A 60948-nucleotide genomic window follows, 5' to 3' on the forward strand; every position below is an offset into this window, starting at 1 on the left:
TGACCCAGATCATCCAGCACACTGCCCCGTAATCTTGCACTGAAGATAAGGCACAAGTACAAATGTAAAAATAAATACTACATTGAAGGATGTTGTTATGCAGCCCTGCATATGCCATGCTATATTTTTGGTTCCTCATGTTTTGATATCTCATATTTGGAGATAACATATTTTTAAGAGATCAGTGACCTTTCAGAAACACTAAAGATCAGGTTCCCAGGAAAAATGGAATCATTTCTCCCAGGGCTGTGTACATCCAAGTATACAAAACAATCAAATCTAAAGTGCTTCTTCCTTCCCCCAAATAGCTCACATTTCCTTTAAAACCTGAGACAAAAGATCTCTCTGCATCTAAAACAGTAAGCCAATCTCTCTCTGTCCACCCCCTGTTGAGATCCATCCACCCATCCGTGGGATATGCTGATCCAATCATTGCTTTTGTTAAAACCATCAAACAGTCCGGAATCCCATTGTTGATTCCTGGGACAAAATATTTAGCCTTCGTTACTTGGCCAGATAGCCCATTGCCCAGGGCTAATTTTAAGGTATAAAAATGGTTTCAAAACCTAACCCCTGTGGACACAGCCAACATGTACACCTGCACTTTGTTCTGTGTCACCCTTAGACCTCCCACTCCAGTTTCCCATAGTCTTCTCTTAGGATAGGTAATTATAACCCCACTTCAACCCCTAAAATTCCTCTTTTCATTTTTCCATTTTGATTAGCTCTATATGCTTTGTTTGTTTGGATTGCTATCTTGTGTGTGTGATTGCACTCTGCATATTTTTCTAAATAAAAACTCTCTTAGTTCACCCAAGACCTCACAGTTGGTACTGGTATACACTGGTGCACATAGCCCAAAGGTTACTCAAACCTCTTGCTAAGCTTTTCCCCGACATTTTCCCAACATTTGATGTATCACTGACAGCTGGTGGGGACCCCCAGTGCCCCCCCACTTGTTCTTTGGATAACAATGTGGACTTGGAATACTTGGGATACAGGCCATAAATCCTTATTTAAGTCTAGGCAAATACTATCCTGCACATACCAGAGGCAGAGGAACAAAGAGAAAGACCATGGGTCACATTTCTCCCTTGTATCCTTTTGAGCACCCACACTATTGCACTTGCACCAGCCAGGCATTTCTGAAAAGTTACTCTGCAGAAGTTCTGGCCTTATCCATCCCTGCCAACATGAATCAACTTGTAAGACAAGGCTACAAAACAAATAAGGTAATTTCAGTAAGAAAAAGTATTTTCTTATAATGCAGCATGTAAGATTAGATTGCAACTAACTGTAAAAATAATAATAAGCAGTAAACATATATGAAGATTAACAATTAAATCTAAAGATTTGGCTGGCATAGGTGCAACATTCATCAGTGTGTTCATGCAGAGGAGAAAATGTAAAGGACAGATACTGCATGTGACACATGGGAATGTGTTAAATTAGAAATATATGGCAATGACCTGGTTATGGCCAGTGTCTATTAACTAAATTTCACATTGGCAATATCAACTCCAGTTTTTGTCTTTTAAATATATACCCAAATTCTGTTGCTAATCGCTATTAGAGCAGACACATTGAATCAATTAGATTTGTCTAAATGTTGACTCATTGGTCAGTGATTGATTGAACTGATCTACTTCAGTTAGGACTAACCGAAAGGATTCCAACCATATTTTTAAATTATTTAATGATCATGTGGTGTTTGATACTGCCGAATCAGATCCATTAGAGTCTGATCCCAGAGCCATTAGAGTTTAAGTCAAATTATATAACTCAATTATATGACAAAGTCTTTTCCACGACCCATGAACTGACACACACATATTAATATTAACCTAACTGAGGTCACCCAAAGAATATAATTATGAAAGTGGAAAAGATTCATACTACAGACGTCAAGCTTTCTGTCAATGCTGTAGAAAGAGATGCCAAGATTTCTTAACCTGGTTCAGTACCTTAGAACAAGTCTCTTTTATAATATCCCCTCACTAAATTTAGAGCCAATTGCTTCACTTTGAGGCCTCTAGAGAGACTGGAGCAAACTCTGAGGGGATAACACATATTAATGTACGGAAATTGACTTGTTAACACCAGTTAACTCTTTCCCCCAGGTACTAAGAGCAAATGCTACTGAGAAGTAGGAGTCTAATCCTGTTAGTTCTGTTCTATTTTAGGAGTCTCTCTCTGATGGATCCCGGGTGCTTCACAGTCTACTAGGCTCTTTATATAATTCTATTTGATTAGAGCAACAGAAGTACATTTTTAAAAAAAGAGCCTGAATCAGTTCAGTTTCTCCCTCAGTAGGTGTTCTTCTGCTTCTGGGGTATTTTTCCATTTCTAATTCAAATAGGCTAATAATTTAAATGAAAACTTTCTGAGCTGAACATTTCATCTATATGTATCCATGCAAAGTCTTTATTGATAGAACACTCTGTTGCAGGGGTCCTCAACACAGTGCCTATGAGAACCACAATGCTCTCAGATACCTGAGTAGCAGTGAGATTGAGAACCTATTGACAGGTTTTGCCTGTCATTGAAAAGGTGCTCAAGAATAATAAATGGAATGCAGGGCGGCAGCAGGGCGAACACGACAATGTGTGATAAGTACCATTCAAAGATGCTTTTATCCTGTTAAAATTCTGCTTTTTAGCCTCATGTGATAAAGTCTTAAGACAGATTTTCAGTTTGAGCATTATTTACAAGAGTGATGCCCAGAGGCATTAAAAAAAAAAAAAAAACAGGGACAGATGTAGTTGAGAGTGTTTCATTTGAAATGGGGCCTAGACAAAAGGAGAAAGTACCTTGGAGGGATGGGATGAGAGAAAGCGTACTGTGACTGGAACGGAGTCGGAGCATAATGGGGTGTTAGAGGAAATGGTGAAATGTGACAGGTGGGTTCTGCTTGTGGGTGTGGGAGAGTAGTTTGCCTGTTAATGTGTGTGGCTGTGTTATGTGGTCTCTTAGTCAGTGTGAATTTTTCCTTTTTTTGTTGTAGTGGTGTGCATGTACAATATTGTTGAGGGCTTTCTGCCTCAAGAAGAAAGTTTATAAATTGAAATGTGAACCAATTTTAACAGCACTACCTTTCCCTTATGAGCTATCTGAGCAAATATCATGGTAATGTTTGATGGCCCTCCTCCATGTGTGTTTCTCTTACCTTTTTTTTGTGTGTGAAATGTTGTGCTGTTGGGGCAAATATGTGGTTTAGCACCCGGGGTTCAGGCCTTACCTCTTATCTTGTGCTCAGTGTCTTGGCCAAGTTCCTTTTCTCTGAGGTTCAACAGCATACCATCTGTGAAAATGGGTGTTGGAAGAGAAACACTGTAGGTTCAACAGTGGTTTTATGTTTTGAAGTTCATATTCCATGAATGGAACGGTTTATATAAACCTGCAGGTTTTGGAAGAAAAAACGTGCAGAAACTGCCCCCTTTTCTGCTAGACTTAGAAAAGTTTTTCTGCCCAACCTAGAAAACTACTCACTAGTTTATTTTATCTATGGCCAGTTTTGAAAGTATCTTAGATCAAATTTAAAAGCTAGAGCCACCATGAGTATCTTCAAGTTCATACTTGCAAGGAGTAAACCAGTGGTTCTCAAACTCTGGGGCAGGACCCCCAAGGAACGCAAGGGAGAGGGGTGCAAGACGTGGCAGCCCTGATTCCTCTTTCTCTTGCTCCTCTGCTTTCCAAACTTTTTTTTTCTCTTGGAGAGGAACAGAAAGGGAAGGGGGGTGCTTGGAGCCTCTGCCAGAGAGAGGAGAAGGAAAAGGAGGAGAATTGTTTCTTTATAAAATATTAAAATATGGATATACATGAATGTAGTAATGAAAATATTTTATTCATATAGTATGCTGAGTGGTGGGGGCATGGCATCTGCATATAGCTATAAAGGGGTCACAGTACACAGAGAGTTGGAGCATAATGGGGTGCTAGAGGAAATGGTGAAATGTGACAGGTGGGTTCTGCTTGTGGGTGTGAGAATGTAGGTTGCCTGTTTGATGTGTGTGGCTATGTTATGTGGTCTCTTACTAAGTGTGAGTCTTCCCTTTTTTATTGTAGCGGTGTGCATGTACCATATTGTTGAGGGCTTTTTGCCTGAAGAGGAAAGTTTATAAACTGAAATGTGAACCAATTTCAGCAGCACTACCTTTCCCTTGTTATGAACTGTCTCAGCAAGAACCACTGATATAAGCAATGTGTGGCCAGTAAATACAAATCAAATACATAGGGGATTAGAAATGTAGTTAACAGTGAACATGGAATAAGGGGAGCCCCAGACTTCACAAATGAGGAATGATGATCTGAAGAGAGGGGTCTCTGCTATGTATGGAGGTGTTCCATCATGCACATGGAAAGTCTAAAAAACAAGAGTGCCCAGTCACATATGTAGATCCTCTATGCAGAGCAGAGGTTCTCATTGCTCTCCACATGGAGGAGAGCAGCAAAAATAACAAGAGAGGAGGAGGGGACAGCATACTCCTTCCTTGTATTTTACTCTCTTTACTCTCAGCTGCATTTCTAAAATACAAATATAACACAGCCATCACATACAAATGCATTTGTTTGTACTTCCATTTCAAATGTTACTTTTTCTACTGCAAGGGGAAGGAATGTGTCCATCATACATATAGCAAACTCTTCAAGTGTTAGCTTGCAATTCCTATCAGTCCTAGTCACCAAGGTCAGTGTGGAGGGATGATGAGAACAACAATAAGTAGCTCACCCTGATCTATAAAAATTCAGGCAAACATGAGCCTGAGAATATCTGCAGAGAGGGCCATCAAATGCCACCATGATATTTGCTGAGACAGCTCATAACGGGGAAGGTGGTGCTACTGAAATTGGTTCACATGTCAGTTTATAAACTTTCTTCTTGTAGCAAAATAATTTATTTTCTCAGCTTTCTTAGGAGTTGCTGATTAATTGTACATGGAATATATGCACTTGCTTCTTTTGTTGAAAGCTCCACGATGTGATTAGTATAAAGACCTGGTTGCTTGGGTGTGCATATTTAGACATTGTAAAGTGATCAAGTCACACATAAACATTTTTCTTAATTTTAAATACATGTTTTCTAAATAGTCTTTACAAATCAAATAAAATCTTGAGTTCCAGAGTGCTTGAATAATAAGTGAAAAGTGCCCTTTCTCCGTTACTTCTATATATGCAGGTATATTGCATGGTTACAAAAGGGAAGTTCTGGGGTGATGACAAGTGCATTGCAGCAAGGCTGTTCCGTATTTTTAATTCCTCTATATAGGTTTTTAAATTTTTTGTTAAAATAGTGTTGCATTTTAATGGTATGTAATTTTGATTGTGTCTTATGGTATTTGGAAATGTTAACAAGTAACTGGAGCTGTTATGTAATCGGATGTGCAAGAATGGCATGATATCTATGGGGTAGCAATAGCAACAAAATGGTATGAAGCAGATAGAATGGAGGAGGTCAGCCTTGCACTGTTTCTCATGCAGAGCTATTCTCAGTTGATAGGGATGTAAGAAGGTTACTTCTAGAGGTATTACATTCTATCATGGCTCTTTTTCAAGCTAGATTCCCAGTGAAGAAAATAAGAACATTTTAATTTAAAAATAAAGACAAAGGAAGGCATGATAGGGTTTTATACAATTTTTCACAGTGTGGAGGAAGTAACAGATATGAACATGAGAAGAGGAGGTATGCTAGATGAGATCAAAAGCCTACCTAGAACACTAATTCATACAGCAGCCAGTGAGCTGACTATTGCAAGTCTGTCAGCAGGATGAGAGTTCTATTGGCCCTCATGATTTTCTTTCTCATAATGATAGCAGTTGAAGTCACTCAATGAAATTGGTTGGCAAAAGATTCAGGACTAAAACATCTCCATACAGCACATAGTTTTGGAATTCTGTGCCATAAGAAAGATGTGATGGCTTTAAGAGGCAATTTGATCCTGTCATATGGGAATAAGGCTATAAATGCCTACAAAACATCTGTCCACTTGCTACCACCAGATCAAACACAGCCTGCCCCTGAAGACCAGTTGCTGGGAAAAAAAGCAGAAGGAAAGGGCTCCTCAGAGGTCTAGCTAGTTGGCCACAACCCAAAATAGAACAAGATGGACTACTGGTCCAATCCATCAGACCTGTTTTCATGATCTCATACATGCATGAGGTAGACATATGGGATACAACATGTTGTCTGATGAACTGGTTCTTTCTTTTTGAGGTTAATATTCACATTTCTTCCTTGTGACCTAGACAACTCTCTTAGGGGCTGAACACATTGCCCCAAAGGAGCGGCCTGCAGCCGCCCTTTTCAAGGCTGGATCAGGGCCACAGCAATTACATGCTGAGGCCCCGATCTGGCATTTCTGTGGTACAAAAAAGGAGTCGCAAAAAGTGGTTCCTTTTTGCACTGCAGAATGAATATCTTTGCTGTGGCAGCCACACCTTCTGGTACTCCTTTTGGTGCTGCGTCATCTGGATACAGTGCAAAAGGAGCCATGAAGCTGCCTGCTAGGCAGTTGGGCACACGGCATGATGGTGGTATTGGGTCAGCGTCGGGGCGTGCGTCATGTGGATGCCACATCCCCACTCTGCCCTAAGGCCGGCTCTTATCGCCAGTATGTCAAGGCTTTTGGTTTGCAGTTAGAGTTGATGAAATATACTGGCCTGATTCTGGACACAGTAAAAGCCAGGAAAGTTAACAACATTTTAGATGAAAATATTTCCAGGCCATAGATTCCATTCCAGCATTTCATAGGTGAAAATAGGTAATAATCCTATATCCTGCATCCTATATCTGTACACTATCCCTTTATCTGTGTATGTATACTCCATTCCTTACCTTGCATGTTACCAAAATTACTACATTGTTATCCTAATGCTGTGTTCATGTTCAATAAGCCAGAGAAGGGAGATTTCTGTTAGAAATGTTAACATAAGCCAAAAATAAAATGATTCTCCAATTCAGTAGTAGCAATTCAAAATGATTTCCTTACCCCTCAAGTGTGTGAAATTACAGACTGTGTTCAGCAAGTTTATGTGTCTACTACAGTTCTTCCTTATCTAAAATGCTTGGGACCAGAGGTGTTATGGATTTCAGATTTTTTATTTTTATTTTGGAATACCTGTATTGCATATGTGTACATAATGAGATATCTCGGATACGGGACTCAAGTTTAAACACAGAATTCATTTATGTTTCATATACACCCCACACCATAACTTGAAGATAATTTTATACAATATTTTAAATAATTTTGTACATAAAACAAAGCTTGTGTACATTAAACCAGCAGAAAGCAAAGTTGTCACTATCTCAGCCACACATGAAAAAAGTTTTGGTTTTTGGAATATTTTGGATTTTGGAATTCCAGATAAAGGAGACTTAATCTGTAGTGTCAAGATGCAACCATCTCCCCATTCCTTGCTATAACTTGTAGAGCAGGAGTGCAGAACATGAGTATCCCTCCAGATCTTAGATTGTAATTCCCCTAAACCAGAGTTTCCCAAATTCTGCCCTTCCAGGGCTGTTGGACTTCAGTTCCCAGAATCCCAGGCCATTAGCTAGGAGGGCTGAGGCTTCTGGGAGTTGAAGTCCAAAACACCTGGAGGGCCAAAGTTTGGGAACCACTGCCCTAAACCATCACCATTGACTGTGTGTCCAGGGCTAATGGGAACTGCAGTCCAAAAACAGCTCAAGAATCACATGCTTCTGATTTCTGTTTTAGATAATGTGGGAACGGCATTGTACTCAGCAAACATTTTAGTCAATCGCCTCCTAAAAGTAAAAATGTTGAAAAACAGAGAGAGTAATTTATATGGGACAAATACCAAAAAATACTCACTGCCTCTGATCAGTAGGGACAACTGGTGCATATTTATGGATTAGGATTTTAGCAGTGTACAAGAGCAGAAAATGACAGAGCATTTATTCCTTCAATTTTTTAACCTTGGAGCATACTAGGATCAGGAAAAAATATTTTAAAGTCTAAATATTTCTCACTGTTGAATGCTGTTCATTATCTTCATTATTTAATCCCACTGTGCTGCTGTATCTTTTAAAACTATTCTATCAAGTGTTGGGGGAAATACTTGCACAGATTGGAACCACACAGTCAGGTATCACTGGTATGGTAAAGACACTTGCAGTTGGATTGGCTCATATGACAGGACCTTTGGTGTTATAAAAGTGTTTTGGTTTTAAACTATAGAAAATGGATCCCTCACCACTTTTGTAACACCTAAACAGAGAATCTTAGGTTATTGACTATTTTCTAATTTCCTGGGAGGAACTTGATAAAGGGGGGGGGGTATTTTCTCTGTTTGTCTACAGCATGTGGAAATGTAATACTTCTAGAGGCATGAAATAAAGAAAACAGCCAGATGTAATTTAAAAAGTAACAAAATTAAGGGCACAAAATAATAAAAGGTAAGTAGCATAGTAGAAGATTTTTTTAAACAAATATAAAACTGATAATGGTTTAGTAACTTTCCGCTTCTGAGACCTGTTGAGTTTCTGTTGATAGATATGTGTCATAGTGACATTCTGTTTATCACAATGTAAAAGGAGTGGTGTGGAAACGGAAAGCTGATGCAACAGTTGTGGACAAACATATGCCAGGGATCTTTTCTTGAAGAGCAGAGTAAACCTGCTCAGCAAAAACTCTGATCTCTATGATAACTCTGATATTTGTTCTTGAAACTGACATTTTCAAATTGTCTTTCAGCCTTCACCTAAAAACACACTTTTGTCCTTCTATATGAAGATGAAAGAACACCCTCAACCTACAACTTTCTTGATGGCTGCCTCCATATTAATCAGCTCCCACACAAATCCTGGGGAACACTTAAGTAAGCATCACGCCACTGCTCATTTTGGCTTAGAAGATTTCCTAATGACTAATCACTCTACTCACATTGTCTTTAAAAGATGGGGCAAGTTGAAATGCTTTGTATTTGCAGAAATAATGTAGTCAGAGATAGAGCCAAAAAACCCGACATCTTGCCACTGATAAGTCTTAAAAATGGAAAAATCTCACAATTATTAATATGCACATCATGATTTTGCACATCTGTCTCTCCTCCCTGTTCTGCATATAAGATGATAGCCTCTCTCAGTTTTCATTGTGGAAATTTCTTGTCATACCACAAATTGCTTCAAAGCTCTCTTACAAGTGACCTTTGGCAACTTTTGAATACCAAAGTCAGACACAATGTTTTATATTCCATTTTGAGCATTCCATGTTCCTAATATTTAAGCTTTTTAGACATCAGAAAGCTTATATGGAAGCTTTTATGGGGAGAGGAGGGAGCTACTGTTAAGGGAACTGTCAGCTCAGTCTATAAAATGTACAGCATGTGAGAGAGAAGTAGAGAAGGTGAGATCCTGCATATTTCAAATTAAGCACCACACTGGGTGAAATCCAACTAGTGTCTCTTTGCTAATGGAGAGATTCTATCAACAGAATGAGGAGAGGAGGATTCTCACTCTTCCTTGAGCCTCCAGTGTCCCCCATAATCTGTCCCTGCAGCCTGCCCCGATCTGCTGGAGTAAGGGCCCATACAGACAGGCCAAAATAAAGCTGCTTCAGGTCACTTTGGAGGTATGCTGTTTAAATGATGCATGTGTCCTACGAGGCCAGAAGCTGCGCCAAAGCTATCCTGTAGTCCTTAGGAGTGGAACGTGGCTTTGGCATGGCTTCCGGCCTCTTAGGACACATGAAGCATTTAAACAGCATACCTCCAAAGTGACTCAAAGCAGCTTTATTTTGGCCTGTCTGTATGGGCCCACAATTTGAGAATGGGGAAATAATTCAGGGCAGGAGAATTACCCCTTTCCCTAATCGAAAATCTCTAACAGCAGTGAAACACTAGCTGGATTCCACCCATTAATCCAACAGGATTTATTTCATATAAGTGTCAATAAGACTGTAGCCTGAGTCTCATAATGAAGTGCAGACTTTGGTTTACTAAGCTGGTCTTCATTGCCTTCTTCATCATTTTAGCTATAGGGGAAGATATAGCATGGATAATTCTGAGAGATCTCCAGTTAGGTGCATTTTTATCTGTTCTATTCTGTAGCCTTTGGTTTTGGAGGGGTCAAGTGGTTTCATGTAACTTCTATGCCCTTTAGTAGTTATATAAAGTTTCTGGCAGAAGCCACCTTAAGGTCTGAGATTCACTATCACCAGACCTCACACAAAACTTTATTTCTTTTCTTTTTTGCTGGAGAATCCAAGGGAGGTGGCCATCTGGGTGTGGTAGGGGGATGGATGCAAGAAAAACAGAATGCTAGATACAATGGGAGACAAAGAGTTTAAAACCATGATAAAAACTAAAGCCAGGAGAGAACCATAGGCCAGATAGTAAAGTCAGGTACACAAAGGTCAAGGCCTGTCTGAACACCAGTTTTAACACAAATGAAAGGCCAATACATTATTTGGAATAATGAGCCTCACAATTTTGTACAATACATAGCGACTGCCAATTCATAGATAAAGAACTACGGTATGCTTGAAATATAGGTAAATCAGAGGGATGAACATTGATATCCCAGGTCTAAGCCTATTACTTGCGTGTGTGTGTGTGTCTGCCTTCAAATCACCTGTTGACTTATGCTGACCCCATGGATTTCACAGGATGGTCTTAAACAAGAAATAATCAGAAGTAGTTTTGCCAGATCCTTTCTCTGAAATATTGATTACAACATCTAGTATTTGTTGGCAATCTCCCATCCAATTACTAATCTGGGCTGACCCTGCTTAGCTTTCAAGATCAGATAAGATCTGGTGCCTTTAGAGTATGTAGACTATAAGCCTATCACTGATGCAACATAATTAATATTTGTCTTATGGGAACTGTTATTGGGGCTGCCTGTTATCCAAAGCTTTTTATCTACAGGGCCCACAACTGTCAACTTTGTAGGAGAAAGGCGGCAACACATACAAACTAAATAAAAACAACAACCCCCAAAATCATGTTATGCAAGAAGAGATCGGGTATGTCACAGAGCTTGCAATCTCACACACACTTACCTAAATTCAGTGGACTTACTTATGACTTGACATGTAAAGAGCTGCACTGTCATTCTCTTGCCCACTGCATTATATGGGCAGTATTGAACAAGAACACAATGTACTGGGGAGAAATATTTGCAAAGAGCAGTGCATATCGTACCAAGTCAACAATTTACCTTAAGGGTAGGATTAATTATATAACAGAGCCCCATTATATTCTGTTTATGCAATTATGAATGATTATGTCTAATTAGTGATTATACTAGATCTGCAAAGAGGAATGTATGAACCATATAGTCAACAGTCATTAGAACTTCCGCTTGTGTATCACCTGTCATTTTGAATATTTATCCATTTGGAATATTTCTGTAGTAGTTTCCAAACCATCCAGTGAAATGCTTGGATTCCTGTCTCTGTTCAAAGGTGGAACAATCTGAAGTGGAGATGATCTGGGATTACTCAATCCCCTCAACTGAAATAAAAACACTAATTATATTTTTCATTGAAATAAACTCCTTTTCCCTTCTCACATTTGACTGCAGCTGCCAAAACAAAAATGTGTACCTGTTTTTAAGTTTTCGGAATATACATGAGCACTTTCTATAAAGGTCTATTCAAACTTTCAAACCTCATTCTAGGAGTGTTGCAAAATGCCTGAGGCTTACCAGTGACAAAATGGTGGAGCCAGTCACAGTTGTATCAGAAAGAAGCTGGATTTTTCTGTGTCATGATTTAGCCTTCCCATTTTAGGCAGAATTTGCAAATCTATAGAGTCTCTCAGAAGGGTTGGAAAGTGCCAGGAGTTGATGAGATTTAATTTCCCCCTTGCATTACTCTATGCTCCCTTTCACCCCATCCTTCCAAAACATGAGGGGTCGGTCATTTTGTTGTTGTTGTTTTGCTCTCCATGGTCAAGAGCAAGCCCAAAGCCTCCAGGGGTGCTGTTGGTCATTCTCTTATATTTGGGGACTTCTTTGTAAACTCCCATTGCTTCTAGGCCCAAAGAGGTCTTATTTCTGTGCAGAAAGTGATCAGATAAGCACCTAGTCTGGCCTAGGTTTCCCAGATCTCAGGACCTGGCCCCTCTTTTCTAGCCCTTGGAATAAAGATAACAAATCGCAAGGTGACAGTACTGCCTTGAAAAGTATGTGAGTGTGTAATTTTTTAAATACTTTATGTATTTGTGGATGATACATAAGGCATCACCTTTATGACACCGCCAGGACTACCCTTGTAATGTCATAACCCAGATGATTTTTAAATTGTGAATTTTAAATGATGAACTTTAAATGTGGATTGTTTTCATATGTGTATGTCTTATCGTCATCATCATCATCATCATCATCATCATCATCATCATCAGGGCCCAAGGGAGTCATTCCTAGGTTTCAGATGGTCCCCTCACCCCCAAACTTCAGGACCTGAAATAATTGTGACTTGGCAAACCTATCTGGATCTAGAAAAGATGGGGCCTTGAGGCTCCACATGTTTCTCATAGTAGTTACTTATCTGTATCTTTTCTTCAACCCTTTGTCCTTTTACATGTAACTGGTATTGTGTCCCCTATTACCTGTATTTTAACCCCTAATGCTAGTTTTCAGTTTGCTTCCAACTTTAATAGACTTCTTCTCTATTCCATTTTTGCCACTACCATCACATCACAATCATTTTTAAAATACTAGTCTTTTCTCTCCCTTTTGTTGTTACTCCAGCTCTGCCATTTAGTGGCCCCATCCTAGGGTTTTCTTGCCAAGATTTGTTCAAAGGAGTTTTGCCATTGCCTTTCTCTGAGCATGTGACTTTTGCCCAAGTTCATCCAATGGGTTTCCATCGCTGAGTAGGAATTTGAAACCCTATCTATTCAAATCCTAACATTCAAACCACTACACCATGCTGACTCTCAAGAAGGGCTATTTATCAAGTAGAATATATTTGTTATATTGTTTTGTGCATGTAAGCAAGTGGTTAGCTGAGTAAGTATTCAAACTTTGGTCTCCCCAAAGCCCAATACTCAAGCAACTACCTCACACTTTTGTAGTTGTGTGCCTTCAAGTTGTTTCTGATGTATGGCACTCCTAAGGTAGCCCTGCCAAGGAGTTTTCTGGGGACTGAGAGTGTAAGACTTACCCATAGTCACCATGTGGGTTTTCATGACTGAGTGTGGATTCGAACCGTAGTCTCCAGAGTTACCGTCCAACATTAAAGCCACTACACCATACAGGTCCTACGTCAAACTTTAGCTCCATAATTTTCTTGAAAGCCTTCTCAGACCCTATAGCTCAGAGGAAGGAGACATCCTCCATCTCTGCTTCCTAGCCACCTTCTTTCTCCTCCCAACCACATAAGCACACACTGCACATAAGTCAGGCTGCTCTTCTGATGTGAAGGTTCACAAGTGAGTGCCTCTCCTTTCCCTCTCCTCCAATCTCCCATACACTTGTGCATTTGGAGAGCTGCTCTTCTCATTTTCAATCTGACAAAGCTGTAGCACCACAGCAGTTTATGGTGGTCAAGGAATGAAAGAGTATTGGTAGACTCACAACATCAAGGCCCACATGCTAAACACCATTGATGGACCCACCCCCAGTGTGAGAAATGTTGGACAACGCAGGCTACTACTATATAGTAGGGACTAATAAGCCTCACTGAACACGTCAGACGTTGCTTCTCCATCCACGCATAGGGTTTAACTTTTCACTCCTCCGCAGTCAAATCTTCTCAAATCATTCATGTCCCAGTTATCAAATCTCCTTGTATTCCCATTAAATTTTAATCCAGGGTTTCAACACTATTTCTTCTGAACGTGTTGCAACCGGTACACAGAGGTGTCGGACTCAAAACAAAAGGGAGACGCTGCTTCTATATAGTTGAGGCAACAGGAACAAAGAAACTTGACATCAATAGAAAAAGAGAGAGACAAAATGTCTGAAACAAGGCAAAGCTATTTTATTATCTAGAAGTGTGAACTGTGCAGATAAAGGAACATCAATTCTTTTCCTATATTCATTTCTGTATTGTGGAAGTGCTATGACTGAAGGCTATGGAATGGTAGTTCAACAACTAGCATTCCCAGAATTCCATAGCCTTGAGCCATGACAGTTAAAGTGCTGTCAAACCAGATTATTTCTACAGCTCTCCATCCTCTTCACAGAGTACTTCAAAGGCCCAACCCACACTGCAGAAATAATCCAGTTTGAAGCCGCTTTAACAGCCCAGGCTCACTGCAGTGTCTATGGAAGGGTAGTTAAAAAAACTACCATTCCCAGAATCTCACAGCCTCGAACCGCAGCACTCGGAGCGGCGTCAAAGCGTATTATTTCTGCGCTTTTGGACTTCATCTCCCAGAAGCCTCAGCCACGTCGGCCAACGGCGTGGTCTTCTGGGAGCTGAAGTCCAAAAGTCCCTTAAAGGGCACAGTTTGGGGAGACACGGTTCCAGACGGATTGAAGCAGAGGATGGCGATTGGCTCCGCGCCCTGTCTTTCCGGATCAGGGCAGCCAATCTGAGCGCGAGTTAATGGAAGCGCTGCGTTGACCAATCTCGGGGCGGCGCCACCCCCCCTTTCCCTCCCCCGTCCGCCACAGAGACAGAAGAGGGGCGTCTCAGACTCGGAGGGCCATTCGGGCGGAGGAGGGCGGCGGGGCAGGACGTGAGGGAGGGGGGCAGCTGCGGCGGTGGCAGCAGTTAGCGTTGGTTGCGAGGGAGCCCCAACATGGACGACGCCAGGGGCTGAGGCGGGTGGGCAGCCATGGCCAAGAACGAAGCCCGGTCCTAAACACTCAGGGGTCCCAGGGCGACGCCTGAGTCCGTTCCCTTCCTGAGGGGGGCGTGTTCGTCGCGCAAAGGAAGGAAGGAAGGCAGGCCGCCGCCATGTCGGGCTCCAATTCCTCCTCCTCCTCCTCCTCGCAGACCCCTCAGAGGATGCGGCGCGGCTCCCCCACCAGCAGTAACGGGAGCAGTAGTTGCAGTAACGTCAACAGTAACGGGAACGGAGGGGTCATAGTAACGGTGGGCGCCGCTTCGTCCAGCAGCAGCAGCCGCCTCCTGCAGCCCATCCGCGCCACCGTCCCTTTCCAGCTCCTCAGGGGCAGCACGCACAGCCCGACCCGGTCGCCCGTCGCCTCGGTGGGCAGCAGCACCCGAGGAACCTCCGGAGGAGGAGGAGGAGGGAGCCCGCCTCCTCCTCCGCCGCCGCCTCCGAGCAGCTCGACCCCGCCGCTGCTCTTCACCGCGGGCCCTTCGTCCGCCTCCGCTCCCTCGGGAGCAGCCCCCGATCGGGCGAAGGTGAGGCAGAGGCGCTCCCCGGACCCCGGCTCCAGCAGCAGCAACAACAACAACAACGGCAGGCGGAGGAGCATCTCGCCTGAGAGGAGGAGCCCCACTTCGCCCGTGTGCCGAGGTAAAAGAGCGCCCACGACACTGACACGGAACCTCGTTCACACGTGCGCCAGGAAACAGGAAGAATACACGCGTGTTCACGGGGCGGGGGTTGCTTTCTACTCCGTCGGGAGCCTTGGTTCCCCAATCTCTGCCCTTTAAGGGCTTTTGGACTCCAGCTCCCAGAAGCCTCAGCCACGTTGGCCAACAGCCTGGGATTCTGGGAGCTGGAGTCCAGAGTCGTTTAAAGCTGAGCCAGAACATGGCACTGCTCTCATCTTCTTCTAGGACAGTAGTCTCTCCAAACTGTGCTCAATAAGGGCTTTTGGGACTTCAGCTCCCAGAATCCCAGGCTGTTGGTCGATGTGGCTGAGGCTTCTGGGAGCTGGAGTCCCCTTAAAGGGAGCAAAGTTTGGGGACCGCTCTTCTAGAATCCAGATCAGAAAATGCGAATTAAGTGCAACTTTTGCACCAGACTTAAAACAGAAACAGTTAAGGTTTAACTGCAGAGATTTTCTTCCTAAAACTTAGAAACAGCACAGAATGGAAAGAAGCCAACCTTTCTGGAGGGTTTGATGGGTGTCCTCCTGACCGCTCTGCCTTGAACCCGCCAGGCAAGGCACACTCTCCCTGCCCCAGAACTTGTGGATCAATATGCTTCTCTAGATAAGGAGCTACCAACTGCGTTTAGACCTGTGGGACTTACAGTACTTCTTTTTCTTCTGCACCTTCAAGACCTTTTTGACTTACGGCGACCTGAAGGCAAAGCCTCTCTCTGCCTCAAGAGCACGGCCATGGCCCCTTTCTGAAGATGTCTTCCAGAGAAGATGAAAACCCAGCAATAGGTTCATCTTTTGCTGTTGTGTGCCTTCAAGTCCTTTCCGACTGACGGCGACCCTATCATGGGGTTTTCTTGGCAAGTTTCTTCAGAGGGGTTTTTGCCATTGCCATCCTGTGAGGGTGAGAGAGTGTGGCTTGCCCAAGGGTTCGCCTTAGGGTTGCCATAAGTCAGAAAATACTTGAAGGCACATAGGAAGAAGTAAATCCCACAGGACGTCCCTTATCTAGAAGTAAACCAATTATTGAATGTTCAGGACTTGCATAAATGTTGACCTACAAGTTCCCATAGATTCCCATCTCATCCTGTTCTGTCATCTCTTATTTACTTGGACAGATGACCTTAGGCAAGTCACACTCTCTCAGCCTCGGAGGGTGGCCATGGCAATCCCCCCCTGAAGATATCTTGCCACGAAAACCCCATGATAGGGTCGTCACAAATCAGAAAGGACTTCAAGGCACATAAGAAAAAGAAGAACATCCCACAGGTCTAAATGCAGTTGGTAGTTCCTTGTCTAGAGCTACACCTATTATTGAATGGTTGGGACTTGTATAAAAGCCACTTCACAAGTTCACATCAACTCCTGTCCTGTTCTGACACTTCTAAATTTACTCAGGAACACATTCTCAGCCCCAGACAGTAGCAATGGCAAACCCCCTCAAAAGAAGTCATCCCAAGAAAGCCCCATGGTACGTTCACCTTAGGGTAGCCATAAGTCAGAAAAGACTTGAACGAACAAAAGAAGAAGAAAATCCCACAGGTCTAAATGCAATTGGACGTCCCTTATCTAGAGCTAGACCTATTATTGAAAGGTTGGGACTTGCATGAATCTTGATTTATAAGTGTTCCCACAGATTCAGTGGAGCCTGTTTTAGTTGGGGGCCAAGAACTGGAGTTAGGCCATTGTGATGGGAGCAATGAGCCTTACTTCTGGGTAAGGGCATATAGCTGCAGTCCAGGTTGATACCAGGAAAGCCTGAGAACGTCCTTTTTTTAGAAAACAAAATAATAATAAATGGCAAAATGGAAGGCCTTTTCTTCAGTTGAAGCAGGACACAGCTGTTAAATAACTTGTCTTCTGCTCAATAACAGTCCTTGTAGTCAGGCAGCTGCTACACCTTGGACCCCATTTCTATAGTAGAGTGAGGGATCACACTCATATCAGTAATTGAGAATATGGGAACAAAGAATGTTGAAAAGGCAGAATAACTCCATTTTACGCAAGTTCAGAGAAAGCTAGATTGGCTGTGCCTTCAACTGGGATTTTTACTTAACAAAGTCTACTTTTAATAAATCCTTTAAAGAAATGGCAAGCATAATTTTAAGCCCTGACACATAATGCTGTCTGTGTTCATGCCTTGCATTATTCCAGCAAACGTTGGAGATTGTGTGAAAGTGTTTGGTGGTTTCATATTAGTAACATTTGAAAAATTTCACAGGGCCCTGAAGCTTGAGACCTGAGATGCCTGCCATTAAAAAAGCTAAAGAGTAGGGGGTTACTTATCAGGAAGGGATAATAGCAGCCGTAAACAAGTGCCTACTAATGCATGTGCAGGTGGTAAATACAGGTATATGCAGTCAGACATAAATAGTACAGTGGCTTGCAACGCTTCCAAAACCTATGATACACAAACAGTATTACAGTGCTCCCTCGGGTTACGAAATTAATTCGTTCCGCCGCGCCGTTCGTAACCCGATGCATTTCGCAAGCTGAAAAGGGCTTTCCGTTAGCGCTGGCAAGCCGCGCGTTTGAATTTCGCGCCGAAAAAAAGTTCGTAACCCGAAAAAACCTTCGTATCCCGGAACAGTTTTTTCCAATGGAACTTTTTCGTATCCCGGAAATTTCGTAACGCGATCAATTCGTATCCCGGGGTACCACTGTATAGCCCAGGATCCTGCTTGCAGTTTGTCCACAAAAGCCTTAAAATACATTTCCTTTCTATGTAATCTTTTCACAGATTTAAAAGGAATTTTTAAACATCGAACCCTGGAGGCTTAAAATGTACATTCTATAATGTTCTTGTTAAAGAATGTAATACCAGGAGAAACTATTAGATCAATTTAGTTGCTAATTTAAACCAAAACATTCACTCTAAAAAGTCTGAAACAAAAGTCATTGCCATATTTTTCATTCTTTAAAAGTGTCTGTGGCCATTTTAGCTTTCACTCCCCCTTCACTTCAGTAGATGAATCATACTAAATGCAATAGTTATCTTCTATAGCTATTGGGTATCATGCATCTTTCAACACTTCAGCTTCTTTTAAGCATGCCAAGTCTGTGTTTCATTTCAACAGCAAATTAAATAACCCCCTTGATTTAGTATTGCATGCTGCATGTTGGAGGCATTCTTGTCTGCAATTGGCTATCTAACTAAAGCAGATTGATCATACTAAAGCATTCACTCTTCCAAAGTGCTGCTTTTAGTATATTGAGCTGAAAAAGTGTTTACAGCAAATGTTGACTTCTTTCCATTCTATGCTGTTTGTAAGTTATGCAACAGACTGTGAGCTTGTTTTAGAAAGAGGTCTTGGAAGATCTTTGGAGTTAATCTTAACTGTTTTAAGTTTTGTGCAAAAATTGCAATTAATTCATGTTTTTGGATCTAGAAAATGAGAGCTTTCTTCATAAGACAAAAATATATCCTAATCAACTACTATTTGCAACTACAGAATTCATGTACATTAAGCATGTTTGACAAATCATATAAATGAAAGTTGCATTTCAGTTAAAAGACTGCAAAACCTTTATAACTTGCCTTTTCCCCAAGTCTTTTTATAGCTACAAAACCTGGATTGTAGTCCTCCTGTAAATACTTCCCTGGGAGTAAAGTCCATTGAATCCAGTGGAGTAGGTATACATAGTGTTGTATTGTAACTTCAAAAATCCCCTTCCTTTCAATTATTCGAGCCTTTAAAAAAAATTAAAAATGAGTTCATTAAATTTAGTCAAGTCTATGTCAGGCCACAGTATCCAAGCCTCCACTGCTTGATGGAGCTGTGAGAGTACAATGTAAAACTATTAATTCACCACCAGGAATTGGATTCAGCTCCTTAGTTGGGCATTGATTCATCTCCTTAGTTGAGCCAGTTTCTCAAAAGTTAACATCTTCAAGTACATTCTGAATTAATGGAAATTATAAGGGCTAGTTGCACTCATCCATTCCTGTAGTTTTATGGGCATGCAAAGTATAACTTTGTTTACACAACAAAATAATTTTCTTTTTAGTTCTGCAAGCTAAAAACTAGTATGCATATTTAAAAGTAGAGCCTGCAAAGTCTTTCCGGTGGACTAGTTTTCATTGAGCAAGGCCAGTCCCACTCTGATCTGATCACTCCTCAGTTGTTACATTTAGAAATGTCAGCCAGTATTATCTGTAGAGAATCTAGCTAGAGTTGCTTTGTGAAAACTCTGTACTAGGAGATGATAAATGTGCCTATAGCCATTAATCACTCTGATAATTATATCTGTTCTAACAGCTGTCAAGAGCATAATAATAAATACGTAAGCTTCCATTAAAAGTGTGAGCATTTTCAGTCTCTGCACTAGTGTTCGTACTGCAATGCATGGCTTTCACTGTGCAAGAGAATTGTATTACTCAGTTTGGAAACCTTCTACAACAGAAAATGTTCTTTCTCATTCCCTGGTTATATTAACCACTTTCTCACAGTACAGATTTTTAAAAGAGTGTTCAGATCTAGGCCTTTTGATAGCAAGGTTGCTGCTAGAGATCTGAAAGGAAATCTGCAAAACTGTTCTGGATTAGAAGACTGTACAGGTCAGGCAGCTGCCACTGCAGACGCTGACATCACTACTGCATGAATGAAAACAGCTTCCTCTGGGTTTTTCTCCCCCTCTCGTCATCCTTTCCACTCCTGCGTTTTAGGATGCTCTGAAATATTTTAAAGCCTGTATTAATTCTGATTTCAAAATACTGTCAGGCTATGCAAGCTGTCCTCTGTTTTTTTATGTGAACTTATATTTTCCTGCACATTTGAGCTTCAACCACTGACAAAAAATTATAGCTATTGCATGCTGTGTTTATGCGTGTGTACTCCAAATACTGCAGAATATCAGATGGCTTGTAGTATTGTTCTTTCCTTTCAGTCTGTGACACATTACTACAGTGTTTTCTTGTGTTATGTCTGAAGATTAGACCGTGTATTGTGAAAATAAATACATACAAGTTAACCCAGTAGAAAAAGTTGAATTAGTGAATAATAGTAACTGGACAGTATTTTGTTAGTTAAATGTCATTGCATTAATAGGTTAGCTGACCAAATAATGGATGTAGTTTTTTAATTCAGGGAAAAGGCAAATAACTCCTAAGGTAGTGTTGCTGTTTCTTTATCATAAAAGTGGTTTTTCAAGATTGATATTAAAATGTGGGGCCAATATAAAATACTTTACAAAATGAACCCCTGTGGATATGTATGGATGTATAATTCTTTAAAATACTTTGGGAGGTTTTTCTATTAACAGAATAAAATTACTATAGATTCAGCATAGAAAGTAACATTTAAAATGAAGAATGACTTGATGGTTGTTTGGATCAGAATCTCATTTGCAGTGGGTGAATTTGTATTTTCTTTCAAGCTTCTGTTGGCCCTTGATAAGGAAGTTACTCCTGTAAACACTATTTAATAGGTTTGGTAGCTTTTCCATATAAGGTCCAAAGCATAGAATTACCTCCATTTTCCCCACACCAGCTTGTGCATGTTTCATTTTGGGATTTCTTAGCCAGTAACCATTGCAGTTAATCTAATTTCTTTGAGGTGAGAATGCAGTTTGACCCACAGATAAAATCATGAGTACTGTACATGGTGAAAACTGAATTGTGAATATCTTAGGTTGGATGTTTGGTTTTGTTTCTTATGCTTAGTGTGTGTGTTAGCAACCCCCCCCTTCTCCATTTTAAAAATAAGGCTGCTGATGGATCTGGAGATAAGTGCTGGTGCAACTCAGTGCATGATGATGTACATATTTTTTTAAATTAAAGACAGTATACCCAAATGGCATATGTGTTGCTTGTGAAGCCCTGGAAGCTTTCATTAAAGCATTTTATAACTGCATTTGGGGCATATGGTAAAACAATGTGGAGAAGAAGATCTTGCATGTTTAGCATTGTTTGGTTTTTAAGCAAAAGTTTGTTCTGATTAGAACTTAACACACACATGTAATTTGACCAAGGACATTTGTTAGTCTATGTGCCCCAAATTGAGAGAACCCTGAACTTGGGGGTAGAGTTAAGTCTACAAGAGAGGGCACATCCAGAGCCATAGAATGAAGTACTGTGTAGCTTGCATGTACAGTGGTTGGTGTGTGTGTGTGTGTGTGTGTGTGTGTGTGTGCTGCCTGGAGGGCGGAAAGGCAGTTTGCCATCCAGGTAGTGAAGGTGTCCTGGGTGAATGACAAATTGTAAAGCTGAATAATAGGTTAAAATCTATTCTGTGTCTGTAATTGAGTATAGAATGCAAGGAACTGTGAAACTAGATTGTAAACCCCATGGGGGCTTCAGACTTTGTTTTTTCAAGTATCAACCCTAAGCCTGCCCCATTACACATGGCATTCCCCTGTTTGATATGGCATGGGATCAACAGTGCAAGGAAAACCACATTCCAAACACATTTAGAGCCCTGATATTAACCTTTTAAAGCCAAAAACGGCCTAAGTTAAGTAAATGCCTTCTGGATCTACCCAAGTGTTATGATAGGACCTGAACAGACAGGCCAAAATAAAGCTGCTTCGGGTCACTTTTGAGGTACTGTATGCTGTTTAAATGATTAATGCATCCCAAGAGGCTGGAAGCTGCACCAGAGCCATGCTCCAGGCCCAAGGACTGGAGCTCAGCTTTGGCACAGCTTCTGGCCTCTTAAGATGTGTGTGTCATTTAAACAGCATACCTCCAAAGTGACACGAAGCAGCTTTATTTTGGCCTGTCTGTTCAGGCCCATAGTTACTTACCAGAGGCCTTGTGCTTTGGGCTTTTTTGTGTGGATGTTGTGCCAGAGGGTTGCTTTCTCCAGGGAGTCCCAACAGTCTCCTTCTCTTCCTGATTTTTGGGCAGCTGATAAAAACTTCCTAATTTAGGATGAAATTTTATGATGGTCTTTCTAGGGCTAGTTTTAATATTTCTTTGTTTTGTGTGACATGGTTATGTTGGAGAACCTTGTTAAAATTGCAGGATACAAATAACTTCAGAGTAAATTAAATATTTCAGGAATGTTAGTACAGGTTTTGCATGTGTTTTAGTAGCTCTTTGGCTTCTGACATCTGAAAACAAACTTCAAGTCAAAACATATATGATGGTGACAGCTGAGGATAGAGCACTTGCTTGTGGAAATGTTTCAAGCATGCTCCAACATATAGCATACATGCTGCCATATACATCATCCTATTTACATGTATAGTTGGTGGCGGTCCAGGCCACAGACAGCTGGCAGGCTGAATCACAAATGCACCAGCTTGTGCAGAAGAACCATGCCATGTATCTACCATCTACATGAACCATCTAGAGACAAGCACTTGACCTGTTGTTGCTTTCATTGAACTGCACTAGTTTCCTCCTGCAAGATAAATGAATGATTTGAATTTTGTCTCCTGCTTCATATGATAGATTTGTGTACAGAAACCTTGCTAAACCTTTTTGGTTATATTTGAAGTGAATATCCTAAACTATTTGGAATAAAAACTTTCAGAAGCATTTAGGAATTAGGACACAAAACTTATGTTAGGAAGCCAAGTGACTTCCATAACTATATAATTTAAAATATCTCTAAATCAAGATCAATATCTCTAGATCAAGGGACGTAATAGTGCCACTATGTTCTGCTCCAGTCAGGCCCCACCTGGAATATTGTGTCCAGTTCTGGGCACCACGATTTAAAAAGGATGTTGAGAAACTGGAGCGTGTCCAAAGGAGAGTGACTAAAATGGTGAAGGGTCTGGAAACCATGCCCTATGAGGAACGACTCAGGGAGCTGGGGATGTTTAGCCTGGAGAAAAGAATGTTAAGGGGTGATATGATAGCCCTGTTTAAATACTTGAAGGAATGTCATATTGAGGAGGGAGCAAGCTTGTTTTCTGCTGCTCCAGAGACTAGGACCCGGAGCAATGGATGCAAGCTACAGGAAAAGAGATTCCACCTCAACATTAGGAAGAACTTCCTGACAGTAAGGGCTGTTCGACAGTGGAACACACTCCCTCGGAGTGTAGTGGAGTCTCCTTCCTTGGAGGTCTTCAAACGGAGGCTGGATGGCCATCTGTCGGGGATGCTTTGATTGAGATTTCCTGCATGGCAGGGGGTTGGACTGGATGGCCCTTGCAGTCTCTTCCAACTCTATGATTCTAAACTGGTGGATTTACTCACCTTAAAGCTAGTGAAATAATTACCTTTTAGAATGTTGACTTAGTGGAAAAGCCAGTGCTCTGTATCTCAAATAGCTTTTAGAAATTGCGTACCCCTTTTCTTTTTGTGTTGGGTATACCATAAGAGCCTCTGTGTGTTACATTTATCTGTATGACTGTACACAGTCCAATTAATGTTAAAATTTACTGATCCATTTTACATATTTCTGCATGGTGCTGTTTTTGAACTCAATAAACAGGATTTGAAATTTTGTTTACTGTAGTGTTGATGACTTCTGTCAACAGTTCACTAGGTATTGTGCTGGGCAACAAGAGGAAGCACTTGGAAATAGGGTAGTAAGTTTCAGTGTACTGTACTTGATGTGGGAGTGTTGCCCTCCAAACACACAGAAACATTTGTTTGCAAATGAAAAACTGATGAGAACTAACCATAGCTATTGTCCTTCAGGAAGCACAGAACACTGAGAGTGTTGAGAGGAAAATAGGGATTTAATCTGGCAAAAAAAACCTGACTAATAGTAATTTTGATTCCTCCTCCACTCCCTAAAGTGGAGGGCTGTAAAGTCCCCCCTCCATCCGGGCTTTTCCTCAAATCTTAATGACTTCTCCGATGAGTCTTTGAGCTCTAAAGGGCCGAGAATGAATAGCAGCTTATAATATCTTGGAAGAAAGGATGAATCATAGAATCATAGAGTTGGAAGAAACCACAAGGGCCATCTAGTCCAACCCCCTGCCATGCAGGAACTCACATTCAAAGCATCCCCGACAGATGGCCATCCAGCCTCTGTTTAAAGAGTTCCAAGGAGGGAGACTCCACCACACTCTGAGGAAGAGTGCGCCACTGTTGAACAGCCCTTACTGTCAACAGTGGAACACACTCCCTCAGAAACTGGGATATGTGCCCATGCAGTGCATGTCACGCTTGCTTGTGATTATCCCCCCCCCCAAAAAAAAACCCCTCCCTCTCTCTCATATACTAGGAAAGTGAGATAGGAGCCACCTTGCCTGCACTTCACAATCTGGGTTTGGGGATAGGTGAACAGTTTAGGTAATGTGAGATTTTATTCTGGCTTTTCCAGTATGAACACAACATTCCAGCTAGCTTCCTGTCTGCTTAGTCTCAAATCAACATTGTTAAGGGGCAGTTGTACCATAGGGATGGACTCTTCAGCTTCCACTACAGTGAGTAAGAGGCTCCAGAGTTTAGTAAATATCCTACTATTGTAGCTTCATGAGGCCAGAATTCTCCAATAATTTCTCTGTAATTTTTTGCAAGTTGGATCTGGTTTTCTGATTTGGTGTCCCCACCGCTACCCCAGTGTGGGTTATATGGGGTGCAGCAGTTCAAAACCATTTACCAGTTAGCATTTTTGTAGTTGTCTAAAGGAAGAATTTTTGTATTTCAAAAATAAAAGTGATGTTTAATGACTTAGCAGCTTAGACAAAATGCATTTACTTGTCTTAAAATGGCAAGTAAAAGTTTAGCAGTAAGTCAAGATATTTCTCAAATCCCATTTTCATGACTTTGACGTTCTGATTTCAAGTAGTTTTGCGTATCATATGCCTATAGAATTCTACTGGGGATGCAGACTAGTGCATTTCCCTAAGTGACTCCTGTAATAGAGAAGAATTGTAAAGTATTGGGATCATTTGAGAGTCCATGATACATTATTTAAAACATATAACATTGTGGATTGATTGTGTGTTCTAGATGTTTTTGAATATGATTTGGTTTGTGTTGTACTTCATCAGTAATCACGTGGTTTAATGTTTAGCAGTAGTTGACTCAGTAATTTGCATCTATTCTAGTTTTGTTTTTTTAAAAAAACAGTAGTGCCATTTACGGGACCCTAGATAAACTTGTCTGGAACAATCAATCATACTTTATTTAGTACTTCACTAATGTATGGTAATCTGCTAGTTCAAGTGTGAGTAGTAAACTCAGGTTACTTAATGCTGGTCATCAACCATAATAATAAATTTCATTTCAGGTTACTTATATTTTGCCAACCTTAAAAAATAAAAAGTTGGGAGGTACACTAACTAAAGCAGTTTTCATTCCATGGCATAGGCCTTCTAACATTAAGTTATGTTTCCTTAACGTTTAAACTGTTTCTTTGGCTTGGTCACTGTTTCTTCATATAATTAAGTATTTGTTTATTTATAGTTATGTCATAATACAATAAATGTTAGTTTTCAAGATACTAAATTGCTTTTTGATGTGTCTGCATACAGCACAGGTGGGGAAATTGCATTATTCAGCTATTACTGGACTGCAGTACCCTAGTCGGCAAAGATAATAGAGAAGAATACTGGGAGTTTCACTCCCAACAATATTTGGATTTCTCAACTTTGCCCACTCCTGACATACAGAGGTGGGCAAAGTACCCAATAAAGTTTAGAGAGGAGGCATACTAGAGTGCATACTTAATCTTGAAAGTTGTGTAGCCTATGTACAGTTAATACAGTAGAAAATGCATACTTTTTAAAAGTTGTACAGAAACATAGCTTTCATTATGGCATTAATTAAAGAGAGATTCTCACATGACTACGCGTTCCTGAGTTTACCTTTGCCACAGTCTGTTTTTAGTAGACCTGTATATTCCCTCTAGACACAAAATACTTGGCACTACTTTAATTTATGTTAGCTGCACAAGGTTTTTTTTTCTGTGTGAGATAGTTAGGAAGAAGTTTCTTCAGAGGATATTTTCTTATTAACAGGCCTTTTGTGTACATTGACACATTGAAAGTAGATGTAGACAGCTGAATGAGTCATAACATTATATTCACAGTGTTGCCTATTACATATTTCTGTTTCAGTGGACAGGCCAAAAGCTCAGCAAATTAGAACATCTAGTACCATAAGACGCACCTCTTCGTTGGACACAATAACAGGACCTTACCTCACAGGACAGTGGCCACGAGATCCCAACATACACTATCCTTCATGCATGAGAGATAAATCTACTCAGGTAGGTATAATAAATCAATTATTACTGCTTAATTGTGGATTTTCTCAGTACAAGTTTCTAAAAATGGGGGGAGATTAGGGTAGGAAACGAGTTAGAGAAGGTTCTTTGAAAGGGAACGTAGCCCTTTTATATAATCTTCCCAACTAGCTCGCTGTTGCCTTTCTTATCCCTTCTTTTCACCATAGCTCTTTCCTTTGACACAGCTGTCAAAACCTGGGTTCTAAGTTTCTCTGGCAGGGACATTCATCTTTAGTTCATAGCAGCAACTTAAACCCCCCCCCCCAAAAAAAAAGCCTGCTTTTGACACTGGAGTAAGTTTCTCATCCAGTATTTTTGCAGTGGAAACAAGTAGCCAACTATCTCCTGACAATTAGTTCTTCTCCCACCTAGTTATAAAAGAATGAGAATGTAGTGCACTGGAAGTAGTATTTCTTAATATGTCTAAATGGAATTGCTTTTAGTGGTCTTCAGTAAAAACCCTAAGGTTCTGAATAGCAGCAATAAAAGCAAGGTGGTGTTTGTGCTCTGTTGCAGCAAAGTATTTGCTCCATTCAGCTCATAAAGTACTGATGTACCCTGAGATGCAAAATGCCATCTGCATAATCCCTGTGAGGGATGGAGCCTTTGGAAGCAATGTTAGATTTGCTTTATGATCACAAAGTATTGTGCTCAGCAAAGAATAACTTCTTGCATTTATGAAAGTAACTTTGAATAGGTCAAGTTTAGATGTACAAGAAATATCCATTATTTAATTTTCATCTGATTGCTTTTTCAAATAGCATTGCAATTCATGGTCTTAAGAGCATACTCTTCAAAGACAATATTATAGTATTGACAAAAAGGAATTTTCACTAATATGTCTATACTAGAGCCCCCATCTACTACATTCTGTGTCTTTTGTTCTATTTCATTTCATACAAAGTCCTTCCTTACACTATGTGTTTGACACACCTGCAAGGGTCAACATGGGGATCTTTGAAGAAATAAGCTTGAAAAAAAGTGTTTCTTTGTAGCATCTGCCTTGTCCTCATTGACTTTGATGCTGGCAGACTTATTTCTTCACTGTTTCAGCATACCAGTAAAGTGAAATATTGAACCCAATAGGTGCTGGGAAAAATACCTGCTTTGGTTGTCCAAGCTTTCCCCTGCTTTTCAGGTCAGAAAACAAGTATGTTTTGTGTCAGTTTTCCATAGTCTGTAACACTGTATATAGTTTCTCCCATCTGTCATGAAGCAGGAGGTGAATTGATATTCTGATTAACATAGATAATCTAAGATGGTAGATCGTTAGGCATTTACTTTTCATACTCTCCTGACATTTTAACTGAAATGCTGATTTTTTTTGATCTTTGACAACATGTAGTGTTTAAATAAGTTCAGCATTAGTATTATATCTGACTGATAAACCACTCAATGAATTTGAGGTTCCACTGTATAGCAGTATAGGTCTGTAGCGGAGGGAAAAATGATCTATACACAGCCCTTCCATATGGGTAAGTGTGGCAGGTGTCTTCCTTTTAAACTACATAGGTCAGGGATGTAGCCAAGAGGGGGGGGTTCTTGGGGTCCGGACCCCCCCTTCCATTAGAAAAATGAATGGTGTGTGCTGCTGCGCCGCCGCACCCAAGCCCTATTATAATGGTGGCACTTAGTCTGGAACCCCCCCCCCCTTCCTAAAATCCTAGCTACGTCCCTGCATAGGAGAAAGTTGTGCAGGGATCAGGAGAGGAAAGAAGATAAGATTTATGATTTCAGATCTAATGGCTGTTGGTGAATTATTGATGTATCTCATAGTGCCATTACATTTTCAACAGTGTTTTCTTTTTTAAATCTGGAGTTGCTCTAGTTTTTCTGTTTCTGAATGTCCCAATAAAGCCTGAAATAAGATAGACCCTCCCTTCCACGAGTTCTGTTCTGCTTTAACATAAACTTGTAAACATAATATCAGAATGGCTCCCTCCTTGATGGCCTTCCGCCAGCAGGTGAAGACCTACCTGTTCACACAGGCATTTAAGGAATTGCTATAAGAACAGGCTGGGATGTTGGACCAGTTTAAAAATTCTTTTTAATGTAAAGTCGAAGGCTTTCATGACTGGCATCCATAGTTTTTTGTGGGTTTTTCGGGCTATGTGGCCATGTTCTAGAAGATTTTCTTCCTGATGTTTCACCAGCATCTGTGGCTGGCATCTTCAGAGAAATTCCAGCCACAGATGCTGGCGAAACGTCAGGAAGAAAATCTTCTAGAACATGGCCACGTAGCCCAAAAAACCCACAATAAACTATCTTTTTAATGTACTTTTTTGTGTTTTTAACTGTACTGTTTTTTTAATGCTGTGAAGCCACTCTGAGTCCCAGTCCTGGGAAAAGAGCAGGATATAAATAAAATTAATAAATACATAAAAAATAGTATGTAACAATGGCCATTAAGCCATTTAAAAATCAATATTTTAAAGCAGTGGTCCCCAAACTGTGCCCTTTAAGAGATTTTGGACTTCCGCTCCGTGAAGCCTCAGCCATGTTGGCCAATAGTATGGGATTCTGAGAACTGAAGTCCAAAATCCTTTAAATAGCACAATTTGGGGACCGCTATTTTAAAGGATTTAACAGCCATTGTTACATGTTATTTTTTCAGACTGTCCTTACTGATCCACTGATTTGACTTTACAGTTGATTGTTCAATATATTGACTTTATAGTGACTCAGGGCAGGAGGACCTGAGAACAATACTGCAATATGGAATGGTTGCAGGCTTGCTAGATGTGGAATTTTAGGCACTTTGGTAGCACCCTAAATGATTAAACTACAGATCTATTGTTTTACTTGATTACAGGAATAATTGTAGCAGTAAAATGGCTAGAGGGAGCCCAAATTGACACTGTTTTCCATCTGAAATTACTACTTAAAATAGTCTGTTTTGCAAGTAGTTGAAGGTCATTTTGTTATATAATTCACCTTGGATGACACCTCTGTTTTGGCATTACTTACTCAGCAGTATACTGTTTTGGAAACAAGTAATGTGGTTTACATACTTCAGAGACTGATTGGCCAGATGGCATCCTGAAACCTAGATGTGACTATGGACAGTCTTATCTGTTGTCAGAAGATAACATTAAACACATTTTAATTTAAGATGTAGTTTTAAAAATTGCCTATGGAATCAGTTGTAAGGAAAAGAATCATTTATTTCTGAAAGTTGTATTGTTGTCTTATAAATGTATACCGTATATACTTGACTATACGTTGAGAAATTTATATCCCAAAATTGACCCTAAAATTTTGGGTAAATTTATATAAGGGTCAATATATCATTAGTGCTTAGATAGGTCCTAAAGCAAGCAAGCCTGATACCCCAATGTTCATTGAACACCAATTCCTTCCCCCTCCAGTCCTTTTCGCAAGCTTTTGCTTACTATCGGAAAGACTCCGGATTTAAATCCACTTGCTTCTCTCTCTGGTCCATTTTGCAAGACCTGGCTTCCTATTGAAAAACCTCTCCATTTAAACCCACTTGCTTCTCTCTCTGATCCATTTTGCAAGCCTTGGCTTCCTATGAAAAAAACTCTCCATTTAAATTCACTTGCTTCTTTCACTGGTCTGTTTTGCAAGCCTTGGCTTCCTATGGAAAAATCTCTCCATTTAAATTCACTTGTTTCTCTCTCTGATCCTTTTTGCAAGACCTGGCTTCCTATGGAAAAAAAACTTCTCCATTTCAATCCACGTGCTTCTCTCTCTGGTCCGTTTTGCAAGACCTGGCTTCCTGTCAAAAAAAGTCTCTATTTAAATCCACTTGCTTCTCTCTCCAATCCCTTTTGCAAGACCTTGCTTCATATGGAAAAAACTCTCCATTTAAAAAACACTTGCTTCTGTCTCCAGTCCAATTTGCAAGACCTTGCTTCCTATGAAAACAACTCTCCATTTAAATCCACTTGCTTCCTTTCTCAATCTGATGTTAAAACCTCTCCTCCAGCACCTGGGAATCGATTGAGAGAGGTCCAGAAAAGGAGGACAGAAATGGTATTTCTCCCTTTCCATCTTTCTTTATAGCCCCCTAAGTTTTACCATCGACTTATCCACGGGTCATATCAAAATCCAGGATTTTTGACCCTGAAACCTTATCTCGATTTATACATGAGGTCGACTTGTACATGAGTATATATGGTATGTCACAATAAATCTGTTAGTGTCTGAGATGCCATGAAACACCTATCAAGAAGAATGATCTTGCATGTTTATACATATGATCTTTTGAGAGAAGCATTTATTCATCAGTGTTTCATAATGTCAAATGTAAGAGATGTCCTTATTATTAAGTGGGGTTACTTTTGTTGATAGATCTTTGTTACTGTACTTTGAAAAATGTGCAAGGTGGCTTGTAAATCCACATTAGCAAATAATCAATCCATGTAATGTACTAACACAGTAAATCTGTGTATACGCCAGTTATGTACAGATCAAAATAGAAAAGGAAACCTATTAAAAATTAAATTAAAAGCACAGATTAAAACTAAATAATGAAGAATAGGTTAGATCAGGAGCTCAAATACATGTTTAAAAGTGTTTTTCTCTGGTGATAATTAGGTCAGATTATATTGCACAATGTATGTCTGATACTTGGGTATGAATCGTGTTTATTCCCAATTTAGAGTTAAGATACTGAAACAATGGGATTTATGTATTCCAGTTCATGCAGTGATAAGAAAGCTAAGGGCTAATACTTTTTGCTTGAAACATTAGTTACCAAAATCTTGGTATATAAAGTTAGTTTGCAGGGCAGTCAGGATATTGTCCTGGTATCTGAGTTGACTTGTATAACTGCATTAACATCAGAACTCTTCAAGATATCATACCCTTAACTTGTTTGTTTTAGAAGCCAGTTTTCTTCCAGTTTTCCTCTAAGGCACAGAATTCTTTTTGGTATCAATTTTGTGGGTTGCACATTTACATGTTGAAGCATTTGCTTTTTCCATTGTTGGTGAAGACTAGAAATGCATGAAAATAACTTGTTCTAAACTGTTAACTCCAGAACTTGGGAGTAGGGTAAAGATAATATTTAGCACTTTACACTCCTGCCTTCAGTGAGCTGTCTTGTAGATCTGGGGTGGTAAACCTCCATATATTTTGGTCTACAACTCTCATTAGCCCAAGCTGTGGTAAGGGATGGTAGAATTTGTGGTCCAAAACATCAAACTGTTGAAAGGTTTATCACCCCTGCCATAAAGTCCCTGAATTTTAAGGGTATTTTGTTTTGTGTGCCCTCCCCTTTAAGAAGTATAGTTCAGCAAATTGGTAGTACAGTGGGACTTCCTTATCCACAGGCTTGCTATCCGCGGATTTAAGCATCCACGGATGGCAAGCCCCCATTGTCCCCAGCGGTGGTGTAAGCATGTCATGCTGCCATTAAAGAGAATGGGACTTGAGGTCTCACATTTTTTGGTATCTGTGGGGGGGGCGGTCTGGTGGGAACGGATCACCCATGGATACCAAGGTCTGACTAATATTTTACTTATAGTACATTATGAGCTGTAAAATAAATTAGCAATAGTAAATACATGTCTATACCACCTATCAATGCACTTAAGCACTCCTTAAGTGGTTTACAATGTGTATGTTAATAGCCCCCAACAAGCTGGGTTCTCCTTTTAGCGACCTCGGAAGGATGCAAGGCTGAGTTGAGCTTGAGCCCTTGGCTGGTTTGAACTCGCAACCTTGAGGTTTGTGAGTGAGTGGTTGCAGTACAGGCATTTAACCACTGCACCGCCAGGGCTTCTAAAATAAATTAGGTTATCTAAAAGGCTCCCATCCTCTTTGAAGATGTTGAAGGGACTAAGTTCTACTAATTAAATTATTCAGTTATGGCAGTGGCTCTTTTGTAAACAATTGCAATAACCCAACATCAATGTGGTGGTTTTGTGCAGCTCCTTTATGTGAACCTTTGTGGAGCTGTACCTAGTTTCTGTGACTGGTTCATAATGATGAAACTGCAAGATTACAGGAATTGACCTAATAACTCTGTGTTAGTTGTTCAAGAGCAGTCCAAACTGCTATGCAAGGATTTTCTCACAATGTACTAGCCTCTGCAAGTCCCTTTAGTGCTAGAAGGAACTAGGAAAGCAATAAACAGTCATGAAATATTGCAGATTGTATATTGCAGCCAAAGAACCAGCCAAAGGGAGACTGAAAAGTGTTTGAATAATATTATAGTAAAATCTTAATTTCTGACCGTCAAATGAGCTGGTGTGCTTTTCCCATCCTTCATTGCAATATACTGTATATTTTTAAAAAACCACACACAGAGCAACTTTTAAATCATTGTTTCCATATGCTTAGTTGAAGGGAAATAGTACTGTAGTACTGTTAGAATCTCCTCTAAGCAGCTAAGGCAGAATTGAATGGCATTTGACCCTTTGCTCCTTTCTGTTGTTGTGACTCATTGTGGGTGAATAATTTATTTCTGAAGGCATCATCAGTGTAGCCGTTACTTCATCTTGTGGATTTAATGTGCTTGAAAACATTAACAATTGAATCGGTGGCAAGGATACTAAGTTATACATTCTGCATATGAAAATCTTATTAAAATCTTGTGGTTGTCTTTATCAACACATCTCATTACTTGTGCTTAATTGTTATTCTCTTAAAGGAAAATTGGCATAGCACCTCTGCCCAAATTACTTGAGTAATAAACCTTAGTCAGTTTTGACACAGTAATCTTGATTTGTCTTTCTATTGGTGTGGTTGCTTTTAGCCAAGGGTACTGTTGGCAAGGGTGGATACAACTATGCCTGAGTGGGGAGTGTTGCAATGGAAGTGTAGACTGCCTCTATTGCATTGTGTGATACATTACAGCCTCTGGGCCTTTCAAATGGAGGAGGGACCAAAGCCATTGAAAGAGCACACAGTTTTCATATAAAAGCTCTTGTCTTTACCAAGTTGGAGACCCAGTAATATCTCCAGCTGAAAGGATCACATAGCAAGTGATGATGGGAAACCACTTTCTGAAATCTTGGAGAATTATCAGAGTATACAATACTGATGTGATATGCTTTAGCTCATTGCCAACTTTTCTTTAAAATGAAGTAGACAACATGTAGTGTACAACATGTATATTTCTTCCACTGGGGGAAAAATTACTCCAAAAATCTGCTCTAAGGATGATGATTCTTCTGCTTCACATAGCAACATTATTGCAAGCATGCATGTTAAAGTACAGGAGTTTGTTTTAGTGCAGGTTGATATTTCTGTCTTGTTCCCAAAACTGGAAATGCCTTCCAGGCAATTCTGATTCTGGTAAGAAAAAAAATTATAAACACATTTTTGGCAGGAATGCAGTGTGTGATAGGTCCCTACTAGTCAAAATTGGCCTGAGCCCTGACAAAGGTGGGTTACAGACCGCCGAAAAGCAGCGCTCTGCCGCCGCCACCACCGGTTGCTGCATCTGGGAACCGCAGCAACCAAACCGTGTGGTTCCCAGATGCAGCGAAGAAGCACCAAAATTGCGCTTCTTCTTGCGCCCCGGATGGGACGCCGTGAGGCGCTACTTGCACACTCGCAGCATCACATCCGGGGCGCGACGTACAGATGCTATGCGTCCGATATGTCAAAATGGCGGCGCCCGTGTGTTTAGGGTGCCACCATTATTACGCCCCCGTCACGTGCTAGGGGTGAGGCCAGTATGGATGCTAGGTCCTCGGCCAACCCCTAGCACGTGACGGGGGCGCCACAAAGGCCCGTTTGTAACAGGCCAAAGTTGCCTGCCCCTGTTCAAAAGAAAAATAATCAGCTATCTGGCACAAGGCAGCCTTGTGTGCCACTCTGATGAAGAATGAGAACTGCTAGAATTGAGAACAGTGTGGACTAGAAGAGTGTAAAGATATTATAATGGTTGATTGAAGAGGATTCTTTCAACTTTTTATAATGTTGTATCCACACTAAATTGTGTATCAGACTTAATAATTATCCTTGCCGGGAAACTCTAGCATTGTGGTTCTGTGAAGAGGTTTAGGGATCTCTTAGGCTGCATCTGCACTGCTGAAATAATAAAAAAAAAACCTTAGAATGCCATGGCTTCATGCTATGGAATTCTGGGAGTGGTCTACCATTTAAAGCCCTAAATGGCTTGGGTCCAACCTATCTTCAGTACCGCCTCCTTCCATATAATCCTCCCTGCACACTTAGAGCCTCAGGGAAAAAATTGTTACAGCCTTGTAAAACAAGGCTGTCTATGACCTCCCAGAGGACCTTCTCAGCTACTGCGCCCAGATTATGGAATGGCCTGCCGGACGAGATCCGTCATATTACCACTCTAAACAGCTTTAAAAGAGCTATAAAGACGGATCTCTTCCGGCAGGCCTTTCCTAAATAGTTCTCTGGCTAGCAGAAAGAAAATCTAACTGCTGACCTGACTTCACCACAGTTATTGTATTGTTTTTAAGTATGTTTTATGTTTTAAATTCTACATTATTTAATTGTATTTTAAGAGGGGGTGGATTGAGGGTTCAGACTGTATATTTTAATCTTGTAAGCTACCTCCATTGCATTTTGTAGAGAGGCGGGATATAAATAGATTATTATTATTATTATTATTATTATTATTATTAGGCAATTAAATTGGGATCAAAATGGTTTATTTCAGCAGTGCAGATGCAGCCCTAGAGAATTCTCAGCTGCCTAAGGAAGCTATAGTTCAAAGGATTACTTTGGATATAATTCATAGCACCATTATCACAAGCATGCACATTAAATTTTATTTGGCCAGATCTCAGCTGAATTTTAGTTTAAAAACCATAGTTATAAACAGTTATTTTGTAGTTAGTTGAGTACATGAGCTTTAGACCAAAAAGAAAAAAGAAAAAAGAAATACAAATAAGAATGTCCACCACTAGATTGTTCCCCCATCCCTGATCATTCATAAGCAATGTAAGCGTATTTCTTTATCTTCATTCATGTTCGTCTTTCTTGTTTTTATAATTCCTGAAGTTTTTTACAATAGCATAAAAAAAATCACAGTGGTAACTGTATAGGAGAGATTTCTGATTGAAACTGCTCCTGGGAGCCTTTACCCAATAGAGCTGTAATACATATGTACTACAGTATACCTATGTTGTAACATATTGGTTCATCCTCTTTTCCCATGGTAGGCAGATGACTTGGAGGTCCTGTCAACATGATTCTGTCCCTCTAGAAAGGAAGACAAGAAAGAAATCTTATGAAAGGATTTTCATGCACTCAAGTATTTGCATGAATGTTTTGACTTTTATCCCTTGGGTTGTGTAGTTACTTGTATGCTTGGACAAGTGAGGTTCTTTTCTCCAGAGTAAATACCATGCAGCCCTCAGATTTCTTCCTCTTTTTTCTTTCTCGTTGTCTCATAAGTCAGTGTTTTCTTTACATCCTCTGTATCAGGGCAGCTCTCCAAATGATGTTGCACTGCAATTTCCAGCGGCTCTAGTAATCTTAGCCAGTGGTGAGAAATACTAAAAGATGTGATCCAACAACATCTAAAGGATCACATGATTTCCACTACTGCTCTTAGTAATGAGACTAGAGACCTTTGGTATATGGAAGACACAGAGGGGAAAACAGTTGGGCTTGTTGATGTGTTCTCATCTTCATAGTGGTTAAATGGTGTTGTCTTTCCTATATTCCTCCCACATCACACCTTTATCCACTTGAGATTTGTGAGAGTCTTGCATAGTCCACTTGCAGTGGGTTACATTGCCCAAGAGGGTAGATGTGAACAGCATTCAATAAAATCAGTGGGAGAATGCCAGAATAAAAAGAAGCCTTTGTATTCTAAAGGATGCACTAGTGTAGGCTGAGTAACCTCAAATATACCAGTATTCCATAACAACCAGAACCAGGTGCAAAATGATGGCTGGTGTAGAGCCATAGAATCACTACTACGTCATGAGCATACCTGCAGGTGACTTGCACATAGAACAACAAATAGACAGCTTAAGTTATTACCAAGCAGGGATTTTAATCAGATAACCTTTTTGTTGAATAATTGTGAGTCTGAAAGTCTGCCGTTTTTATTACAAATCATCCAGAAAGCCATCAGATTCTAATATAACTTCTGCACATTCTTGTTTTAAAATATATTGTTTGGTTGCCTGTATCCTTATTTGTCTGCTGTTGTCACGTCATCTGCGCTCTGTTAAGGATATGAGAATAAGTAAACAAGATCATATTTTTGTGGCACTACTCATTAGCTCTTGCTTAGCATAGCCTAGGGTGATGAATGATGGGAGAATCAGTCCAGCACATCATGCCTTCTCCCTGATACTACTAAAATGCAGTGGTATGCAAATATCTGTTAGTCTATTAAAATATAATTCATTAATCATTTAACTTACAAATGATAGGTTGTAGAATCAAAATATTAAAATATGGATTAATCAGTTGATGATGACGTTTAATGTTTAAAAAGATTAATATAATCTGATGAATGATACTGAGTAAATAGATTTTCATTTGGGTGTAAGCGGTAATACCTCCAGCCTTATTTCAGGTTCTGAAGTTTGTGATTCAAAATTGATTTGGCTTTGTGTGGGGCTGTTATCTATTCCTTTTCTTCAGCTAAATGTTTTTTTGTTTTTTTTTAAATTATTGTCAGGGAATCTGTGTTTTGCTGTTACACTGAAGCATGTTACTTCCACACTTCTAAATAAATGCCCCCTTTGTTTTGATTCTTTCCACATCTGCTTCTGTTCATGTGGCTCAACTTGTCTTTAGAAGCCACATTTTCAGTATAACAGATGAAGCACAAAAAAGTGGGGGATGTGATGGAAGGGCAGCTTGCAACCTCCATATTACATTGGCTGTGTTGTTTCTAGCTATGAATTATTAATGGAGTCATGTTTTTAAAATGGGCATTCATATGTCCTTATAATGTCAATGAAAAATGTGATTAGCAAAGTATTGAGAACACTCCCTATTTTGTGTTTTTGATAGAGACCTTGCATATAGGGGCTAGAACTGTGAATCAGTAAGTCTTTTGTCTTCATCACAAGCTCACAGTTTAGGCAAACCAATCTTTTTCTCAATCCCAGTCTTTATTTGCAATAATAATATTAATAATAATACCATCATTTCAAGGTTGCTGTAAGAATTTGTGAATGTGATATGCCTTCAGCATTCAACATATAAATTCTAAATGGTATTTATTTTGGAGTTTTAAGTCTAAAACAAAAGCAAGTAATCAAATCATACTTGTTGGTTTTTGTTCACTTAGACACCTAGCTGTTGGGCAGAAGAGATATTAGAAAAGAGATCGCATCAGCGTTCCGCTTCATGGGGCAGCGCTGATCAACTCAAAGAAGTAAGTGCTTAACAGTCTGGCAACTAGGAAGCCCTCAGTTTTCACTCTTACAGTAAAATGCTGTTTAAGTATTCTGCACCTTTTCATGGGTGCATAAGCATGCTTTTTGCTCCATCTTTCAAGTTAAGGTTCCTCCGAATAGATGAATAGCAAGCGTTGGGGAGTCAGAGTAGATTTCTGTGGGAAGACTGGCATATGAACTGTTTATTGTTCCACAGTTAGATATGTGATAAAAAATAGATGATCAGAGTCGTGTGAACTTCTGAAATATCTATGAAGAGATTATTGAAATGCAGCATAATACTGGCCCGCACATTCTTGTGGTCTTTATATCTAGTCATTTCTAACATGAAATATAGTTAATTACTTTGAATCGGGAAATAGAAGTCATTGTATCATCTTTAAGGAACTCTTCCTGATGTTGTAGAAATGGATATTGAATATTTGAGATGTTCTGCTAAAATATTAAGAATTAGGAGTAAGTCAGAATGATATAGTGGCTTGAGTGTTGAACTAGGACTTAGGGAAGCCAGGGTTCAAATCCCTGCTCAGCCATGGAAATTCACTGGGTGACCTTGGGCAACTTGCTCTCAGCCTTAGAGGAAGGCAATGGCAAATCTCTTAGGAAAAATTCCTCCCCCCCAAAAAAAATCTTATGAATTGGAGTCAACTTGAAGGCACATAACAATATAGAAACCAAATTACCTAGACTACAAAAATGATAGCAGTTACTTAAAGTATTGAGTGGATTGAATACAAGGGTAACATTTTTGGAAAGTTAGAAAAATTTCTATGTTACTTGAGTATTGTGATTACAACTCACAGAAGCATAATTAATTGTCTTTTTGAATTGTGCTGTATATATTTTTCTATATAGGACAAACAAAATGCACTCTTATTTTTAGTGTGGTTTCTGATCTTCAAAGCCAAGTAGGATCAGCCCTGGTTAGTACTTGGATGGAATACCATCAACAAATACCAGGTGCTGTAGGCTATATGTCAGAGGAGTGAACTGGCAAAACCACCTCTTGAGTATTCCTTGCTGAAGAAAACACTTTAAAATTTATGGGGCCACCATAAGTCAACAGGTGACTTGAAGGAACATACCCATGCACACTTTTTTAGAAGCTCCAAACTCTGTAGAACTGATTCCTGGATGATTTGCTCTGGTTAGCTAGTATTGCTACCTGGCTGTTAGCTTAAGATCAGCTTCATTGAGCTATTTTAACTTATACACACAAATGATCAAAAGCCATTGTTTTATTATGGGAAAGGTTGCAACTCTGATCAATTATGTAGCTACTGAGCTTTTCAGTGGAAGAAAGTAAGCAATAATGTTTGGGAATGCATTTTCTGCAGCAGGAAAATGTTAGTATTGCAGATACAAAGCACCTCTTTGTCTTTGAAGACGTAATATGTTCAAAATTCTAGAAACAATTCAGAATTAATGTTCAGAACTCCTGAGACAAATTCAGGATTAATGTATCCTTTTTCCAAGGTAGATGCGGTATATGATTTACGTCATTAAGCTTTTATGAACATTTAGATATGCGATTCTCAAATGTACCACTTTATCTTGTCTAAAGTATCATAAAAGTACTCTGTTCAGCTAAATGTATAGCATTAATATGTTAACTGTGTAGAACAGGGAACTTAGCTGAGGATGGCTAAATTTTATGCAGTAAGCAGCAGTCACAACCTACATTTATGTCTTAAGAGTGTGATATGGCATTTTTGCAGTTAGTATTTGTTAAGACTGGTTTCACACACACCCCAATTGTAATCTGAAGATGTGAGCAGTGTGTGTTCTATTCCTCTTAGTTTGATTTTCTTCTCATCAGATTGCCAAACTGAGGCAGCAGCTCCAGCGCAGTAAACAGAGTAGTCGTCACAATAAAGAAAAAGAACGTCAGTCACCTCTCCATGGCAACCATATAGCAATCAATCAGACTCAGGTAAGCAGCCCATTGAGCTTGTTCAAGCAGCATTCCCCCCTCACCTGAGAGAAATAAAAGAGTAAATATCCTTTCCAGTTCTGAATTCCTGTTTTCATTTTAAATTTGTATATTTTTTTTTACAATATTAATTGTGGATAAAATTATAGTCCATTATAATCAAGCTGCAGGTAGTCCTAGAAAAAGATGAAGAAACTTGCTTTTTTAAAAAAAATTAAACCTTCAGGAAAGACATGATTTTAGCTTTCAAGATAGTCCAATAGATTAAAGAACTTCAGTTTGTCAATTTTAATAAAATGGATACCTTGACCACTTATTTAGTCATGGTAACTTGCCTATAAATCTCTTTAAGTAATATAGAAAATCTGTGCTTCTAAATGTTTGTTAGTTAACTAAAATGACTAACTGCAGGAACAGCAAAAGAGCAATAATAAAGGCATTAGCCTCCCAGCCTGAGGCCTGCCATCAGCACAGAACAATACACATGCAAATCACTCCTGCATTCCCAAGCTCACACAATATATATAGACCCACTTTTTCCAGGCAAGCATTTTCTGAGGATGCCAGCCACAGATACTGGTGAAACGTCAGGAAGAAAATCTTCTAGAACATGGCCACATAGCCTGAAAAACCCACAAAAAACCAATAATAAAGTTAATTTGTCCTTATCACCTTCTTTAATTACTTCTTGTTTCACATTTATATATTATCTTGCTATTGATTGTGGTATAAAATTGCTAACAAATAATCTGGTAGCTAACAAAAAAGCTTTTATTTAGCTTTTATAATGGCAAATAAAACAAAGAGCTTTTATTCATTTTCTTACACATATTAAGAAATGTGCAGAAGTCTAAGGCCTGAAACACATGGGCCAAAAGAAGCAGCTTCTGGCTGCTTTGGGGGCATGGTGTTTAGATGATGCACTCCAGTTCAAAGGACTGGAGCAAAAAAGGAGTCATTTTAATATGGTTCCTGTGGCACATTGCTTGGGACCTTAGGCAGTATCCCACTTTGGAAAAAGACTGTGTAGTTGCTATGGTCCCGACCTGGCACAGCCAGAGGCCTCTCCTTCCCAGCTGTCTGCTTCATCCCTAAATTATACTTTTCAGTAAAATGCAAGTGAAACTCTTAATGTTTTTTTAAAAAAACTTACTGTTGAAACGTTGCACACAACAGAAGACCTTTTGTAGCATTTGACAAGTAAGAGACAGTCCAATCAATTCATTTCTTCAAGAGGTTAATGCTGTGGATAGTAGCTCCTGCTCTCCTGTAGTTGTGAAGAACTGCAGCAACTCAACCTCCCTATTTTCAAAATGAGTATACTTGACTTAATATTATGTCTTTAAGGTGCCTCAAGACACTCTTACTGCCCCACTGGCAGATTTTTGTTTTTGTTTGTGGTACACTAGATTTTCCCCTTTCTTGGTTTGGCTTTTTATCTGAAACTTTCCCCCAGTAGTATGTTTTTTTCCACCTACATTGGAAAAAATGTCATAGCTGTTGTGCCAAACACTCCTGAACATATTTTGTTTAATTCAAGTATGGCTGATGTAGCTATTTTCACAGCACTTACACATTTTCAGAAAAGCATCAATACATTAAAAAAAACTTTTGTCAATAGCTGACCAGATTGCAACTTGATTTTTGTCAGTATCTTCAGTAATTCATGTGCTTGTGTTACATCAAGTTTCAAATTTTAACTTGAATATCGTTTCAAATGTTCAAATAGAAACATTATTACAGTGGGCTTTGTGCACACATTCATGTTCTTTCATATCTATATTAGTCTACAAATGTGTCAGTTCAAATGACACAATTTTTATACGTGATTTTGTTTTATATCAAAAGTGGAGAACCTCAGACTCTGGAGCCAGATGCAGCTGCCTGCATCCCAATCTGGATCTTTGGTGTTCCTCTGGTGTCCACATACCCCTTTGCAAGCTTTTGTTCCTGTGTTTCTTCTTCGTGGTCTCTGCGAATCATACAAATGGGTTTCACTGCGCCTGCGCAGTGCTGCTCGGAACCTTTTCCCATTCTTAAATTAAAATTCCTAAGACATACAAGAATACTTGGCAGTAAGGCCTTTAAACTAAAATACTTGCATAGTTTGGTTTCCAACCTTGTTTTAATTCATGTTGTGAACCAGATGGTTCCTCATCCAGGAGAAAGATGTGGTATTAAATAAATAGATAAATAAATAAATAATTTTTGCCTTTGGACTCATCCACTACTGGAGTGTATACCCTGAGAACCTTTCTGAAATAGAATTCAGCCCTTGAGGCTTGGAAGAGGCTTCCCACCCTTGTTTTTATATCCATCTGTTTTAGCTGCACATGTGTGTACACATGCAATATCTCAAGAAGTGATTACCATGTATTAGTCTACAACATTTTTGAACTTCTTCTGAAGAATTCCGTATTGAGTCAGATATGCTACTTCAGTGTCTCACTCTTTATGGAGTCATGCTTCCTTAAACACGTTGAAATGTTTAATCAAATACTGTAGTATAGATTATAGTGTAGATTGTAATGCAGATTGTGGCATCTGTAATCTCACTTAGAAGATATGGAGTATGCTTGGGTAGAATCTTGATTGTTATCTAAATACTAAAGAGGTCATTTGGTTTGGTTCTGCCTTGACTGTATTGTGCAAGTATCTTCCTGCACAATCTGTTTGCTAATAAATCACTCATAAGACTAAATTGTTACACCCTTAACTAAGAGTAAGTTTATTGTATTCAGTGGAATTCCCTTCTCAGCATATTGTATGAGATCAGACTCTAGATCTGGTAAAGAACTCAAAAAGGAGGCAATTATAAACATTTGCCCACTGTAGCTGGAATTAGAAACAAGGTATCCATCTTAGTTCAACTGGTAAATAACAATTGAAACAAATCCTAAAGGGATGGATGGATCAGTTGCTTTCTATAGTTCACCATTTGGCTCTCTTCAGAAATGCCAGGCACTCTTATCTAAGACTTGCTTACATTTAAAAGGCTGCAGTAACAATAAGGGTGTACCAAGTAGGACCAGTCAGTCTTGCAGTTGCTTCATGGAGAGCTAGCTCAACATTGGGAAGAGGGGGGACAGGGTACAACTAAAGTTAAGAACAACTGTAGTAGGATTAACAGTGGACAGAACAGCACAAAGATGAGACAAAGTTCTGTCACCAGCTCCTTCTCACCATGCTGTCTCAGAGAAGTGGCTGTTAATATGAATTTGCTCAATTTATGTTATATGTTTGGTTCAGTTGTTTTTTGTTTGGTGCTGTGTCCTTTTACATAGATGGTTGAAAGAGTAGTTCATCATAGTGGTCGGCTAGACTCATTTTCATCAGAAATTTGCAGTTGCTGTTGGGCTCCTGGATTTAAAAAAATCACTGCATATCTCTTTGGTTTGCTATTTCTGTACTTTAAGACTGAGTTCAAAACTCAACCTTTTTTTCTTGTAAACACTGCACCTATATGTTTTAAGTGAACTGATATATCTCTTGCTTGCTCTAAAGGCTTCTCTCTCAAGATCAGTCCCTATGCCACTGTCAAATATTTCAGTGCCAAAATCAACTGTTTCACGTGTTTCGTGCAATGTAGAAGGAATTAGCCCTGAATTAGAGAAAGTGTTCATCAAAGAGAACAGTGGAAAAGAAGAAGTGTCCAAGGTAAGGTTGATGGCAAGAGTGTTATTTTAAAGGTCATAATATGGAAGTTAGCTGCAGTATGAATTTAGCAAAATGTCTTGAGTTACAATCATTTAATAGATAGAACCAGCATGGTGTCGCTTAGGTTTCCTATAAATCAGAAATTATTTGAAGGCACACAACAAAATAGATATCCTACATATGCTAACTAAAATATTAGATATTGGCAAACACCTGTAAATATTTTCAGTTAATAGTTATATATTCTTCAAGGGAAATGACAGTGTAAGGTGACAAAAACATCAGTGTACAGTGCACCCATGCCGGAAAAAAGCCTTGTGCATTCCGGAAGAAATAATGGGGCACACAACTGCAGTCCATGTGCGGCACCACGAGGCAGGCACAAGCTCCATTACTTCCAGTGGGGCTCGAGCTTATCCATTTTTTTTCTTTTACATGGGGGGGGGGGTCCGGAATGGATCCCCCGCATAAAGAAAGAGTGCACTGTATATTACTTTATTTAACTGTGGTAATGGTAGTAAGACAATCTGGGTGTCTAAAAATCTACATTTCAGCATTGCAATTTGAATCATAATAATAGAACTGATCTTAAAACTCGCTTATGATGATTACATTTTTAACTGGTGCAAGATGTGGAGAGTAATGCTTCAGATGTGTTGTGTCCTATGTTGGAAAGAGGTGGGATATAATACATATTAGAACACCAGTGTCAATTTTATTAAAAATTAAAGGATGCTTGTCTAGTGAGCAAACAAATTATCATATAAAATTGATCCTCTTTTTCTCACAAATTATTTCTGGACATTGGAGGTTTACCCTTCTGCAGTACTGAGCAATGTGAGTCTGATCCAGCAGCACATGAGGAAGAACTGTGGTGGCTTCATTAGGACTCTTCAGTTTTATGTGGTTTTCTGGATTGCTGCCAGAGCTTTTGTTATGAAGCAAGACATTTCCACTTCCAAAGGAAACAACCAGATCTAATGTTTTTCTTTAACTCAAGAACTAAACATTATTGGAGAAGTCAAAATTATTTAAGTCACAGGACAGGTCTTCTGTATCTCCAGCTGTACTATATAGTTTTATGTTTCTTTGTAAATTACTATGTTGCATAATGTAATTTTTAGGCACACAGATAGGTCTCTGCTGAATGACTAACAATTAATTTTATTTGATCTGCTCAATAACAGCAATGGAAGTCTTGTTTTAGGTCAAAGGCTTTAATCATTTTCAAGATTCATGTCTCAGGTTCTCATGAGAATTTCTGGGAGATCATGCCTTTTCACAGGCTTACTTGCTACTCTGCTAGTAAGCATACAGTGGAATGAAGAAAGATAAGTTACCTGTTTTGTGTTTTTTTTAAAAAGAAGCATTAAGACAACACAGAATGGTTTACAGAATTTCCTGTAAATGTATCATCATAAATTTAAATTTTAAAATCTTAATTATTATATGCTTTGATTTACCTTATGGTGAACTGCCCTGTATCCTGTGTTGGAGAAAGGCAGGAAGTAAATAATAATTAACATAATTTATTGTAAATATGTCATTAAAGAACTGGGTAAGAAAGCATATACCATATGACTCCTGTATCTGTGGGGGATATGTTCCCAGATTTATCATGAAAATACAAAACTGTGGATAATATTGAAATGAATCATGTTAACCATAGAGTTGCACTGGAGGACCTAAATATTCTAGAGAGAATACCTCACTAGGCATTTTGAGATCCTCCAGCACAACTATATGGTCTGCATCTGCAAGAAGCATACCATAGAATCGTGCTGGAGGAAATAGAAAATGTCTGGAAAGAACATCTTTTTTTGGTCAGGGCTAAGTGAAACTGTAGGTTTTGGGGGTTGCATTGGAGTTTTAGAGGTTTGTGTTCTTCTTTGTGGTCTTTGTGCCTCACACAAATGGCTCTTCTGCCTGCACAAAGCTTCATATGGTATAAGTCAGAGCTAAATAGCTTTTGGCAAGAACCCCAGTCCCTTCAGGTGCACGTTCACCTGGGGCCTCAAGCTACTCCTCACTCAGTTCCTTTTCATCCATTGCTGAAATCACATCTCTTTGAATAGCTTCCATTGTTTAGTAGTTTCTTCCCTTCTTTGTGGTCCTATGTATATATATTGCATCTCTCCTATTCCCTTCCCTCAAAACCCCAAGCAGGGGCCCCACCTCTTTTTGTATGGCCTTGAAGGCCATTTTCAAGAGCTGTGTGTCCTGGGGGGAGTACAGACACGCAAAGTGCTTCTTTTGTCTGAGAAAAGGGCATCTTGTCCTGAACCATTTGTAGAGGATTAACTGCACATGGACTGAAGAACAGCCTCTCCCACTTTCAATTACATCTGTGGGAGCAGTCTCTTAAGATGGTTGACATTGCAGCTAAGAGTGGGCCTCTCCACCAACTTTAATTCAATTTATAGAATACCATTGCTCTCTAAGGTACTTTCGGGCCATCAGTATTACCCATGGACTGGGGTAATACGAGCGTTCTCCGTCGGCCCATAAGTTGGTCCCAGCAATGGCACCAGAAGACACTTTGAGACTGTTATCAGTACAAATGCTACCATTCAAAGGTGAGAGATGTCACGATCCAACTCAGACCTTCCCTACCCAAAAGCAGGATCCTGACAGATTCTTAATTTACAGTGTGCCCGCGTTATACGCAGGCACATTATATGCGGCTTTGAGCATATGCTCAAAGCTGCGCAGGAACACTTGGAGCGGTGCATCCCATTCACATGAACGTGGTGTGCTTCTGTGGCGTACACCCCATGCACTGCCACCACCACTTACCCGCCACGGGCACGAGCCCCATTCATTTGAATGAGGCTTGAGCATCCACCTATTTTCTCTTACGCAGGGGAGGCGGGTCCAGAACGGATCCCCGCATAAGAGAAGGGTGGACTGTGAGCCTTTTTGAGTCATTAGAACCAGATGAACTCTATGATAGCCATAATAGAAATAAGTAGTTTGGAGCAGGGTATTTCAAACAAGAATGCAAAACCCTTGCTATGGATTAAAAATCCACTGCTACAAGTGCTGTGGGTTCATAAAATCAGGCTGTAAACAAAGCAAATGGAAAATAATCCTGAAATATATCTTATCTTACAGGAAAGCAAGGCTATTTTTATACATCCGTTGGTTCCATTTAAAAGTTTTGAGGGAAAAACTGAAGTGGAATTGCTGCATTCTTTATTTCCAGGTCAAAAAATGGTCTGATGCATTGAAAGCCCTGGATAAAAATGAAAGAGAAAATAGTATTGTGCAATGCAGGAGTAATATTTGCAGCACTATAGGATAAGAATGTGCTTCTAAATCTTGCTTTCAGGAACTTGAGCCATTCTTCTTTTGTGTTCCTTGACCTTTTCACATTCTTTTTATGATATTATTTCAAGAAAGAGTAAATGTTTTGTCCATTTTAGATGTTCTCTTCAGTTAGCAGACTCAGTATTTCTACATTTCACTACTGTTCACTTCTGAGTCTCCTCATGGTGATCCACATTTTCCTAGTAAGATACCTTAATCTAACTGTATTTAGCCAAAATTTAATCGGTGTACTCTCCATGTGTTTTAAAGAAATTATCGGTAATTATTACTGTATATACTTGACTATAAGTCAACCTGACCTATAAATTGAGGGCAAGTTTTGTGGCCAAAATTCGGGATTTTGCTATGACCCGTAGATAAGTCCACTCAGGGTTTTTTGGTCAATTTTTTAATCTAAATGTCTAGACTTATACATGAGTATATACAGCTCTTAGATAAACAGGGGTGTGAGGTGATTCACAGAATTTTACACATTGAAGTGAGGCTTTTGTAACTTGGAATATTTATTTTTTATAAATATTTTAAAATCAGTGCAATACGTTAGGGGGAAAAGATTCTGCATGGATTGACTCTCCCTTTTCCACAAAGGTGTTTCATTTTGGTTTTGGATTTTGGAAATTTTGCATATACATAATGAGATATCTTGGAAATGGGAACCAAATCTAAACATGAAATTCATTTAAGTTTTGTAGACACCTTATACACATAGTCTGAAGGTAATTTTATACAGAATATCTTAAATAATTTTGTGCATGAAACAAAGTTTGTGTACACTGAACCATCAGAAAGCTAAAGTGTCACTTTTTGATGGGCCCAAAAGTACCAGATAAAGAATAGTCAGCCTGTACGAATATTGTAGAAAACCCATTTTGAAAACCATATGTATTAATATTATATAAATAATACATAACAATACAGGAAAGGGTTCAGTAAAACAGGCAACAAATTAAAGATGTCAAATAGCAAATAATAGTCACGCAATGCTATGTAGTAGCTTGACGTTTTTGGACACTTCTCTAGTATGAAACAATCATAAATTTTAAAAAATAGATGAAAGAAGAGCAAAAGTCATACATCTTGAGCCCTTACGTTGACACAATTCAGTTCAAAGTGCTGGTAATAACCTATAAAGCCCTATGCAGCTTGGGTCCAGGCTATTTGAGCCAATTGGAGCTTTAGGATCATCTGGAGAGGCCTCTCTCTGTCCTACCACCTTCTCAGACTTGTTTGGTGAGAACAAAGGAGAGGGCCTTTAGAACTTCCTCCTTAGGGATACTAGGATGGCTGCCTCCTTGTTCTCCTTCTGTTGACAGCTGAAAACATTCTTGTGCCACCAGACTTTTTGGAAATTGAATGGGGTGGGCCTTTAATGATGTGCTGTGCTCTTTATGTTTTATGGTGTGTATAATATTTTAATGACTGTTAATGTTTTAATTGTTTAATGTTTTGACTTGATAAATTGCTTGATTTTTTAAACTAACTTTATCTTTTATCTAAAATTTGTATAAATTTTAATCTGCAATGGTTTAGATATATTGTACCTTACTGTTTCTTAACCTTTAGGGCAGTATCTCAGGGAACAGCTTCAGAGCTGAGAGTTTGGTTGTTTCCTTTCATGATGTTTGCAAAGGGAAAGGTTTTTGATTATCTGTCATGGTAATAATAATAGCCTTTTAAAACAGTGTCACTTTCTGTGTCTTCTTCAATCAAAAATGTCTTGTTTTTGTTTCCTTTCAAATTGTTGCTTTTTTATTTTAAAACAGCATTTGTTTAGTAAGGATAAATCTCAGCATGTGGGCTAACTGCTGAAGTGCCCTGACATTTATTTAAGGATATAGCTGCACTTTCCAGTGACTGGGATTTTCATGCAGTCTGTTGCACTAAATGAGTTGATGAACAGCATGCCATTGTGTCACTTGCCTCCTTTTGTAGGAAGTTGACTTCCCTCCCTCTCACAAGGTCATGTCTGGCTTGAAAGAAATTAGCACAGGTCAAAGTGCCCTCCAGATCTCAGACTTCACTGCAGGAGATAGGGTTGTAACCATGCATTTTAATAATGTTGGTTTCATTGCAGCCCTTGGATATTCCTGATGGCCGAAGAGCACCATTACCTGCTCACTATCGTAGCAGCAGCACACGCAGCATTGATACACAAACACCTTCTGTCCAGGAGCGTAGCAGCAGTTGCAGCAGCCATTCCCCTTGCATCTCTCCCTTTTGTCCTCCTGAATCTCAGGATGGGAGTCCTTGCTCCACAGAAGACATGCTATATGACCGTGACAAAGGTGAGGTCCCATTTGAATCGCTGATCGTGGCTGTCTTCTACTCAGTGGTACCCTCATTGTGCTTAAATCAATTTTTTTTTGTCCTGTTGATGTGAATGAAAACCACTCATAATTGTTTTTGCTTGTTTACACGTTTTCCCTCTTGTTTGTGCAGTTTCACAAACATCTTCCATAAATGTCAGAAAAACACAGCAAACAAGTCTTTATCTCTTTTCATGAAGGCTGTGGAATCAAACATTAAAGAAAAGTGTTAAGGAGATGTTCCATACAAAACAGTGTTTGAATTGTTGGTCAAATAAGTGAGTCCAGTTTGTGGTTGTGTTGTTTTTAAGTAATGAAACCTTCATTTTGTTCTTCCTGGATTGTTCATTTGGCAGCAAAAATTAAATTAGAAACATAATAAAATTATTCTAGTTCAGTGCACAAAATATTATGACATGGGAATGACTCTGGTGATGAGTGATCGCTGGCCATATTTTACTATTTGTAAAATGAGTGGTTTTAAGAGTACAATTCTTTCTTTATCTCCTCAGAAGTAAGTACTGTTGAATTCAGTGTAAGTTACTCCCAGTCAAATGTGTAAATTGTAGTCTGTCATAATTAAGTAGCAATGTTTGTAGCTTTTGGGCAAAGTCAATGCTTTTGTGTATTTTTCAGTGCTATACAAGCATGGGTGTTGACAGTGAGCATGGAATTCAGCACACTTTGAAACTTGGCTTTCCTTTTTCTTTTGCAAAGCTTATGCTTTAGGCTTTAATGAGGGAAAATATATATAGCTATGGACTAGTCCCAACCTGAATAGACCCACTGACTTGACTGATTACTTGTTGATCTCATTGATTCAGTAAATCTTCTTTACTTGGGGCTGGCCATTTGATGTAAGTGTATATATTCATTTATATTGGAGTTTTCTTCCATGGAGCATCTAAGATATTTGTAGACATTGGCCAAACTCAAATATGATTAGTTTCAAAACATGCCTTGTTTGTAGAATTGATGATGGTTGTAGAATTTAATTTATCTGCATATTTATATTTAAAAGCAAGTCAAATAGATAATAGGTTTGTTTTAAACTTGTATAAAACTCAATAAAGATAATATAAAAAAATAGGTCAATAGGAAAATTTCTATATTAATAACACCATAATTCAGGCCTGGTATACAAATGGAAAAGCAACCGAATTTGAGGAGAAGGGGGAATAATTATTTTTCTCCTTGTTTTGTTTCATATATCATTCCCCCACAAAAAAAAGGTTTGTCTTTAGTCTTTCTCCCAATTTTAAAGCATGTTTAGCCAGTTCCTCTTTATTTTTCCATCTTTCCATACTAATTTTTCTAATTTCTTTTTGTAAATAGTCACTTTGTACACTCTGCCTTTATTTCATAGGTATTCGCTTTCATTAGAAACTGTTCACTCACATGCTCATGAACATGACTCCTCCCCATTTTCTTTCCTTCCTTCCTGTCTCCAGCTCCACCTGAGCTGTTTTCATCCATATTCTCTCTGTTTTATGTGTGCAGTCACCACACATGGAGGCTTCCTTAACTCTACATGCAGTTTTACCATCTCTTTTAGTTCTGTTTTATGTTCATTTGGAGTCACTCAGACTCTTTTTCTTTTATCATGCAAGTGAAAAAAGCCTGAGGAACATCACAGCCTGGTTGCTTTATGTGCTTCATTACAAAGCATGGGTTAAAAAGATGATCTTTCATTATGATTATTAAATAAAATAATTATAAATTGTGTATTGTGTTGAATGAAAGTTTCACAGCAGTAATAATTGATTAAAATATTTGAATCCTCCCCTATATCATGATATCTTAGGGGCGGGTATACAGGTAAAATCATTTTGAGTAGATTAAAACATCTTAAAATCATAAAAATAATTTAAACAGATTAAGCACATACTAAACAGTTTGGCAAGTTTAAAAAACTGGTTTTGAAGGTTGAACCAAGCTCTCAAGGGGAGGACATTCCATAGGTTCCACAGTTGAGAAGGCCCTCTCCCATCTATTGGCAGCCATTGCAATTCCTTTAAGACCAACATTAAGTGGTGTTCACATGATATCTGGGTCAGCCGTTTGACTGCTGGCTTTTGCACTAGATGAAGCTACCAAGTCATATTCAAAGGCAGCCCCACATAGAATATATTACAGTAGTCTAATCAGGTAGGTGTGCATGAAGTACTATGACTGAGTTATCCTTGTCCAGAAGGGGCCATAGCAGGTTGACAAGTAGAAGTTAACCCAAAAACCCCAAGCCACAGAGTCCACAGAGCCTCCAGTGACAAAAATTGTGTTCAGAAGTATTTCCATGCTACGCACCTATTATTTCATGGAGAGTGCACTTCCATCCAAGATAGACTGTTTATCCAATTCCCAGACTTGTGAATCACCAGTACAAAGAGCCTCCTTATTGTCAGGATTTAGCTTCATCTCATTGGCCATAAGCCAGCTGACTGCAACATCTAGGCACTCGTCCAGCACCTGCAACAGCCCCAACTAACTCTGATACCAAGGGAAAGTAGAGCCGAGTACCATCGGCATACCTCTGATGTCCTCGTCCAGCAGCTTTATATGCATATTAAATGGTATGGGGGATAAGATGGAATCCAGTGACACCACTCACCTTAATAGCTAAGGAGCTGAACAGGAAATCCTCAGTATCACTCTCTCAAAACAGCCCTGCAAGTAGAGGTTGACCCAGTGTTAACATGGTGCTTCCTACTCCCATTCCTCAGGGTGGTACAGTAAAAATACTGTGATTATAGTGGTTATTGAGGGCTGCTGAGACATCCAGGAAGATCAGTAGGGTAGCACTCCACATGCCTTTCACCCATCACTCAAAGCAACTAAGGCCATTTCTTTGCCACAACCTATCTAAAACCAGACTGAAATGAGTCCAGATAATCAGATTCTTCCATCCAATGTTCTCCAAGTGCCACATGTTTAAGCACCTCACCCAAAATGAGAGTATTAGCGGTAGAATGGTAGTTCTCATACAGATCTTGAGTCCAAGGAGGTCCTCTTTAGGAAAAGAGTATACTTTAACCTCTTTCAAGGTAGCAGGAACTTTGTTCTTAAATTTATCCAGTTAACCTACCATTCATTCCTACTCAACTAGATTGTAACAGTTGAGATAAGGGGAAAAAAATCAAGGTTACATGTCGTGGAACAGACTGATTCAAGCATCTAGTTTTGATAGTGTTCCAGAGTTTTAGCCTGAGAATTGGCACATTTCCTTTCCCATGGGCAATGTTTTGCCTTGTTCGCTGGCCGTAAGTGATGTCCAGAGCCCTATTTTGGGAGGATGCTGTAATAAAGAATAAGAATAAATAAAGAATAAATTAACTGCCACAATTGTAATTTTCTTTTGGTTATCTGCAAATCACTTTTTTCCTGATTAGCCACTCTGATATGGTTGCACATCATCACTTGTATTTATACAAGTGGTTGCCTGCTAGGAGTTCTTCTTGAAAGTACAGTAGTGACAATTTGATAACAAGCAGTGCAATCTGCTCTCTAATCCAGGGGTCACTGAAAAAGTAGGTTTGCCAAAACAGATGTGTTTTATGTTTAATTCAGCACAGAGGAATAACAGGTTTACTAAACAAAATACTATTTTTTGTACATATGCTAGGCTGCATGAGATTTTCTTATGTTGTAACTTGGGCCAAAAAAATTCCTACTGAACATTATTATATTCTTCCACTGACTTAAACACAGCTAATAATGGTGAACGTTCTGTTTGTTCAGAAGCTTCACAGTCACTTATTACTTCATTTTTAACTGTTGACTTTCTTGGGTTGTAGTCACTGGCACTAGTTTAATAATAGGATTGTGGGGATGTTGATTCGTAGACCTTTCCTGTCTTATCTGTTGTATCAGGAACTAACATGGGCAGCTCTTTTATTGTTGAATACAGTTTTCAACTGCCAAGTACATGTTACTAAATCAGTCAGGGGTATTTATTTATATCATATATGCAGAGTAAGCAGTTTTCTAGAAACATCTTGAAATAATTTGTAGAGTAATTTACTGCTGTATTTGTCCATGGAATGACTTTGAAATGTGTATTGAAATACAGTAATTTCCCTTTTGAGAATTTTCCCCTAATTAGAAAAGTGTCTTTCATTGTGTTTTTTATTGGGGGTGTGGGAAGAAGAAAAAGAGCTAAAAAAAAAACCTGAGAGAGACATTAGTAATGATTACAGTCTCATTCTGCCCTGCCCTACTTCCAGATTTGTTTGATGCATGTTCTTTTCCTGATAGATTAGGTAAGTGGTTACGATAACACACAGCACACAATTATTTCATTGTTGAATGCACTTTCTCCTCTTCTCTGTTCTAGAATAGAGATTTTGTTCTGGAGCCAACCTTCACAGGTTCAATCGCCATCTGCTGCCTGAACATTTAAGGCTTTTCTATGACAGTTCAAGCTAAAGAGTTGATTAACATCATATACCAGTTGTTTTGGAAGGAGACGTGTTCAGTTTGAATGTCTTATGCTAAAAAGGCATTTAAAATGGTAGCAAAAGGTTTTGTTGTCTCTTGCTCGCTGTCATAGGTTTTATTTTCTTCTTCAGCTAAATTTCCATTGTACTTTTCAGTAGTAAATCAGCTTTAAGCTGGGTCTGACTGTGTTTCTGAATAAAAAATGGAAGTTAATAATTGATCAAGCGTGGGGAGAGCTAACCTGCTGGCCAGACACAGACCTGCTTTACATTTCTAAAGCATCTTTTCTTTTCGGTCTGAGGCTGTGCTTTGACCACAGGCTCCGCTGCCGCTCTTAGGATCAGATCAGCTGTTTGCTTTACATTTCTATAAAGGACTCCTTTAAATAGGTTGAAATTTTCAAAAGAAAATGAACATAAAGTCTGCAAAAGGAACCCATGGTCTGCTGTGGGATGGGAGAGTGATCTTGCACAGCAGGGAGTGGAGAAAATGTTAATGGCACCTGTTGTGTGTGTGAGGAAGGGGAGGTGAGAAAGGGCCCAGCCTGTAGTGTGATTAGAAGCAGTTTTATTGCATTAAAAGTGCCAGCTCCATGGGGAGCCAGTGATTAGAATTCAGTTTGGTGACCCCCTGTGCTATTTACAGCCTGCCGGTTCACTTTTGAGACCTTGCTTGACAAAGGAAGATGCTGGTTTTCGGCCTTTTACTTTTTGGATTCTGAAACTGAAGTCCACTTCTCATAAGTAAATTTCTCCTCCTCTTGGTAACAAACTGCACCTTTAACATTGTTGGTTGGCCATCTGTTTAGTACAGCTACTCTCAGTTAATGAAAACTGCTTACTACACAGCATTTGCTCTACTATTAAAATGTTAGGGCTGCCTCTGTATGGGGGGAAATATATATGAAGTGCTTTAAAGGGGATTTGGGGGCATATGGCATTGGATATCTATAGAAAAGAAAGGCTGGAAGGACTGTTGTTTAAAGTTAAAGATGTAGATGTAAAGATGTTTCCATAAACATTCACAGTAGCTACCCAGTATAACTCTTGGGTAGATATCATTGCAATGATTCTGTTGACTCTGTATAGATAAGGAAGTTATTACTGCTGGATCCCTGTAGGTAATAAAATCTTTCAGTTTTGTTGTACATGTGTGTGGGTTTTTCTCAGCAGAATTTGATTTCTGAATGATTGGGAGGAAGGTATCTAGGAATAGATTAAAAAGCAGAAGTCACCTTCAGCTTTTCAAACACTAAAATCAATCCTGGAATTTATTCTTTCTTTGACTTGTGGGGGATTTGAGAAAATTATAATGTTCTACTTCTTCACAGTGTTACAGCATATAAATATATAGATTACTCTCCATTTCTTTTTATATGACCACCTATTCTAGGATGAAAAAGAGATAAACTGGGAGTTCTAGGTATGTTATTTTTTCTTAAGCAGTTCATTTTTATCTCTGATTAATCATTCCTTAAGTGTGTAAGCACATCTGAACTTCTGGTGAATTCAGGTGTTATTACCACAAGATACCAAACGTTGTGGGAATTGTAGTTTTGGTATTAAAAGTTTTTTTAATTTTGATGCCATTGTTTGAAAAACATACGCAAGATATTTAAGAATCTAGCAAAGGAACCCTCCAAGCCCCTTTTCTCATGAAGACATATTCTTCTGTAGTGCACTCTTAGAGATATGCTTGGTGGAATGCACTCTAGTTCTCTCTAGATGGACTAGACTTCACTGTTATGATATGGGCATTCAAAGGTAGAAGAAGAGTTAACAAAAACAATTATGGTGTGTTAGCTATGAAAAGCAAATAGAGCTCATTTATACAACAGATTGAAGCACATGTTAGCATCGGTATTATATGTACACTGTGTTCCCTTTTAGGCTTCTTTCTGTACATTACACCACTGTGGACAATATTTCAAAATGATTTCGTATTTCAAAAGCTACTTATGAATACTTTTTAGTTACAGGATTTATGCATTGACCAGACACAGCTGAACTTCATATTACCATTAACCACTTGCTTTTCTTTTGCATATGCTGTACGTATTACCCTAATCATTTACATTTCTGAAATGCATAATAAAGAACTTAATTGTTTCCAGGATTATAGCTCCGCTTTATTCAGTCTGTAGCATTGGGATAAAAATATCCTATTATGTGCTCTTGTATGGTAGATTACGGCTTCACCAAAGCCTTTATTCAGAAGAAATGTGCTATACCAGAGTGCTAGAAGTAGCCTGCAGTAAAAAAAGTTTTGTGATTTGAAGTAAGCTGGCATTAGCAGTAAAGTTGTGCAAAAGCCATCATGTTTGGAAATCAAATTTAATTAAAAAGCACTCTCAATCCCTAGTAATACAACTGCTTTAAATTTTCAGACAGTGGGAGTAGCTCACCGTTGCCCAAGTATGCCTCCTCTCCTAAACCCAACAACAGCTACATGTTCAAACGAGAGCCCCCAGAGGGATGTGAGCGAGTGAAGGTCTTTGAGGAAATGTCGTAAGTAATGCCTTTTATATCAGCTGGGATCTGCAAATGCAGGGAACCTTTTTACTGGACCTTTTTCAACTGCAGATGAATAAACTACTCCAGCTGATGAGGGTTTTTTCCTTTCAGAAGCAAAGCACTTTTGTCAGGTTTGCACAGAGAAGAAGCTGAAGTGCTCCTGTAAGCTTGAGGGGGAATGGAGCATTTTTGTTCTTGACCATGTGACCTATATTTATAAAAGCACAACCAAGGGGGAAATGCAAGCTGAGCTGTGCTTTCTTTAGTGTTCTGACCAGTATATTGCAACCTTTATAAAGCTGCCTTTATTAGGATACTAATTTAGCTTTAATTCTTTAGCTTTTAAGGTCTGGCAACAGCAGCTGTGGCTAGTGTCTCAGTAAAACTTGACATTTTTCTTGAGGTATTTTGTGTGTGTATGTGTGTGTAAGAGAGATTGAGATAGATAATAAAAGCAGAACAAATGCAATGCACCCCTTCCCACCCCTTCCTGTATTATCATATCAGGGACCATTTGTCACAGAAGGAAGGCAAGTTCTTGTTGTGCATGGGCAAGTTGCTGAAGCCCAGTATGTTGTTTAAGCCCTAGCAAAAAGTGCTTTGGGACAATTTAGCAGAGGATTCTGCTTAGAAAATGAAAAAGTCTTGCTAGTTTAGTATAAGGAAAGCTGAGGGAAGAGAAACAGCTGTCTCAGATTATGCTGCCATTTCATGTGTGTTTGGTGCTGGGACTTTTCTGCTGATAAACCCCACATGGCTGGGTTTACAACCTGATTAGTGCATCAGAATCACTGCTAAAATTTGTAAATACTCTGATTGCTGTCCAGTTGGAGATTTTGGTATACTTATTACTTATTGCTGTGAATCAGTCAGCTGACTACCACTATGGAAGATGTTTGCCCATCCGTCAAATAATCCCATTCCGTGTCACTCATATTTTGGCAACATATAAAACCGACAATAAACTTGATCTGTTTCAACTGTTTAACTTTAACTTCTTTTACACTCACTTTGTTGTAGGACTCGTCAGCCTGTCTCAGCCCCTCTCTTTTCATGTCCTGACAAAAACAAGGTTAATTTCATCCCGACCGGATCAGCTTTCTGTCCTGTAAAACTTCTGGGTCCTTTATTACCTGCTTCTGACCTGACACTTAAGAACTCTCCAAACTCTGGTCAGAGCACAGCTTTGAGTACTCTGACTGTTGAGCAGCTTTCCTCTCGGGTCTCTTTCTCCTCTCTGTCGGATGACACCAGCACAGTGGACTCTGTGGAGGTCTTAGTACAGCAGCCATCCCAGCAGCCACCACAGCTTTTACAAGAACTGCAGTCTGAAGACCACTCCTCTTCTCAAAACTACGTGGTAATTTAGAGCAAGGCAGAGTATCAGTTTGAAACTCAACTGCATGAGTGGCAATCTTTTGGGGTGGGGTGGGGAAACAAAGCTACTTATCAGCTCCTTTCTGTATTTCAGTGCTGTTCTTGGCAGGGACAGAAATGCTCCTACTCAGCATTTTTGTGTGTGTGCATATTGGGGTGGGAAGAACAGAATGCTTGTAGAATCTGTGTATCATTAAGCATTTTAAATGGAGACTATGCATTTCATAGAATGTTTGGCCAGATTAGTACTGTGTCCTGTGTTCTGTTTCAAATTTTACAGTATAAATAAGCTCTATATCAAACAGAGGTTGCCTGTCTAAATAGAAAATGTCTTGCTGTGTTGTGTTCTATGGAAAATATTGTACTTCAGGATTATGTTTACAATTTATCCAGGTATTTATGTTTTGAACTTCTGTAATACATACAATGCAAAAAAAAAAATGGCCACAACAGTTGCACAGTGCCCACCCTATGGCCTAGCTTCAGGTACTTCTCTCGAAGTCTAAACTCAGGTAACTTGGAATGTATATCACGTTGGGATATAAAATATTTTACAGCTAAAAAGCTAAAGAGGGTACATCACTCTTCTGCCTTTCATTATTTTATGCATTAATGTTTCCTCATTACATTCCACTTCCTTAGAAAAAGTGCATTCAAATCTAGAGAAATAATTTACCCTGGATGTGGGTAAACATGAGGAGAACCAGCAAATTGTGATGTATGGCATCACATTGTCGTGTGGTTACGAGTAAATCAAATACTGCATTTACTGTCATTTCATTGTGTAAACTGGCATTTAAAGGTTTCACGTGTTGCACAGTTAATGACTGTTAAGCAGTTGTGAATAAAGTGTTCAGTACTAGGCTATACATGAGAAACATTCCATGGAGTGTGAGAGAGAGAAACAATTCAAGACAAAAATGTTTTCATTTTAATTACAGGAAAAGAAAGAAAGGAACTAATCAGGTTTCAACAGGGTTGCAGGAGTAATTTTTCTCATGTTTATGTTGGCAAGTTGAGGACATGTAATGCTACTGTTACCATTTTTAAAAAAATCTAAATAATGTTTAGTTTCTCTTTCGGATGAAATGTTTGTTAACGTGCTGGTTGATATATATATATATATATATATATATATATTCAAGCAAAGATAGCTAAACTTTGTTTTATTTGTATGGTGGGTATTTTGCACCGGCATTTGAAAAAGAATCTCTTAAGTAACATGTAAGATTTTGTAAAATAAAAAAAGGAAAGAAAAAAAAGCAAAAAGCAATAGTTATGTTATCAAAGCCTTTGCTAGTACTGTCTGGTTTAGGCCATTGGCAGGTAGATTTCTCACCCTTTGAAAGTGGGTGGACAGCCTGTGAGTTGTCTTCACAGGTGCTGCATAGCCTAGAAGCAACCAGCAGCATTTCCTTACTGCCCTGGAACCGTGACAGCACTGCTTTTGGAGATAATCTGCAATACAAAGAGGACCCCAAAGTCAAGAGACACTCAATATCCTTGGGTCTTTACTTTCAGTTCTGTGGGGGTAGCTTTATGCAAGTCTAGAAAGCTTGCTTCCTCTGTTCAGGAACTGAAAAGATTAAGACTGCAGCTGCTGCAGCATTTATACTCACTCTGGTATTTTCTATTGAGGAAGAATGGAGGGGGGGAGTTATAATAAGGCCTCAGCGAAGAGTACCTAAGAAAAGAAATATGGGAATTATATAGCATGTGTGTGTTGTTGCAGAATGAAGCCCAGTGTCCTTCTTATCGTCACCAAAGAATTTGGTAATAACCTGTTAGGAAGTGTAGACTTAACAGCCTCTGTACAGTTGTATGATTGTAGGGGCATGCTGAGAGTGGAAGCTTAAATCTGTTTCATTTTCACACAGTAATTTTTAAAAAACCAATCCAGTAACAGGCATTTTAACCTTGCTAATCTCAGGCCTTGGTGAAAGCACTATATTGTTTGTATCTTAAAGCATAAGGGAAAAGCATTCAATTCTTGTGATGAAATGTGTATTCTTTTAAGGTTTTACAGTAAAGTTGACTATAATGGCACATTTCCTTTTTTATGCTTGTTTTGAAATATAACTACATAGTCATGGTTTGCAATGGTACAGTTTATAGAAAGCTCCATCTGCTGACTTTTAGATCAAGAATGAATTTTGATGTACAATATTGACAGTGATGAGATTTGTTCTGTTTTCCCATGAGAAACTGCTTATTAATTGTCAACATGCATTTGTTCTTAGCATATTGGAAAGTTCTAAATGAAATGTGTTAAAGCTAATGCTTTGCTATGTAAATTTCCCAGCAGTTGTTGATCTCTAATATATATCATACATACAGCTGTAGAAAGTTGTCAAATAATTGTTTCAGGAGTTTTGTACATAGTTGTACTGCTATTTCTAGCCACTGTGCTAAACAGTATTCAGATTACCACACAATATTGCTTCACATGAGAAAATGTGTGGCTTTTGTTTTGTATTTTTTCAGTATAGAAATTCTTGTCTTATTTAAATAAAATTATTAGGAAAAAATACCCCACACACCCTACAACCTGCAATATATAGTGTTTTGTTGTTTGAAAGCTGTGTGGGAGTTTTCCTGAAGATTCAGAATGTGTGTGTTCTGTTGCAGGGATAGCAAAAGGGTGGCCCTTGGGCTTGTTTTTTTGGCCCCAGGTCCCAATTTCTTTGCTCTTTTTTTGCCCCTAAATACACCCATGGGTAGGGGCAATCCCCCCCCCCCCCAGCTATTTAAAAAAATGAGCAGCCTTTTTCAAACAGGAGGTGACCCATGGTTGACTTCTAGGTAATTTTCTGTTGAGAAGCAAGGGCAGAAACATGGAGAGAGTACCTTCCATATCCCCTAAGAGCTATTTGGCATCAAAATTTCAATTTCTTGTGGAAAGAGCACCAAACTTATGTGAAGCATCCCCCAGTTCCCCTTGGGAAGTCATTGTGGTTCCCTAACCTCAACATTTGCCTCCTCCTGGTCTTTAGATTTTGACCTATTCATTTTAGGGACAAGGATTAGTGCTACTACATGTTAACATTCACCTTTGCATAATAAGGAAAGCATCAGGAAGAAGAAGAATGAGATGTCAGCCCCAAAAGAAGTGATGAGGCTACAGCCCTGTTTCTTTGTCTTTAATGGATGTATCTGTCTTCAATGTTGGACTTCCCAACCAGTATGCAACTGTTGTACTTGAGTTTGTGGGGGTTTCCCCTTTCAAACTATTCATGCTTCAGTTTATTAAAAGCCAGAATCTTCTTGGGGTATTATGCTGGCATAACACCTGATTAGGATTGTGGTTATATTTAGACATTTCTGGAAGGAGAAAGGAGGTATCCATTGCCCCTCTAAGGGAGGTGTTTTTTCAGTCATCCTCTTTGTAATGGTGGGTGGGCATAGCTCCACCAGTCCCACCTTACCACATGACAAAAAGTTTCTACAATGGCTGGAAAGTACTAATAGCCATCTAACACCTCCCCCTCCCATCATTGTCA

The 60948-nt window shown here is 39.3% G+C and overlaps 1 protein-coding gene across 1 annotated transcript; it reads left to right on the top strand.

Moving 5' to 3' along the window:
• Positions 1–14596: 14596 nt before the first annotated feature.
• Positions 14597–59992, top strand: GLCCI1 (glucocorticoid induced 1). Its single transcript, XM_042471040.1, has 8 exons — positions 14597–15405; positions 26408–26559; positions 37790–37876; positions 39718–39831; positions 43336–43488; positions 48893–49103; positions 55945–56065; positions 57092–59992. Exons 1-8 carry the CDS (start codon positions 14877–14879, stop codon positions 57438–57440), a joined length of 1716 nt encoding a protein of 571 aa, XP_042326974.1. The 5' UTR covers positions 14597–14876; the 3' UTR covers positions 57441–59992.
• Positions 59993–60948: the final 956 nt, after the last annotated feature.

This window comes from Sceloporus undulatus, chromosome 6 (genome assembly GCF_019175285.1).
Source record: "Sceloporus undulatus isolate JIND9_A2432 ecotype Alabama chromosome 6, SceUnd_v1.1, whole genome shotgun sequence".
NCBI lineage: Eukaryota > Metazoa > Chordata > Lepidosauria > Squamata > Phrynosomatidae > Sceloporus > Sceloporus undulatus.

Coding starts and splice junctions, on each gene's coding strand:
- GLCCI1 (XM_042471040.1), top strand. CDS start 14,877: ATGTCGGGCTCCAATTCCTCCTCCTCCTCCTCCTCGCAGACCCCTCAG. Junction 49,104..55,944: donor GCTATATGACCGTGACAAAG/GTGAGGTCCCAT, acceptor TTAAATTTTCAG/ACAGTGGGAGTAGCTCACCG. Junction 56,066..57,091: donor AAGGTCTTTGAGGAAATGTC/GTAAGTAATGCC, acceptor ACTTTGTTGTAG/GACTCGTCAGCCTGTCTCAG.